Genomic DNA, 72,089 nt, shown 5'->3' on the forward strand with positions numbered 1-72,089 from the left:
CTATATACATATATGTATATATATGTATATATATATATATATATACATATATATATATACATATATATATATATACATATATATATATATATATATAGAAATGGGATCATGTGAGAACCTAAGCATAGAATAGGAACTAATCTGGTGCGTTGATCGTCCTTGATCCAATGGCTGACATCCTACCCGCGTTTTTCATTTCAGTAATGGCATTTTGGTAATTTTTCCAAAATGAATGACCTCCTTTCTTTCTTTCTCTCTCTCTTCCATTCATTTTCTCTCTCTACGCGTCCTCATTTTCTCTCTCTAACATCTATTTTTCCACCATGGATTTGAGTTCTTCGGCTTTGCGAATTTTTTTTCCCAGATTTTTCGATTTTGATCTTTTATTACATTGTATTCTTCAGTTTTTTTCATTCATTGAGGTAATTTTTTAATTATATTTGTATTTTGTTTGTTTATTTTGATTTCATTGTTTATTTTGAGCTGAGTTTTTCGATTTAGGGTTTTTATTGTAATTTTTCTTAATTTTTGCTTATTAATTGTTCTTTGAATTATTCTATAGAATTTATTGTTTGATTTTGGGTTTTATTTTTATGATATTGGTTTTTAATTCCTATTTTATGGTTTTACACTTACGGATTCAATGTAATTGTTTTCTGCATATAGTTGCTATATTGCTTGTTGTTATTAATCTAGTAGTATAATTTATTGTTGTTTTAAATTTACTTTTTGCATTCAGTCATTAACTTCTCATTATTAGTTTTACTTAATTCTTATAACTTCATGTTTTCTAGTTTCTTCAAGTTTTTTAATTTTTTTTATTTACTTTATGCTTTGAGTCATCTACTTTTTAGTATATCTCTAGTAGTTTTTATTAGTATATTTTTTACAAATATTGTTTACTTTTAGTTATAATTTATTTACTTTTATTTACTGTTTATTTACTTTTTCCTTCTATACATTTACTTTTCAGGAACATGTCTGAAAGCGTAGAGCATACTTTTTAAAAATATTGTTTACTTTTAGTTATATTTTATTTACTTTTATTTATTGTTTATTTACTTTTTCCTTCTATTCATTTACTTTTCAGGAACATGTCTGAAAGCATAGAACATTGTTCTTCTTCTGTCACTACTGAAGATAACAATGTAAGAATTTTTAAAACACCCACTCACCCTTTGCTTCCTAAAATATATTATAATTCTGGGGGTGATAAAGAGTAAATGCCATGTTCTTCTGAAAATAAACCTTTTGTTGGAATTATATTTGATACCCTTCAAGATGGTATTCCCTTTTATTACAAATATGCTAATGAGTGTGGATTTAAAGTCCGTTCTAGTACTACTAAATCACAAAAGAATAAGAATGATCCTACTGGTAAAGGAGTTACTATAATTAAATATTTATTATGTAGCAAAGAAGGGTATGTGACAAATAACAAGAAACCCGGTAAACAAGTTGAAGGTGCTTGTTTAAAGAGAAAGACTGTGAAGAGAGTTGGTTGTTCTGCTAAGATAAAATTTAGGTTTTGTACTGGTGGGAAGTATATGGTGTATTGTTTTTATGAATATCATTCTCACCCTTTTTCTACACCTATTACTAGGCAGGTTACTAAACATGAAGTTGGTTTAAATTTTGCTCATAAGAAGTTTATTTTTGACAACTCAAAGTTAAATATAGGGGTTGTTATGTCTTATAGGATCATGAAAGAACTTTGTGGTGGGTTTCAAAATGTCAGGGGCAGTAAAAATGATTTCAAAAATTTTTCTAGGGACTTGAAAGTTTATATCTCTAATGCTGATGGTGCAATGTTTATTCAAAACCTTGAACAAAAAGTGAAAACCAGTAAAGGGGGTTATTATTTTGATTACTGTTGATGAAAGTAGGCATTTGACCCGTGTCTTTTGGGCTGATGCTATTGGTAGAAGAGATTATCAATTATTTGGGGACTCTTTATCTTTTGATTCTACCTATGATACAAATAAATATTCATTGGTTTTCTGTCCTTTTACTGGTGTTGATAATCACAAGAGATGTGTTACATTTTGTGTTGCTCTATTATCTAAAGAAGACATAGATTCTTTTGTGTGGCTATTTGAAACTTTTTTGAAGTGTATGGGAAGAGAACCCTTTTGTATTATCATTGATCAAGATCTTGCAATGGGTATTTCCTTAGAAAAGGTTTTTACCAAGACTAAACATAGGCTATGTATGTGGCACATAATGAGGAAGGTACCTGAAAAGGTTGGAACTGCTTTTTGTAATGAAACTGATTTCCTAAAAAAGCTAAGTGCAGTAGTTTGGGATAGAGAGATTGATCCTCATGTATTTGTTGATGGCTGGAATAGTGTTATGGAGGAGCTTAACCTTGTTGATCATGAGTGGTTTGCATACATGTTCAAGATTAAACATCTTTGGATTCTTGCATATTTTAGGGACCTATTTATGGGTGGGTTACTGTGTTCTACATCTAGGTCTGAAGGTGAAAACAATTTCTTTTGTAATTTTACAAACCTTCATGTGACCTGTGTTGAATTCTTTATCCGTTATGAAACTGCTCTTGATGCTCAAAGGCATGAACAGGATGAGTTGTACAGGCTTAATAAACTTGAGCCTCAATTGGTTACTAATTTACACTTGGAAAAGCATGCTGCTGTTGTTTATACTCGTTCCATATTTTATGATTTTCAAGAAGAATGTCAGGGCCCCTGTTTTTCATGTGGTGTTGAAAGTTGTAGTTCTCTGTATGGAGATGGTGTGGAGTTTTCTTTTATTGTTGATCATGAGAAAAGGAAAAATTTTGATGTAAATTTTGACTTGGAAACATATGAGTCAAGTTGTACTTGTAGAATGTTTGAGAGTCAAGGTGTTTTATGTAGACACATTTTGTTTGTTATGAAAGGCAAGTGTATACGAGAAATTCCTGATGCTTATATCTTGAATCGTTGGAGAAAAGATGTTCTGAAGAAAGCTTCTGTCATAGATGTTGCTCTGGATGATGCTTCTAAGTATGATAAGAAGAAGCAATTGGTCAGTGATTTATGGTCCAAGATTTTCAGTTGTGTGAATTTAACTGATCAATCTGAGGATGATTTATCTGAGCTTATTAGGACATTATCTTCATTTGAGGAGCAGATGATATCAAAGAATAATCCTGAAAATGCACTTAGCTCAAAAGAGGTGAAAGATGCCGATATTCAGGTTTTGGTTGGGTCAAATGAAGTTGATGTAAATGTCTTGCCTCCAAATCAGTGTCTTAATAAGGGTTCTGCCAGAAGTTCAAAGAGGTTGAAGAGTGCAAAAGAGATAGCTACTGAAGAAAAATCTAAAAAAGGCAGAATTTATAGAGCTTGTGGGCAATCTGGTGTTTCCCATGACAGTAGAAACTGTCCAAACAAATAGTCTTTCAGGTATTTTACTCTTAAGTGTGTTCTATTTACTTTAAACTTCTACATATTTACTTTAACAGTAACTTCATTTACTTTTTATTTTGTGCAGGTGTTATTATACTTTGTATTTTTTTTATTTGATATTTTACCTCTTTACCTTTTTTTATTTACTTTAAGTGTTAATTTATTTACTTTACATTCTATTTTATTTACTTTAATTTATGACAAATAACTGATGTTTATTTTTGTGCAGTTATTTTAATACTTGGAAATTAGAAGATGTTTTGGAAGATCAAGATCAAGATTTAATGAACAAATATTTTTTTTATTATTTTTATTATTGTGATATTTTTACATTTACTATCAGTAATTGTACTACAGAAATTAAGTTTTGTTTGTTTACTTTTAGCTATTATACTTTAACTTTATGAAATATTTCATTTACTTATATCATATTTTATATCATATGAATTATTTGATTTATATAATGTTCTTACTTACAAAATTAAAGATAATTGCTTGTATTACTCCCTTTGTCCTAGAATACTTGTTACCATATCCATTTTTTGTTCTAAAATACTTGTCACATTTTTCATGGAACCCGAGTTGACAAGAGTATTTGATACCGATTTTGAACATGAATTGAGTGTAAATGACCCGACCCAAATGTAACCCAAATATTATTGACTTGGTGATTTCAACTTGATTATAACCCGTAAAATTATTGAATTGAACCAATTTGACTAAAATTCTAGATTGAGTTAATTTTCTAACCATTAATTATTGACTTTACTTGAATGTAATTTGACCGGTTATCAAACTCACCTAAACTTGTACCAAATCAGATACCGATTTTAAACATGAATTGACGTGTAAATGAGCCAACCCAAATGTAACCCATATATTATTGACTTGGTGATTTCAACTTGATTATAACCCGTAAAATTATTGACTTGAACCAAATTTGACTAAAATTCTAGATTGAGTTAATTTTCTAACTATTAATTATTGACTTTACTTGAATGTAATTTGACCGGTTATTAAACTCACCTAAAGTTGTACCAAATCTAATAAGATGTAAGGCCGGTTGTAATTCGATCAACATAGGCCGGGTGTTAGCGAGGCAAATGAAGTAGGAGACTTGACCCATCCCCAGTTTGTTGTATGATCACATTCGAGTTGGTTAAACACTTCAGGTCAAACACTTCGGATCATGTTCGGGTTGGTTAAACACTTCGGGTCAAACTCTTCGAGTCAAATTTGAGTTGGTCAACTTCGGGTCAGGTTAGTTCGGGTGTTTGGTCAACATTAGGTCAACTCCATTTTCGAGTCAGTTATAGGTTGGGTTGGGTTAATTTTGGGTTTTTTGTCATACTTTGGATTAACGATTTTGGGTCAATTTTGGGTCATGCGTCGGGTCATTCGAGTTGGGTCAACTATTATTACTTGAATACTTTTATATCCCATTTCTCCCTTTACTTTATATCCATTTTCTATTAATTTAAAAGTATTTTTTTGTACTTAAAATTGAACACCTTATTTCATAAAGTTTTTTTTAAAAACTTTTTTCCTTTTACTTTAAACATAGTATTATTTACTTTAACATTTTTTTTCATTTACTTATAATCGAATAACATTTTTTTTTACTTTAATACTTTTTCCCATCTCCACCTCTACTTTTAATTCATTTTTTATTACTTTAAAAGTATTTTTCTCTACTTTAAAATCGAACACCACATTTCAGAAAGTTTTTTGAAAAAAACTTTTTTCATTTACTTTAAACACATTGTTATTTACTTTAACACTATTTACATTTACTTTTATATCTTCCATCATTTTTGAGAAAGAACAATCCTAGTAATTTAACTTAGATATATAATATGTATTCTTTTTTTAACACACACTAGAAATATTATATTAAGTGGCTAAAGCCATATTTTTAATTACAAATAGCATCACATAATTTTCACATTTATAATTGATGCTAACCAAAATAAGGCCTAATTGTAGGCGTCGTTCGAAGTGTGCCTACGTAAAAGCATGTTGTGAATATGCTTGGCACTCATAGGAAGTGGGAATTGACATATACGATTAGGAACAAGGAAAGTAGGGAGCCACCAACAAGTTTTTTTAAGGAACTTGTAAACCGTTCACGGATCATTTAAGGCAACCACGAATAAGGGACAACGAAGGCAACAACGATTGAACCGTGAAGGTTACACCCCATTCATAATCCATGAGATTACTAACTCCATATGGTTCATAACCACGAAAGGAGGATCGGGGATGATGGTACGAAGTGAGTCATGGAGTCACATTCGCCCGTATTGGCCTCTACTCGATTCTTATAGTGAAAAGTGATTCCTGCGATATCAAAGGCATCCAAACAAAATATTCAATTTGCTCCAAACTATTATTAAGCTAAATTGGTTGAATATTAATGCAACATATAATTCTAAAATATTAGTGATCACTTGATTTAACAACAAGATTAAAAAAGAACCTAAACCGGTTGTCCAAATTATCTTATTAGGCGTGATTTTCAATTACATATTCCCCTTAACATGCAATATGGTGATCAATAAATAATAGAATAACATCAATATTGGAAGCAATTTAACAATAATTCTAACAATACAAAATCGTTAGAAAAATAATAGAAATAAAAGGAACATAATTCTTACTTTGATTCTATTTGTTTGCAACTACAAAATAATAAACGAGTTAGTAACTTCAAGGAAATAATAATAAAACAATAATTAAATTAAATTAAATAAAGTTTAAGGCCAAACCCTCAAACAGTTCTACCTTTCATGCCTTGGCTTAAGGACAAATTCACGAGTAAAGTATGGACTCCTAGGAGTGCTTGAAAAAGGAATTTTGAAAGAATAAGGATAGGTTAGTGTTTAGGCTAGAGCATAGAAGAGAGAAAATAGAGAATTAATTGATGCCCCGTACATCAGAAATGAGGGGGTATTTATAGAAAAATGTGCTGAGGGAACACACGGAACCCTAAAATGATAAATACCCTAAAAAAGTATCCCGTGACACGGCACTGTGTACCGTGACATGGGAATTCCCACCGTCAGACAGGAAACATTCCCGTGTCACGGTGTACTTTTGTGTGACACGGGAAATATATGCTGAACGGGAGAGAAAACGTGTTAAGGGTTTATGCAGAAAGGACACGGAAACCCCCGTGTCACGGCAGGTGTCTCGTGTCACGGGAAATCCCACCGTCAGACAAAGAAGTTTCCCGTGACATGGTGGACTGTTGCCGTGACGCGAGAGTTTTTAGTCCGCTTTTCCGTCTAAATTCATTTTTAACCTTAATTTCGTTCAGCATTTTAAGTGTCGATTGATAATTTCGGGTCATTTTCTTATTTTATTATTATTTGGGCTAAAATAAATAAAAAGTTTGGGCCAAAATAAATAATAAAACAATAAAATAAAAAAAAGGTTTGGGCCAAAATTAAATAATAAAATAGTAAAATAAGTTTGGGCTGAAATTAAAACTATGCTTTGAACAAACATCAAGACTGATCCATGGACTATCAAAAATTGAATACGATTATTTTTAAGCACTCTTGGGATTAAATACTGAACTAGACCAATAGTGGCGGTGAAAGATCGTTCATCATCGAGTTTGGTTTTGGGGAGACATTTTTAGGTGTCTACAGAAGCCCCCACTTTGACTGGGTTTGCAGAAACGTCAGTTTTGAAAACGATAGTCAAAGTAGTCGATAGGGACGGAGAATGATTTAAGACGTTCTGCGATCCTAAATCACTTTGTATACATCGATACCTGCAGAAAAATGTTAATTCCATAGATAAAAGAGTAAAAGGATAGAATACGTATCTGGCACCAGTGTATCGGTGACAAATGAGTTTGGCAACTTCCTATGCTTGAAGGAATCCACCGGATGGCGTATGTTGAAACAATTTTTATGCTTGAGGAAAGCCGACTGAGGAATTTGGTAGCTTTCTAAGCCTGAAGAAACCTACCGGATGATACTTTCCATGCCTGAGGAAAGTCGACGTATGAATTTGGTGTCATTTAAATCCACCGAATAATACTTTCCATGCTTGAGGAAAGTCGACAGATGATGAGAGTGCAAGTCTCTGTGTATCGAGAACCTTGCACCGTGAAATGATGGTGGTTCGATTGTCCCCGAACGTGGGTTGTAGTTGTTTCGCTTGTCCCCGAACGTGGGCTGTAGATGGTCCGCTTATCCCCGGACGTGGGCTATAAATGGTCCGCTTGTCCCCGGACGTGGGCTATAAATGGTCCGCTTGTCCCCGGACGTGGGCTGTAGATGGTCCCCGGACGTGGGCTGTAGATGGTCCGCTTGTCCCCGGACGTGGGCTGGTTGTAAATGGTCCGCTTGTCCCCGGACGTGGGCTGTAGATGGTCCGCTTGTCCCCGGACATGGGCTGTAGGTGGTCCGCTTGTCCCCGGACATGGGCTGTAATTGAGACCTGCAAAATAAAATTTGCCAGGGGACTCGTATAGACTATGGTTGACTTGACCAACTGACTTGACCAAATTTGACTTGACACGACATGACATAACATGAGTATGACTTGTGATTGTGTGTGTATAGTTTGAGTGTGTGTGTGTGCAGACACAAGCAACCGAAAATGCAAATGCAAAAATTTTCCATCATTTTTGTCATGAGACGAGTGGAGGGTACCAACTTTCTCCCGAAAAAGAAAGACATGAAAAATGAAATTTTAATTTCGAACTTCTCTCGATAAAAATTTTGAAAAAGTTTTTGAACTTCCCCAAAATAAAATAATGAAAAAGGAAAGAAGTTTTGAACTTCCTCCTTGAGCAAGACGAAATGAATCGTATGGATTTAATTGCTTGTCTTGAAAATAATGTATGCATGATGCGTGTTCTTAGGCTAGGAGGCTAAGGACAATTACATCATGTGACACGATAGATGAATGAACTTAAGTCATGGAATTAAGCATCATATATGGTGTAAAGAAGCGATCTTGAACGTCACTTAGGTCTGGAAGCTAAGCAGGTATACAGATGAAGTGATTATTGCATAATGAACGTTGCTTAGGTCAAGGAGCTAAGCACTATATGCTTTGTATGATTGAAAAATGTTGCTCAGCACATTATGCGATGCGTGAAACGATGAATATTGCTCAGGTCAGGAAGCTAAGCAAGTATACAACGTTTCTTCTAATGAATGTTGTCCTGAAAGATGATGAAACATGCATAGTGTTGAAACAAGATTCCATGATAAAGGGTTCTTAAAGGGAGGATGATATGGATATAGATGTGTGAGTGAAGTGTGTGAATGTGTTACTAAGGCTGGCTGCAAAGGTTATGGTGATGGAAAAATATGTGAGAAGAGTCAAAGATGATAACTCTTTAGGCTAGGTAGGCTAAATGATGTGGGTTTAAGCCCCCAAGTCTAGCTCTAAATGGGTAGAGGTAAGAATTAGATATTCTTTGACTTGATCATGCATGGATATGAATATGAATGTGGCCGCACCTCGATGTGAGGTTGCCTATGTATCCGTTAGGAATCAGGCCGAACGTAGCTCTAATCGAACTTTGCACAAGTGTATGTACACCTCAAAGAGATCTTTCATGGGTTGTAATGTGGTTAAGTTGATGGTTTAAGGAAGAAAGGGATAAAAAGGGCTCAAGACCCGAGAGAATCCCCAAGATTTGTAATTTTGAATTTGAAAATTTTGAATTTTGCAAGTTTATTTTCAACATTTTTTTTTTTGCTTTCATATTTTTTATTTATTATTTTGAATCAATGTAGGCAATCTCAGATCATGCGGTCCATCACTCACTTAGCATTCATGTTTCTCAGGCACGGTACCAAGCACTCGATAAGAGACGCAATTCGAGACGTGTTCGTATCAAAGACATTGGAACACTTGCCTTTAGACATTGTTTTATCGTTGCTTTGCTGCTTTTTTTTTTTATTTGCTTTTTTTCCTACTTGCTTTTTGAATGTTATACAATTACACATCTTCCAATCCCAAGGTGAAGTGAATGTGGGTTGAAGAAATGAAGGCCAAACGTTAGACAAGGCTCAAAATAGTTGATGAAGAAATGGAATGTGATTGAACGGTTAACAGGGAATGACAGGGTTGCAAAGGTGCAAATGGAAAAGGTGAACGAAACATGTAAAAGTTCAAAATGGAAAACCTATGCTAGACATGAATGGGGGAATGAAGATGAATGATAAAGAAAGAAATCATGAAATCTTGCACGAAGGATCTGATGTGCGCCTTGTGTTCATTACTTCTTGTCGCCTGGAGGGACAGGAAGTTTGTTTGCATCCACCAAGTCTTGAATGACGTCCTTCAAATTCCAACATTGCTCCGTAGTGTGGCCCCTTCCTTGATGGTACTTACAATGGGCATTGGGATTCCATTTGACGCTCCTTTCTTTAGGTTTTGGCTCTGGAAATGGCCTAATAGGTGTGATCAAGCCTTGACTGTAAAGGCGATCAAAGGCCGCATCATAAGTCATTCCTAAAGGAGTGTTAGTTCTTTTCTTCTTGGGCAATGGAGCATCAAGAGCTAACACTTCATTGATATCAACTTGGCTAATATTGTTGGTAGTATTTTAGTGCTTAGAAGACGAAGAAGAAGGATGGTCGTTCTTCTTGTTTTTCCAAGTGTTATTATTGTTACTACCAGCAGTCTTTATTAGTTCATCCTCGATATTGATGTCGATGTCGTATAAAACTTCGAAAGTGTTCAGTGGAAGAAATTTGTGATGTTCCCTATATTTATGAGTTAATTTTTGAATAAAGAGGCGAACCATCTCTCTTTCTTTGGGAGGATCTACCAAGAGTGAAGCTGTTTCCCTCCACCTGTTCAAGTAAGCGGTGAAGCCTTCATTCTCTTTCTGTTTGAGAATGGAGAGTTCACGTTCAGAAGTTTTAGTTTGAATGTTACACTTGTAACGATTCATGAAACTTTCGGTGACATCTTGCCAAGTCGCAGTATGCTTGGCATCTAAGGAATAAAACCATTGTTGGCAAGCATGTTCTAAGGAGAGAGGGAACAGCGTAGGGAAGAGTGTTACGTCCAATCCCTAAAGAGCCATGGTTGCAGAGAACGCCTTCAAATGGAATATTGGATTGTCAGTAGGCTTGAACTTTGGAATATCAACAGTGGAGAACTTTTCAGGGAGTCTGTCCTTCACATCCAAAGGAGTGGGAGGTCGTTCCACATAAGTGAAATCCTCAGAAATCTTACTCATTTGTTCCTTCAGTTTGTCAAGGGTGGTAACAGTGACCTTGTTTTGTTCCATGGTAGTGACCCTAGTGGTAAGGGTTTGCATCATGGAAGACAGTGCCTTGATGGATTTGTTGATGTTCTCAATATCTTCTTTAGTGGCCATTGAAAGGTTATGAGTAATGGAGATGGCAAAGTTCTCTTTGAACGCCTATTAGATCTGAGAGATTGTTGCGGTAATGACTCGAACCGCATTAATCTATCCCTGTTCCTTGACCAAGTACCGTGAAATAAAATAATTAACTTAATTGTTTGACTCATGGTTTAAGATAGGAAAGGAAGGAAAAAATAGACATTTGAAAACAGGTGAGAAAACTCCACTCATTTTTTTATTATGACGAAAAAAGGGTGCATGAACCTAATATACGATCATAAACGACCTGGTGCACGACTCGAGTTGGAACATAAAGAAAGTATGTGGACTATACTTGACTCGTGAGTGACTAAGTGATGTTATAAGACTCGTGATATGATTGTAGTGACTAAGTGATGTTATGACAAAAAAAGGGTGCATGAACCTAATATACGATCATAAACGACCTGGTGCACGACTCGAGTCGGAACATAAAGAAAGTATGTGGACTATACTTGACTCGTGAGTGACTAAGTGATGTTATAAGACTCGTGGTATGATCATAGGGCTAGACATGTGAACAATAACAAAATTGACTGACACGAGGACCAAATTAACACGGAAGACTTCAAAAAAAACTGACTGGACTTATTTCAAGGGCACCGTGACACGGAAAACTATACCGTGTCACGGTACAAGTTGCCGTGACGCGGTGGATTTTTTTTTTGGAAATCCACCGTGCCACGGTGGAAATTGCCGTGACACGGTGAACTTTCCCGTGCCACGGTGGATGCTGACGTGGCACGAGATTTTTTTTTTTTTTTTGCAGGTCCACCGTGCCACGGTGGATATTTGCCGTGAAACGGTAGATCTTCCCGTGGCGCGGCAAACCCTTTTTTTTTTTGGGTGCTGGAAATCCACCGTGGCACGGTGGAAATTTGCCGTGACACGGTAGATTTTCCCGTGGCGCGGAAAACTCCCTTTTTTTGTTTTATTTGCAGGTCCACCGTGCCACGGTGGAAATTTGCCGTGACACGATAGATCTTCCCGTGGCGCGGCAAACCCTTTTTTTTTTTCTTTGCACTAATTACTAAATGAGTACGGTCCATTGGCAATCGTCAGTTATAAAATAATCCACCATAGACAAAGAAAGATCGTTAAGGTTAGGATCAAAACGACCAAACATAAAACACGTAGGCACAATGATTCAAAGAATAGTTCACAACCTAAGATCAAGTTCTATGTTCGACTATGGTCAGGTTTATTTGGTGTCAATAGGGTACCATGGTTAAGAGTTTGGACGCGTTAGCAAGGCAGCCTCCCTTGAGGGTGTATGCCAACGGGAAGCTCCGCGAGTTCGTGATGAAATCAAACTCGACTCCATGGTTTGGGTGGATTTAATAACTCGGATGAACCCTTATTTCCATGAGCGTTTTTGGGTTGATAGAGCTTAAATCCCCTGGGGCTAAGACGCATGTAGAACACATACATTTTTTCAGAAAAATCGAAGGAAGTTGACTGTGAGAAGAGAAAACAAGCCACCGGACTAATTTTAGGACTACCGTGACACGGTAGAGAGCACTGTGACACGGCAGATTCTGCCGTGGCACGGCAGTCAGAAAATCTAACTGGTGCCCTGTTTTCCTTCGTACACAATCACTTAAATCGATAAATAACCAAGAATCCTCCCTAGTGGAGTCTCCAAATTGTAGGCGTCGTTCGAAGTGCGCCTACGTAAAAGCATGTTGTGAATATGCTTGGCACTCATAGGAAGTGGGAATTGACATATACGATTAGGGACAAGGAAAGTAGGGAGCCGCCAACAAGTTTTTTTAAGGAACTTGTAAACCGTTCACGGATCATTTAAGGCAACCACGAATAAGGGACAACGAAGGCAACAACGATTGACCCGTAAAGGTTACATCCCATTCATAATCCATGAGATTACTAACTCCATATGGTTCGGAACCACAAAAGGAGGTTCGGGGATGATGGTACGAAGTGAGTCATGGAGTCACATTCGCCCGTATTGGCATCTACTCGATTCTTATAGTGAAAAGTGATTCCTGCGATCTCAAAGGCATACAAACAAAATATTCAATTTGCTCCAAACTATTATTAAGCTAAATTGGTTGAATATTAATGCAACATATAATTCTAAAATATTAATGATCACTTGATTTAACAACAAGATTAAAAAGGAACCTAAACCGGTTGTCCAAATTATCTTATTAGGTGTGATTTTCAATTACATATTCCCCTTAACATGAAATATGGTGATCAATAAATAATAGAATAACATCAATATTGGAAGCAATTTAACAATAATTCTAACAATACAAAATCGTTAGAAAAATAATAGAAATAAAAGGAACATAATTCTTACTTTGATTCTGTTTGTTTGCAACTACAAAATAATAAACGAGTTAGTAACTTCAAAGAAATAATAATAAAACAATAATTAAATTAAATTAAATTAAGTAAAGTTAATTTGGGGCCAAACCCTCAAATAGTTCTACCTTTCTTGCCTTGGCTTAAGGACAAATTCACGAGTAAAGTATGAACTCCTAGGAGTGCTTGAAGAAGGAATTTCGAAAGAATAAGAGTAGGCTAGTGTTTAGGCTAGAGCATAGAAGATAGAAAATAAAGAATTAATTTATGCCCCGTACATCAGAAATGAGGGGGTATTTATAGAAAAAATGTACTAAGGGAACCACACGGAACCATAAAATGATAAAAACCCTAAAAAAGTATCCCGTGACACGGCACTGTGTACCGTGACACGGGAATTTCCACCGTCAGACGGGAAACATTCCCGTATCACGGTGTACTTTTGTGTGACGCAGGAAATATATGCTGAACGGGAGAGAAAACGCGTTAAGGGTTTATGCAGAAAGGACACGGAAACCCCCATGTCACGGCAGGTGTCCCGTGCCACGGGGAATCCCACCGTCAGACGGGAAGTTTCCCTTGACACGGTGGACTGTTGCTGTGACGCTGGAGTTTTCAGTCCGCTTTTCCGTCTAAATTCATTTTTAACCTTAATTTTGTTCAGCATTTTAAGTGTCGATTGACAATTTCGGGCCATTTTCTGATTTTATTATTATTTGAGCTAAAATAAATAAAAACGTTTGGGCCAAAATAAATAATAAAACAATAAAATATAAAAAAGGTTTGGGCCAAAATTAAATAATAAAATAGTAAAATAAGTTTGGGCTGAAATTAAAACTATGTTTTGACCAAAAATCAAGACTGATCCATGGACTATCAAAAATTGAATACGATTTTTTTAAGCACTCTCGGGATTAAATACTGAACCCGACCAATAGTGGCGGTGAAAGATCATTCATCATCGAGTTTGATTTTGAGGAGACATTTTTAGGTGTCTACACTAATATTATACTAGAACTACCAAATTGCTATACAAGTTGCAGAACTTGATGCTGCACCAGTAACTTATCTTCAACCACTACTTAATAAAAGTTTTGCATTAATACTACACAAGTTTCAAGTACTCTAAATATCTATGATATATTCAACTCTATTGATCTCATTTACATTTGTTCTGATTCTTTCTTTTCTTCCCAATCTTCAACATTTGTTAGCATCTTCTGTTTCATTTGATTTCTTTCATTGAGAAGTAGGTCAAGCACTAATCTTATATGATGGTGATTCAGTCTTGCAAATTCCTGTAAAAAAAATAAATTATAAATAAATTATACTCTAATTATAGATTAGTTCTAGAGTGTAACGACTTCAAAAATAAGTATGGTAACTTACCTATGTTATTGTTCCTAATCCTATGCCATTTTCACCATCATAAACCTTCATATGCAATAGTAGATAGCTTGCTGAGAAATTATCTTCTCTTTCTTTATGGAATGGAAGTTCAATTATTCTCAGCTTGTAGGTCAGCATATCATTTGCCTGTGGATGCTTCCTTTTTTTTTAAACAACTTCTGTACTTGTATCACCTGAATGAAATGAATATTAGTATAATAAAAGATATTGAAAAAAGAATTTAAAAATAATTTTTTAATCCATTGATTCTTTACCGTTTCTAAGATAAAACTCTGTACAGGCTCATATTCTTCATTTGTCTCGTACAAAGTGCTGTCTAGATGATCAATTGTTTCATCTTTGAAGTTTATCACAACAAGAAATAATGATCTTCTAACATTAGAGGTATATACACACCTACATAAGATTTGTTTTAAACATATTTACTTTAAACCTGTTTTTAATTACTTTTAACATATACTGTTCTACTTTAATATTAATTCTGTCTTACACATTGAGCTGCATCCAAGTCCAATGATTGTGAAGTGTTCCAATCAATCCATAGTTTTTGCAGACTTGTTACTCCCTTTTTTCTATGAGCTTTCAAACACATTGTTAAAGCATCCTTCCAAAGAAAAAATCCAATTATTATTTCTAATATGTATTTGATGCAGAATTCTAAACTATAAAAGTGAATTTGAAAAACTTACCATGAAGTCAAATCCAAAAAAGTATCTGATCAAGTCATTTTCAGACCTATCTTTTTCCATTTCAATGTTATTCTGACCAAGCAGTGATCACATTACTTGAAACTTTCCATTCATTGAGCAAAGTGTTACAATATTGCCTTACTATTTCAGATGAATCTATAAACTAGCTAACTACTTCGCTGTAATGTAGAGTTAAAGTTAAAGTTAAACTTATGTCAAACAATATTATATATAATGCAATATGATTATTTGTTCTTTAGGAAGTCTAAAACATAGCTCTTGTTTGGAAAGTTTTCACCATCATTGATTGCTAAGTAGTCGATCACTTGGTAACATTGCGAACTCATGTTATCCATTACTTCCTTGTGTTTCTTCAAGAAATCAGAAACATAAATCATATCTTCTACACCTTTCTCCTTCTCTAGTTTTCTAACTACACTGAACCTTGAAATTTTTCTCAGAAGTTGTTTTCTTTTAGTGTTTATGTTTGCCAAAGCAAAAGCATCACATATTTCTGCACGATACACCTTTCTCCTATTTGCTAAATCAAGGTCAGAATCAAAAGTCTCTCTAGAAAAACACAGCATATGGATCATTGCAAAAACACCACAATCAAGAGTATATCTTGGTGTCTTCCACTTGAAGTTAACTTCATCAAACTCATATTCAAGAATTTCATCAGCCTTTTCATGATTAATTCTCTTCAGAAAGTTTGACATTTCCTCCACCTTTAACAATTGTAAAGCAATATATAAGTAAAACAAATTTATAGTATAAATTAGAACATCTTTAATTTATATGATTTACTTTAATAAACATATGATTTACTTTAATTAGAACATCTTTTACTTTATATTTTATATTATATTTTTATAGGTAATAAAATGTGTACCTTTAATAGATATTCTTTTACTTTAATAAAAATATTATTTACTTTAATCAGATTATCTTTTACTTTATATTTTATCTTATTTTTAACTGTCATTATAATCTATACTTTTAATACATTTTCATTTATTTTAATAGTACTTTTATTTACTTTAACAATTTACTTTTTATAAACCAAAAAAAATCTTACCACAATAGATCCAAGAATTCTGTAGAAAGGCTTGTGCCTGTCATCATACTCCCTGTTATCCAAGTACTGAATGGTTTGATTCATAAAGTTAACCACTATCAAACTATAGTGGTTACTCATACAGATTGGAACAAAAATCTGTCATTAAAATTACAGTTATTAGTTTACAAATTCAAAATCATAATTCCATCAATGTAGTTTAATAAACATGAATAATAAGACATACCAACTGAGTTGTCTTAATTTTCTCCTTTGCATCACATAGGCACATCCAATCGTACCATGCCTGATTTAATTCATGTGAGTGTACTTAAGGAGACTTCACCTCTGTTTTTTTATCTGTTGGCTGGGAAGCATCCTGTGACCTGAGAGACAGCTCTAGAGGTCTCTATGTATTAATGAGAACATACAAAATATTACTTTATGAGATAATACATATTTAATTATGATTGAGCTTAACAGTTTTTTTTTTTATTCTATGAAGGATATTCTTTCAATCGAGAATCATTCATTAGAAATGACCGACATTGAACTATATTATATTTTATCATTTGAGCAAGGGTTGTTGGAGCTAGGGATGTTGTGTCATCTCTTGTTATCATGAGAAGACTTTCAAATCTCCCAATCTCTTCAGTGTGCAACATTAAATATTTATAGTAAATAAAATATTATTTAAAGTAAACTAAATATAACTTAAAGTAGATGTAATATGTTTGAAATTAAATAATATATTACTTACTGTTTGAATGGGTTGTACTTCACAAAGCAGTAATCAGCCACTACTTGAAAAAGCTCTGGCATTTCATTCATTCTTGATTTGTTTCCTTTCATTGTCTTAGAAACAAAATCAATGTCAACATCTTTCTCTCCACAATTTTGAAACTATCACATTGTGAATATCCTTAAACTCAATTGTGGATGTTTCTGCCTGAAATTGTTTTTCAACAACAACTGTAATAAAATAGCAGATATAATTTCAATATAATGATACACTATTGACTATGGATTGATTAATATTTACTAAAGTTAACAACTTACCTTCCTTTGTAAGTGTTGGTTGATTTAGGATACTCTTAGTAACTGAGTGTACTGCCTTACTAATATCAGCATCAACACCCTTGTTTTTAGCATCTTTCTCTCCCTGATTATCAGCATCAACCTCCTGATTATCAACACCCTTGTTTTCAGCATCTTTCTCTCCTTACTCTCCCTGGTTTTCTTCCTCCTCTTTTTCATTTTTGTCATCATCTTCTTTTTGTTCCTCCTCCTTTTCTTCTTCCTCCTGCTCCTTCTTTTTATCCTTTTCTTCCTCCTCCTTTTTTTCTCCTTTTCTTCCTCCTCCTCCTCCTCATCTTCTTCCTCCTCATCTTGTTCTTCCTCCTCCTGCCTATTGTTTTCATTCTCTTCTTTTTTGTCATCGTTCTCTTTTTTTCCATCATCCAGATCCTCTATTTCAAAATCTTCATCATCAACATCCAAATGGACAGTTTTAGGATCAACTGCATCTTCTTCAAAAGTTTTAGGATCTGTGTCAGTTTTATGTTGCTCCTCCCATGTTGACAGAATCACACTAGATACATTTCTTAGATCATTATAAAGCCTGACTATTTCATCCATAGCCCTTTGTATTCTAGGATCTTCCATCAGCCTTTGTTTCAGAAACCTGTTGAGAATTAGATGTAGACACATTCATTTGTTGCCTTTTCATTTTTTCTCCTAAGGTAGCTATACGCTCAGCATGTATCATTGCAAAGATTTGTGAATCTCTAGTCAACAAATGTCGTTCTTCTTCAATTTCCTTCAAAATAAATAACAACAATTTAGTAGTACATTATTTTTTAACACAAATAATATTAACTTTTAAAGTTAATTTGTTTACTTTTAAGTCAACATTATTTACTTTATGTTTATCATTTACTATATATTATTACCACTAGGAGCAGAGCAATTCAATATAATAAAAGTAAACAAATATGAGATAAAAGTAACTACATTTCATTTTAAAGTAAATAAAAGAAATCATTGTAACTAAAAAAAAATTTACTCACATCTTTTGCAGCTTCATGTATTTCACTATCTGTCATCACACCTTCTTGTAGGTAGAATGACACCAATCTTCTCTCCCTATCAGTAAAAATTTCTATAAGCATTCTCAATTACATCTCCCAAGAATGCTTTCTTTCCTTTTTTTCTACAAACTGGATAGTCATCTTTTTGAAGTTCTCCTTGACCAATAGATGCATTTGCCTCTTTTGCAATTCTTTCTTTGACCTTCTCATCTGACCAATGTTGGATCAATGGCAGTGTTGTAGGTTCAGGCTGTCCTCTGAATGCTAGATGATGAAAGTATACAAGTTGAAGAATAAGGATACATCCACTTATTCCCGATCTTGATTCCTTTTTTTTTGTTCTTGAAGCTCCCCACTGATTTGCACAGGTTATTCATCACATAACCACACCAATCTAGGTTATGTATTTCTTTTACATTGTATGCGTAATTGATTATCTTGTAATCAATCAATCTGTTTGCAACAGGGGCGAAGAATGTGCTGCAAACATACATCACAAAGAATCTTTTAAAATCCTCCCCTCCTTCCTTTAGACTCTTTAATTTGTTCTCCAAATTATTCACAATTATCTCATCATCTTCTGGAATTCCGCGATCCTAGCTTTTTCTTCCATTCTTTTTGAATCAGCAAGTTTGATAGAGGTTGCTTCCTTAACTGAAAACTCACCTTGTTATTAGTTACATGTGGAAGCAAGAATATATCTTCAACATCGTAGGAACTCACTGAAAATTCTTTCAACATGTCAATCTTGAACATGCAGCTGCTTTCATTGAAATGGTGACAAAGCCATGGAAGCATCTTTGTTGAAATTCTTCTTAACTTTAGTTCAAGCAGTCCTACAAAACCAATACTTATGACATCTTTTTTTACTGCTCACTAAAATCGTTAATTAAATCAACATCTGCATTGGGTCTGCAGTGTGTTTTCTTGATTTCCAGATTACCATCATCATCATCATTAACATCAATAACTTCATGTACATTAAGCTTAGAATTGTCAAGCTTCATTTTTTTATTTAATGAGCTTTTCCCTTTTTTCTGTCTTCTTCTGATGAACCATCAGAATCCTCATTCTGATCTTCTTCTGGTTCATAATTGCTATCTTTCACTTCATATTTTAACCTTTTCTTTGTTCCTATAATTTGTTTAAACATGTTAACCAACTTTGAAAACATTTATATTTACTTTATAAACATTTTTGTTAACTTTATTAAAGTTATCAATAAACATCATAGACACTTAATGATTTACTCTAAATAGTTTACTTTAAAACAGCTTTCATTTATTTTTAGAAGAGTTTCTATTTACTTTATAACAATTTGTACTTACTTTATATCAATCTTCATGTACTTTAGAAGAGTTTCTATTACTTTAACAACTTGTACTTACTTTATATCAATCTTCATTTACTTTTATGTAGTACCTTGGTGTAATACCTTGGTGTAATATAATACATAACAAATGAATTTAATTATATAAACTTTTATGAACCTTTTGATGCTTCTAGTTCCTTAATTCTTCTCTTTATCAATATTTGCTTTTTTGAAATCCTTTGAAGCTTAGCACCTATTAAATTTAGTTAGCACAATCAGTGTATAAGTATAGACATATTAAAAATCTTTTAAAACATATATATTTACTCTATAAGCTTTTTTTATTTACGTTACTACACTAAGGATTTACTTTTTATATTCAATTATGTAATAGTATGCATCTTTAAATTTTTAACACAGACTTATATAGATAAATGATTTACTTTATAAGTGTTTCTATTTACTTTATAACAGTCTCCATTTACTTTATACTATATACCTTTAATTGGAGATTGCTTTGTATTTGCAGGAACTTTCTTGGCTTTAGGAGTCACCTTGGCCGCAGGAGATTTCTTGGTTGCAGGAGATTTCTTGATTGCAGTAACTTTTTTACTTGCAACAACCTTCTTTGCTCCAGCAATATCCTTTGCTGGATCTGGTTTTGTTGCAGGTTTTTTCTTTGTAGTTTTAGCCATTTTAATATGTGAACAATTCAAAACAAATATGAGATGACCAAGAATAATGTATAGGGTAATGAAATGAGCAATGATTATCATCATTTTTGTTATGTTATACACAAGCCATTATATAAAAGTCACATTAACTTATTGATTTATACACAAGCTACAATATCTACATATTTCATAGTAATTCAGAAACAATTAATAAATTTACTTTTAGGCAATTTTTGTCTACTTTTAACAAATTTCTATCTACTTTTAACAAATTTCTATTCACTTTTAAAAAATTATGCACTCAAAACTATAGAAACTCAAACAACTACTTTTAATTTACTTTTAGTCAGTTTCTATCTACTTTTAATAATCTTTTATTTACTTTTAGCAAATTTCTGACACTCAAATAGTAGAACAGAAGTACTATATCAACAATAATGCACTCAAATATTACTCATAAATTAACCAAAATTATTCTAAATTAGTATGAGTTTAAGTAAAATTACTTAAGTTCATAAATATAAACAGATCTAAAGTTTTTCAAAAACACTTTACTATAATTTTATACCTAATTTATGAAAAACCTAATATTAATTTCAGTAAAACTTTAAATAATTATCTCATCCATGTCGATTTTAGCCTAAAATTATTTCTCCAATTCAAGTTCTGCTACTTCAATTCTTACATAATCAAGCAAAAAAAAAAAAAAAAACACACAAATATAATTAAAACTTTGAATAATTTTCACATGCATGTCGATATTAACCTAAATCACAACAAATTTGCAGAGAAACTATAAGTAAATTAATCATAATTTGAGCAAAAATGAACTAATTTGCGATAATACCTTATTATGAAGAAATCGAACTAAAAACACTAAATTTGAACTTTGAATTTCTCGTATTCAAGTTTTGCTACTTCAAATCTAACATAATCAAGCAAAAAACACAAATATAAGTATAAAATAGCAACAAAAATAAACAAAATAGTATGAACTACGAAGTTGTGATAAAATACCTTATATTCGTCAATTTTCGCCAATTTTCGAAAATTTTTTGTTCCAAAATAGAAAAATGTATACAGTAGAACATGAAATTGTAATTTTATAGCAAGATTGAGCAGTTTATTTGACGGTTATGGCGGTTTTCGAAGGTTTTTGTAGTTGAAAATGGCGATTAAGAGAGAGAAAATTGCGGAACGAGTGAGAAAATTGCGGAAAGAGATAGAGAGAGAGAGAGGAGAGAGAAAAGGCGCCTGAATTGAATTTTGTAATTAATTTGTCTGAACAAATATGGGCCGTCAGATCACGCGCCTCTTCTTCTACATCTGACGGTCCAAATTTGTTCCTAGTTCCTATTCTAGAATAGGTTCTCATTATAACCTGGTCCTATATATATATATATGTTAGCAATTTGTGACAAATTGGTATAAAATTTAGTCACCGGCGACATATTAGTATAAAAGTTAATAAATTGCGACAAACTGGTATAAAAATTAACAAGTTGCGACATTTCACCCTTCTTTTCTTGCTGAATGAGTTTGTTTATATATATATATATATAATATATATATATATATATATAATTATTCTTATTTAATGATAATAAAATAAAATAATCTAACTCAAACAAATATTCTAAAAAAAATAATAAAAAATAAATTGATTTCATCTAAATAATATAAAAATTTTTTTTTTTTTTTTTTTTTTTTTTTTTTTTTTTTTTTTTTTTTTTTTTATATTATATATATATAAATTGTTAATTCTCATTTTATGATAAATAATTCTCTCCTTCATGCTCATTCACTTAATATAATCGATAAATAATAACAAAAAAAATCGTGAGTTCAAAAAAAATCTCAAAAAATGAATGGAAAGAAAAAAATTTATAATTTAGTGTCTCAAAAGTGAAAATTGTCATGTAATAAGTTGTGATATTTATGAAGTTGGGAGAAAATATATTTATATAAAATTGAATATCTGAAAAAAAAAAAAAAAAAAAAAAGCTCCATATAATCTTGAAAGTATTTAATCAAAGAGTTTGATCTTGTAATTTTTCTTGATTAATTCTTCTGCATAATCTAAAATATTTTCTATATTTTTCTTTTTTTCTCTTTTTATTTTTTTTATTTTATTCTTTAACTTTTTTGGGGCTTTTAATAGTTTCAAAAAATAAATATTTAAATCAAACAAAAGGTAAAGGAAAACAATAGTTTAAGCTACAACAAATAAGAATTATCTTTTGTACAATATACGCTTATTATTCTAAAAAGAAAGAGGGTTAAATGTCATCACTAATAAAATTTTATACCAATATGTCATCACATGGTAACTTTAATACCAATACGTCACCGGTGACTAACTTTTATGCCAATCTGTCACAACTTGCTAACTTTTATACCAATTTATCGCCGGCGATAATTTTATACCAATATATCACAAGGGTGCTAAGTTTATACCAATTTGGCTAATTGGCCATATATATATACTCCCTCCGTGTTTTTTAAGTGTTACAGTTTGACCGGCACATAGTTTTAGGCAATTTAATTGACTTAAATAAAATATAAGTTAAGTGGGGTAGTTGGAGTATTAAAAAATTGTAAAATAAAGATAGTAGAGTTAATAGTTTATTGAAAAGTAATGAATGTGAAAAGAAAGATATAATAAAAAAAAATAGTAGTGGGTTTGGGTGGGGACCATGAGAGGAGAGATATAATATTTTTAATGTAGCTTTTTGCCAAAAAAAAGAAAGTGTAACAATTAAAAAAACACGCCCGGAAATGAAATGTGTAACACTTTAAAAAACACGGAAGGAGTATATAAAATAAAGTATAGATTATAAATGTTATAATATGGCTTGAAACTATTGGCCAACTTTAAATGACTATAAAAAAGTGAAAATTTTAAGATATTGTACCTTGCTTGGTACAGCAAAAAAATGCAAAAAGAACATGAAACTATTTTGTAAAGAGCTTATAGTTATTTTGTAAGGAATGTATAATTGTTTTGTAATGAACATCCAATGTTACATATTTATTCATATCTAAATAACATCTGTAATATTAATAAAGAACACCTAGGTTTTTCAGTGCGGCAAGCCACATGGTGCGGCAGTTGTTACTTGTATTATAGGGTTACTTGTATGAGTTACTTGTATTCTAGGGTTACTTGTAGGGTGTTACTGGTATTATGAGGCTACTTGTATGGGTTACTTGTAGGTGTTACTTGTACTCTGAGTAACTCTTTCAAATAAATCCAGACCAAAACCTCATACCAAACCAGTAACACCTTACAAGTAACCCTGACCAAAACCAGTAGCACCCATAGAAGTAACCCTAGAATACAAGTAAGGCATACAAGTAACCCTTGACAAAACCAGAAACACCCTACAAGTAACCCCTGATCAAAACCAGTAACACCCATACAAGTAACCCCATAATACAAGTAATACCTACAAGTAACCCTTGATCAAAACCAGTAACACCCATACAACTAACCCCAAAATACAAGTAATACCTACAAGTAACCCTTGACAAAACCAGGAACACCCATACAACTAACCCCAAAATACAAGTAATACCTACAAGTAACCCTTGACAAAACCAGTAACACCCATACAACTAACCCCAAAATACAAGTAATACCTACAAATAACTCTTGACAAAACCAGTAACACCCATACAACTAACCCCAAAATACAAGTAATACCTACAAATAACCATTGACAAAACCAGTAACACCCTATAAGTAACTCCTGACGCACCATATGACCAGCCCATACAAAAATTTGTAATCCTAACATTCTAGCAAATAGTTTTACAAATCTTACTAAAAGCTTTCTAAGCGATCATCTACTTGTTCCTTATTCATGTCTCTTTTACAAAGGTAAATAAATGCCATTCACATTCACACGTGTTATACATTGATCGGTAGGTAAATCTACGCCTACACTTATCAATGATTGAAGACTAAGAAACCAATCTTAGCAGTACAATACTATATTGATTAGTTGATTACCCTGAGAAAAAAACGTTGTCTTTTACATTTAAGCTCAAACAAAATCAATTTATTACATATGGACTGAAACAAATAGATCCGAACGCTTATACTGGGCCCAATAATTTAGCAATCAACCCATAAATCACCAGTGAAACTAACATTAACCCTAACAAGTAAACATGGCAGGTCCATACCATGTACAGCCTGCACAGAGCCCAAATATGCATGGGGCCTCAGATTTTCTAGTTTAAGATCTGGGCCATATCCCGAGTTACTTTATGTATTTTATGATATGTAGTTGTTGTTGCATTTAATTTTAGTAGACTGACATACTGATGTAAAACCCGTATCTAAAGATCTAATTGTAAAACTATGCCAACAAGGATACTTGGAAGTAAGGATTTTCCCCTCTATTGCCCGAAAATAATTGACAAAAAAATATCGTGAGAGTTGAGGTCTAATCAAAGTCTTCCTTACTTTTTTTTTAAAATGAAATAATTCAATTACAAAGTATAATAAAGGTATCATAAACTGACCTGACCGACTAAATTTTAAAAAAATTCGATTTAGTTTTTGACTTATACTCGTATAGGAACAATAAGTCAATAACATAGCATGACTACATGATTTAAATGTGAAAAAGATTCGACCTGATCCAATCCGATATTAATAAATCTGACCTTGTTACTCAAATTAAAACCTCTAAAATATGAAAGCCTATGTACCAAGCCCAAGCCCTCAATTGTCTGTTTAAGTCTGGATATGCGAAATACATGTGACGAAGGCCGACTTTTATAGAAACTTGTAAACCGTTTATCTTGTGAGATTTGTTGTAAACCGTTCCCTAGTTTTAGGAACTTGTAAACCGTTCACGAGGTGAAGGTTACACCCTTTAACGATCCAGGATATCGTTAACTCCAATAGGTCTGGAACCATGACTGGTAGTTCGGGGATGAAGGTACAAATCCAACCTAAAAGAGATTGAACCTGCCCTAATAATAGGCCTTTACTTTATTCTGCTCGTATTCATGTGCGCTTTCTGACTAACAAACAATCAATAGGTTAACCCTAAACCTGTTTATCTATGTTGGTTGAATATTAATGCACAAATAAAACTATAATTGGCGATCACTTGAGTTATAATCAAATTAACCCTAAACAAGATTATTAATTATCTTATTAAGCGTGATTACAAGTACAAATTCCCTTTAAACATGCATAAAAGGTGTGATCAAGCAATAAAAATAAATATCAAGCAACATAATAATAATCATAAATTAATAATAATAATAATAATAATAATAATAATAATAATATAATAATAATAATAATAATAATAATAATCATGTTAACAATAAAGCATAATAGCAAGATCCTAGGCATGATACTAACAAGATTAATAACAAACCCTAGCATGTCACTAAACAATAAAAATCAAAGCTTTAACCAAAGTTATTAAAATTGAGATTCCACTTTGAATCAGAAGGGGCTATCAGAATCGGATCGCAAAATCGAGCGTAGAATCGTAAGATTCTACCGACATGCATAATCAAGACGTTAAATATAAATTTAATTAAAGATATTGAAATTATGAGTTTGAAACCTAATTATTGATAGATAATAGTTATTTAACCATTAAGCAATCAATACTTGACAATATTTATTTATAAAAACCTATATAAACATGTTTTTTACTTGTAAGGATTTCGCTAGTTTATAAAAATATGTAAAATCGGGTAGAATCGTAAATCGAATCGTATGATATACATGAATCGTAAAATCGTAAGATTCTAAGATTTAAATCGGGATTTTAATAACAAATGGCTTTAACCCTAACATGATACTAACATGAATATTAGGAAAGAAAATAGGAAACATCATAGAAATCATAATTGATATAAGCAAATCACCCTAAATATCATACTAAAGAAAGCATCCTAACATGATACTAGGAACATCCTAAACATGATACTAGGAATCAATAAAACATCCTAACATGATACTAGGAATCAAAATAACAATCTAAGCATGATTTTTATATCATTAAATCAGTAAATCAATTAAAGAACTTACTTGGATGCCTCGTATTTCTTTCTAATAACAAAATACACGCATTAGTAACTTCAAGGAAAATAATAAAACAACAATTAAATTAAATAATTGAAAGAGAGATTTGGGACCAAAACTCTCAGAAATTAAAACCTTTCACGTCTAGGGCGAAGGCAACTTCGAATTTGGCTAGGTGTTTCTTGATCTTGTGTGTGAGGAATTTTGTAGAGAAAGCTAGAGAGAGAAGAGAATTCTTAAAAGCTAGAGAGAATAAGAAACTAGAGAATTGATGCTAATTCTTGAGAAGGATTGATGAGAATTGATGATTGTAGATGATTCAAAATGGAGTTTTTAGGAGGCTATTTATAGATAAAATCAGTTAAAAAGATAGAAAAACAAATCAGAGTTTCGACGTGAAAAAACGAAATTAGCGCCACGCTCTGAACATTAGCGCCAGGCGCCAGGAGCTAATGACTGGCGTTAGGCGCTGATCATATTTTTTACGCGATTTCTAAAATCAGATAAAATTTGGCCGTACAGAGGGTAAAATCGTATTTTCCTTAAAAACACTCTTTTATTCTGATTAAAGCTCTAAAAAGTCAACAAAAGACAATTTATCAATGCTAATTGAATTAGGAATGAAAAGAACCTTCTAGAAGAATCTAGAAGACTAAAACCAATCTTAAATGATAAATCCATATTAGGCTCTCCTCTAGATTATTGGGCCGCATATAAGGCTCAAACCGGGCCCAGTTTAGTAATTTGGCCATAACTATCTCATTATTCATCGGAATTCGGCTTATAATATATCGTTGGAAAGCTCTTTTCAAGCCCCATACAACTACACCATTATTGGACCCTTATAATGGACCAAACTAAACTGAAATGCACGTTTTTCATAAATAAGGTAAGAAAAGAAATATTTTCAAAAACAGAAAGAAGAGATATTTTAATAAAAACATTCTCATCACTAGACTTTTCACACTTTTGCTTTGTTCGATAATCAAATGACATGAAAAGTACTCATCACTGGGTTTGATTTTGGGGAGACACAAATGGGTGTCTACAGAAGCCCCCCACTTTGACTGAGTTTGGAGAAACACAAAAACTTGCAGTCAAAGTATCGATAGGGATGGAGAATGATTCAGAACGCTCTGAGATCCTAAATCATTCTTGTAACGCCGATACCTGCAAACTAGAGTTAGTAAAAACAGATAAGAGAGTTAAGAAACGCGTATCTTTCACCTTCGAGCACACGTCTCTGAAAGTAACCGATTTGTTGCTGCATTTGTCGTTGTGACAACCTTCCATAATATATGGAACGCAATCTTGCTTTTTTAATGTTCACTCTTATTTGAACAATGGAGATTTTTTGATATGTCCACGCGCCTCTGAACAAAGAGCTTCTTTTTAATATGTCCACGCGTCTCTGAACAAAGAGCTTTTGAATGATATGTCCACGCGTCTCTGAACAAAGAGCTTTTGAATGATATGTCCACGCGTCTCTGAACAAAGAGCTTTGATGATATGTCCACGCGTCTCTGAACAATAGAGCTTTTGAATGAAATGTCCATGCGTCTCTAAACAAAAGAGCTTGAAAGAAATGTCCAAGAGTCTCTGAACAAAAGAGCTTGAAAGAAATGTCCACGCGTCTCTGAACAAAAGAGCTTGAAAGAAATGTCCACGCGTCTCTGAACAAAAGAGATTGAAAGATACTTGAATGTTTGGTGCGATAATTTTCCGAAGAAAACTTCCGAAGACCAACGCTTGTCGATCTTTAAAGCTTGCTTGAACTTTCCTTCCGCTATGCCAGTACGTCGGCGCTTTTTCTACTTGTGAACCATTATGTCGGTGCCTCTGCTGTTTATGAACCAGTATGTCGGTGTCTCTGCGATGAGCCAATGTTTAGGCGCTTTAAGCTAAGTGAGACGATCTTTCGTCAAGTCTATCACTTATTGCAATTGTAATCAAGCCAACTACTTAATCACGTCAAATTGCTTATAGGGGCTAACTGGCGTACCAAGGAACCCAAAATTGCTGTATGAGATCAAAATAACCATTCTGAGAGGCTTCGAGCTCTGTCGCTGCTGCAATGCCTCTGGTGCCAAGGCGCTGAAATCCGTTGTCAAACGCTGGATGCTAGAGTCGGGTCTTCCCTATTCTGCTCTTGCTGCCACTGGGATGCTTGGTTTGGCTCCGAACTTTGAGCTTGGTCGTTTCCTTTCAACCAAATCCGCTCAAATCTTTTGTAAATTAAAGCTCTTCATCTCTAATTTAGTGATATATGTAATTTTGCTCAAACTCCTCTCATCTTGGAAGAATCTCATGCGGCGTATTCGCGGTTTTTTTTTTTTTTGAAAAAAAGATCCGGGAATGTTCTTGCTTGCTGGGATGTACCTGCATTTATATCTTTGACTATAGGACTTTGCTAATCTCTTTACTTATCTTAGGGTTGACATAAGGTTTAGTGTTGCTTGACTCATTGACTTGACACGACTCAAGGTATAAACTTGACTCGCTGTGATTGACTGACTCAAGGTTGACTCGACTCGATGTGACTCGTGTGTGCGTAGTGTTGAATCATGAAACTCGATATGTACATGTATCGAAATGCAGAAAAACAAAAATTTCCATCATTTTTGTGGAGGATACCGACTTTCTCCCGAAAAAGAAAGACGCGAAAAAGAATCAAAGTGTTTGATGGTGCATGTTGAATGAGCTTAAACCGTTAATGTTGTATCACATAGTACAAGGATTGTAACATCTTAGACTATCCTAGTTGACTCGATAATGAAAGTATTTAGGTAAATTAGGCGCGGAGGTTAAGTACTTCATACTTTGTGATGCAATGATGATTGCTGAGCGATTTTGACATGACAAGGCATGCTTCAGCGTTATGTTAAGATTTCATGACAAAGGGTTCCTAAGGGAAGTATATTTGGTCATGTATCTGTGATGTGTGTGATAGTGACACTAAAGCTAGGCCGCAAGGGCTAAGTGTGTGGAAAGATATTATTTCAAGAAAAGTCAAATGATTGTGACTCTTTAGGCTAGGTAAGCTAATGATGTAAGGATCAAGCCCCCAAGTCTAGATCTAAATGAATAGGGATAAGCATAGGGGATCCCTTGATATGATCATGATGTGTGAATGTGAATGCATTTTTACTACGGCCGCAGCTCGATGTGAGGTTGACTACGTATCCGTTAGGAATAAGGCCGAACGTAGATCTAGCTGTACCTCGCACAAGTGTATGTATACCTCAAAAAGGTCTTTTTAAGGGTTGTAACGTGGTTAGGCTAAAGGTAATAGAAGAAGGGGATAAAGGCTCAAGACCCTCGATAAGCCCCCAAGGTGTGCAACCTTGCTTTTGAATCTTTATATTTTTAAGCTTGAGGCTTTTAACTCTTTTTTAGCTCTCTTTTCTCTTTTGCTTTAACATCTATTTTATTTTTATAAGTGTGGGCAATCCTGATCATGCGGTCTAGCACTGACTTGGCATTCATGTTTCTCAGGCACGGTACCGAGCACTCGATAAGAGACGCAATTTGAGACGTGTTCATGTCGAAGACATTTTCATATCAAAGACATTGGAACACTTGCCCTTTTGTACACTTTTATTATTTTTTTATTGCTTATTTATTTATTTGATCTTTTGATTCACTCAAGCTTTTTATGAAATTGAAAATTGCATAAGTTGCACACCATCCCATCCCAAGGTTAGGTAGATGTAGGTTGAAAACTGAAAGGTCTATCGTTGGACGAGGCTCAAAGTGGTTTATGAAGAAAGGATTGTAAATTAGAAGGGTGAAAGGTGATATGATGTGACTACAAGGGGTGCCTAAAATCATTGGTATACCTTGTGCTTAGTTTGACATGTTTTTTTTTTTTTTTTTTTTTTTTTTTTCAATGCAATGATCATATGTAAGGAAATAAATGCACATTTTATTCAAAAAGTGAAGGGTAAAATCAAACTCTAAGACATAAATTCAAGGAGGATGAAGGGTGCATATGCTAGACTTATTGGGGAAAGGGTTTAAAAAAAAAGAATAAGAAAGCATGAAATCTTGGTGAGAAGCTTGTCTTGTGCATTTGTTTCATCATTACCCTCATTTTTTAATTTTGTTTGTGAATCACATGACTCAAACTCGATTCAACATGCATGGATGGAATAAGGTAGGAATAATGAAGGTTTTGATATGGAGAAAGATGTAGAGAATGGAAAGATGATGTAGATGGAGAGATATAAAAAAATTAGGAATAGAATGTACCCCCAACTCAAATGACGAAAAAAACCGACTCATGCATGAACCTAAGACATGGTCATGGTGACATATACAAAGTGTGTTCTATGACTAGTGAGTGTAGGTGACATGTTAAGACTCTTGTCATGACCATGTGGCTAGACTATGTGACTAGACTCGAACAAAGACTGAGTTAAGACCTCACGTATATGCATTAAACTGGACATACTGTAGTATTTTAGTCATAACTTTTGATCTATGACTCTGATTTGGATGAAACCAACGCTAAATTAAAGATAAAACTCGGGGCTACAGATCCATAGGCTGTACGGATCGTAGTTCTTCCTAGAACTCCGTATATGACCAAAATAAGTTGACGCTTGTGCAGTATCCGGTAATAAAAATCCGGGTTGACTTAAAGGGACTATGACTCGATTTTAAGTTTATTTTTTGTAGCTCAAATTAATTAATTAATTAATTAATTAAAAAATTCCTTTAGTCATTAATTAGTTTATTAAGACTTATTTACAAGCACAAGTCAACCAAACGGTTAGCTTAGTCACATAATAAGTATGCACAATTAAGAGATGCACAAGTAGTCAAGTAGTCACAACATGATGCAATGAGTTTGCAACCTAACCATGGCTCTAGTTCTCTAAAGTTCGAGATATGGGTTAGTCAAAGAGGGTTCATGGTTAATTGTCCGGATGCACCGCGCGAAAGCCTCACCGTGAAGGGTTGGCGCGAGTGGATCGGACACCGCGAATTTAAACAAAAACTCGCTTCCACGGTTTGGTGAATTCAACATTCTAGGATGTACCCTTTGTTGCACAGAGCGTTCAATCAGGTAGATGGAGCATGAATTCCCAGAGGGTTTTGTCCATATGTAGAACACATATGGGTTTCAGAAAAGTGAGAAAACTCAATCAGGAAGTAGGATCGAGCAACCAGTACTAAAAACAGGTCGAAATTAGAATACATATTTCTGGCTCGGTATTGGAAGAACTTGGCGCCAGCAAACAGAGGTCGGCGCCACAATTTGGCTTTAGCGCTTGGCGACAGAAGCTGTTGCCTGACGCTAGAGTCAAATCAGTGGCGCTAGACTCTGTTTTCTGACGCTAGTTCTTACATGCCTCAGAAGCTTTCTGTGCTCGATAAAATTTTCCAGTTTCGCGCAGCAATATTTCGATCCTGGTTAAGAAAGATATTCCTCAAATTTCCTACGTGTAAAAATCCTATGTTTTAACTCATTACGGATGGTCTTTCCAATGAGATCTTTTTTTATGCATATGACAAAAATGTTAATCAAAATAACGCACATGAAATACTTATAACTTTTCGAGTCTCATTCACTCATTCTAAATCATTGCCAAAATAAATTTCAGGAATTAAAATAGAAATCCTCCCCAGTGGAGTCGCCAAAAAACTTTAGGGAATATTTCAAGCATTATCCCTAAACTTGAACCCCACTGTGATCATATACTTAAGCATGGTGGCGTCCAAAGGGAAAGAAGATAGAGCAAAAGAGTCGCCAACAAGTTTTAGGAACTTGTAAACCATTTACGAGGTGAAGGTTACACCACTTAACGATCCAGGAGATCGTTAACTCCCATATCTGGAACCATGACTGATACTTCGGGGATGAAGGTACAAATCCAACCTAAAAGAGATTGAACCTGCCCTAATAATAGACCTCTACTTTATTCTGCTCGTATTCACGTGCGCTTTCTGACTAACATACAATTAATAGGTTAACCCTAAACCTGTTTATCTATGTTGGTTGAATATTAATGCACAAATAAAACTGTTATTGGCAAGCACTTGAGTTATAATCAAATTAACCCTAAACAAGATTATTAATTATCTTATTAAGCGTGATTACAAGTACAAATTCCCTTTAAACATGCATAAAAGGTGTGATCAAGTAATAAAAATAAATATCAAACAACATAATAATAATCATAAATTAATAATAATAATAATAATAATAATAATAATAATAATAATAGTAATAGTAATAGTAATAATGATAAAAATAATCATGTTAACAATAAAGCATAATAGCAAGATCCTAGGCATGATACTAACAAGATTAATAACAAACCCTAGCATATCACTAAACAATAAAAATCAAAGCTTTAACCCTAACATGATACTAACATGAATATTAGGAAAAAAAAATAGGAAGCATCATAGAAATCATAATTGATATAAGCAAATCACCCTAATATCATACTAAAGAAAGCATCCTAAGATGATACTAGGAGCATCCTAAACATGATACTAGGAATCAATAAAACATCCTAACATGATACTGGAATCAAAATAACAATCTAAGCATGATTTTTATATCATAAAATCAATAAATCAATTAAAGCACTTACTTGGACGCCTCGTATTTCTTTCTAATAACAAAATACACGCATTAGTAACTTCAAGGAAAATAATAAAACAACAATTAAATTAAATAATTAAAAGAGAGATTTGAGACCAAACCCTCAGAATTTAAAACCTTTCACGTCTAGGGCGAAGGAAACTTCGAATTTGGCTAGGTGTTTATTGATCTTGTGTGTGAGGAGTTTTGTAGAGAAATCTAGAGAGAGAAGAGAATTCTTAAAAGCTAAAGAGAATAAGAAACTAGAGAATTGATGCTAATTCTTGAGAAGGATTGATGAGAATTGATGATTGTAGATGATTCAAAATGGAGTTTTTAGGAGGCTATTTATAGATAAAATCAGTTAAAAAGATAGAAAAACAAATCAGAGTTTCGACGTGAAAAAACCAAAATAGCACCACGCTCTGAACATTAGCGCCAGACGCTAACGCTAGCGCCAAGCGACAGGCTTAGCGCTAGGCACTAATGACTAGCGTTAGGCGCTGATCATATTTTTGTACGCATTTTCTAAATCAGATAAAATTGGCCATACAGAGGGTAAAATCGTATTTTCCTTAAAAACATTCTTTTATTCTGATTAAAACTCTAAAAAGTCAACAAAAGTCAATTTATCAATGTTAATTGAATTAGGAATGAAAAGAACTTTCTAGAAGAATATAGAAGACTAAAACCAATCCTAATTGCATTAGGAATGATAAATCCATATTAGGCCCTTCTATAGATCATTGGGCCGCATATAAGGCTCAAACCGGGCCCAGTTTAGTAATTTGGCCATAACTACCTCATTATTCATCAGAATTGGGCTTATAATATATCGTTGGAAAGCTCTTTTCAAGCCCCATCCAACTACACCATATTGGAACCTTATCATAGACCAAATTAAACTGAAATGCACGTTTTTCATAAATAAGGTAAGAAAAGAAATATTTTCAAAAACAGAAATAAGAGATATTTTAATAAAAACATCTTCATCACTAGACTTTTCACACTTTCGCTTTGTTCGATAATCAAATGACATGAAAGGTACTCATCACTGGGTTTGGTTTTGGGGAGACACAAATGGGTGTCTACAGCTATTCGCTTTTGAGTAGCTGTGAGCTGTCAAGTTGTAGATGTTAGAGGTCAGCTGTCAAGGTACAGTGTTCCGTAAAAGTAGCGATTGAAACTATAAAATGATGTTATTATTATTATTATTATTATTATTATTATTATTATTATTATTATTATTAGTGTGACGTGTTATGTATCATATGTTTGATAATTTTTAAATATTATATGGTATAATATATATTGCTAATAAATAATCAATTTTAAAAATAAGATAGAAAATAAATAATCCTCATAATGAAAGGAAAAAAAAAAGGATGTGGAATAGAAAATTTTGAAATTATGGTTGAAATGATAATAGTCAAAAAGATAAAAAACATAAAAATAAAAATGAAAAAATAAAAACTTATTAGAAAAAAAAATAGTTGAACGCTACTTTACAATTTCATAAGCTATCTTTTTTAGCTTTCAACAACAACTACTTAAAAGCTACCTCTAATAGTTACTCAAAACACTACTTCACCAAACACTAATATTATTTTTAAGGTAGTGTTTTGACTAGGTTTAAAAGCTAACAGGTACCTTAAAAGCTAATGCCGAACAGGCCTATAGGATTTATTCTTATCTAAACAAACTCTAATTATATTGTATGTATATATAACCCCATTATATGAAATAAATATACACAGATTAACTCCCTCTCAATCTCTTATGTTTCTCCTTATTTTACAACATTGAATCTTTTTCGGTAGTTTTTTTTTCTTCATTTGAAATCGATTGTATGTAATTTTTGTTGAATACAATGTATTTAAACTTTGATTAAAGAGAAGGTTTTGTGTGAGTCCAGTTTCACATGAGTCCGATTATACTCTCATCCCCTACCCACTGTCACTGCTCAGTCACTACCGGCGACCTTCTCTCTCCCAACCAACCCCGGTGCTGGCGACCCTCCCCCACCTTTTTTGGCTTTTCAAACTTATCGTCACTCTGAATTCTGAAACAGAATATTTGAAGTTATTGCCTTAGAAAAATCTTCGATTATCTCAAACCCCAATCCTCTCTAGATTCAACAAGATTTTAAGAACCCAAATTCTCGGTGTTCTTCATTCATCAATTTCTCATAATTAAAGAAACCCAATTCACAGACCCCCAACTTTCTCTCTCCTGTTAAATTTTACATGGTGGGTTTTGTTGGGGATTTTCTAGTAAACAAGGGTCACAAAGAATGGAAATGAAATTATTGGAAAAACCTTCGAGGTGTGAACGGGATCACTTTCCCAAAAGTATAATTCCGACCCTATACTACAACCGGGTATCACGGAAATTACTTAGGAGATACAATGAAGAACAATTACTATCACTTCTAGGATGATAGCAATTCAATGTATAAAAGTGTTTGTGATTTTGTGAAAATGAGCAACTGATAATAACTCTCTATGCCAAAGTGATAAGATAGAAATTATATTTCATCTTTAAACCTTCATTCATCATATGAGGAGTTTCTCATATATATAAGACTAGGTTAGATCCCGTGCCATGCACGTTGATTTTTTTTTATTGATTGAGAAATATTATAATCATAAATTAGTCAAGAAGTAATAAAAGTATGTGATATGTTAATTTGATATTTGCAATTTTAATTGTAGCTTCCAATATACAACTAAAACAAAGTAGAAAAAAATCTTTATTGTAAAATAGGTCACTAATTATTTAAAAATATTGATTTTTGGTATATATTGCGCAATTTTTATTCGAAAGATTTGCAAATAAATCTTTTATTTTAAATATAATAAGTATTACGTGTCAATATGGAATATGTACAAAATAAAATGATTTTTGTAAATGATTTGTTTCCCTGATTAAAATATTTTTTAAAAAGAAAAAAATAATTAAGGACACACCAGGAGATGACATGTGTCATCGCTGGTGTGTCTTTTAGTATATAGTATTGATAGTAGCTTAGTATGTCATTGCATTTTCAAACGTAATAAACGTAACAATGCATTAAGTCATGCATTAAACAAGGCTTTAAGTTAAGCATTGAAAAATGTATTAAGACATACAAAAAACAACGCATCAAACACCAAATGTTAAGAGATGCATTAAACAATGCATTAATACACTAAGTTATAATGCATTACGCATGTAAACGCCCAACTAGTAGAGAAATCAAAACTGAAACCATAAATAGTAACGGTTGCAATAATAGTGACGAATTAGCCACTTTCTTCATTTATCTTGATTAGTTGTATACTACTACCTTAATTATATGTTGTCTAAGTCATGACACCTTAACCAAATGACTTAAACTTAACATAACATGAATAATAATCAACTAAATACTCTAAATTCTTCAACAATCCTCCCCCATTTAGAGTATTCAAAACGATTGATTGCATAAACACAACATCATCACAAAAACAATCTTATGCATACATGAAAGTGTACAAAGACTTGAACTCCCACTTAGTGCAACATACAATCCAAGAATCCATATCCATTTGGAATCGTAAAACTTTTGAACCAAAAGCAATACATATTGGATACTTAAAGATATTACAGACACAAGATCATTAATTACTTAAATACATATTAACTTGACACTTAAGCCATGTGTCCATATCTATTCATAAGTACATCGAAGTTATGCCCATAATAACTTCTTGAAACGGCTAAACTTCATACTTATATAGGTAGATTTCCAAAACATGCTCCTGTGACAAAGCACAATATCAGGAATTCTATTAAGTTAAACAACCTCTTCTACATCACAGAAAATCCGAAACTTTACCTTGGATGAATAAAAAAAGTTCCCAATTAGCAAATGAAAAAGTTAATCTTATTGAACTTAAAACCCAACTTCTTATTGGGCGTTAAGTTAAGACTCCCTCATTTGTAATTATTTAGGGCTCCAATCCTAAACCGATTGCCATCCTATTGTTAACATCTCTTGCCAATTCCTTTGTGAAACAATCGGCGAGATTAAGATTTGTTCGAACATAATCAATAGTGATCACACTATCCTTGATAAGCCCTTGGATGTAACTATGTCGTACTCCAATGTGTCTTGACTTACCATTATAAACTTGGCTATAAGCCCTTGCCAAGGTAGCATTGTTATCACAATGTATCACTATTGGTGATATTGGTTTTGGCAACAAAGGAATCTCAAACATGAGATCCTTCAACCATTCAACTTCTTTACAAGCCGAATGCAATGCAATGAACTTCGATGTCTTTGTGGAGTCCGCAATGCAAGTTTGATTCTTAGAAGCCCATGAAACGGAACCTCCCCCATATAGGAAAACCCATCCACTTGTGGAGGAATGATCTTTATTAGAGATCCAACTTACATCCGAATAACCTTCTACAACCGAAGGATATCCATTATAAGACAAACCATAATCTATAGTTTTCTTCAAGTACTTCAACAAGCGTCGAACTGCTTGCCAATGTAGCATACTAGGCTTACTAGTGTACCTACTTAGTTGACCAACTACATAAGAAATATCCGGCCTGGTACTTGTCATGGAATACATCAAACAACCTATTACTTTAGCATATTTAAGTTGTGAAACTGCATTACCTTCATTAGGTATCAACTTTATGCTAGGATCCATAGGTGTTGAATAAAGAGAAGTAGAGTCATCATTCACATTGAATTTCTTGAGCATTTTCTCAATGTAATGAGATTGTGACAAGATTAACTTTCCTTTTTCCCTCTTTATCCTTATGCCCAAAATGACATCCGCTTCTCCCATGTCTTTCATGGAAAACTAAGAACTAAGGAAGGATTTTGTCATTTCAACTTGTGACAAATCCGTTCCAAAGATCAACATGTCATCTACATATAGACAAATTATGACACCTTGACCGTTGTCATCAAATTTGCTATAAATACACTTGTCTAAATTGTTCAACTTGAAACCATTAGACAATACAACCTTATCAAACTTTTGATGCCATTGCTTAGGTGCTTGCTTTAGCCTATACAAAGATTTAATCAACTTGCAAACTTTTCCTTCTTGATCTTTCACAACAAACCCTTCCGGCTGTCGCATGTAAACTTCTTCCTCTAGATCTCCATTCAAGAACGCTGTCTTGACATCCATCTGATGGATCACAAGATTGTGGATTGCCGCAAGTGCAACCAGCAACCTTATAGTTGAGATTCTAGCAACAGGTGCATATGTATCAAAATAGTCGATACCGGGCTTTTGTGTAAAGCCTTGTGCCACTAACCGAGCTTTGAAATTTTCAACTGTTCCGTCAATCCTCAATTCCTTTTGAAGATCCACTTGCACCCTATTGGTTTACATTTTGGTGGTAAGTTAGATAACACCCAAGTATTTTTTTCCCATGATGCATTCCATCTCATCATTAATAGCTTCTTTCCAAAATGGAGCATCACGAGACTTCATAGCCTCATCATAGGTCAAAGGATCATCTTCCACATTAAAAATGTATGGAAATTGTGTCGAAACAGAATTCCTTGATCCTTCAACTAAGTACAAATGAAAGTTCGGGCCAAAATATTTTCCTTTCCTTGCCCTCTTACTTCTCTTAAGTTGAGACGGTGATGTTGATGCCTCTTCTAAATGAGTTTGGTCATCGCTTTCTTAATCAAATTCAATTTGGTCAAAACTTTGAGCATCGGCATTTGGAGTTATATCCTTTGGTCTAAGAATTGATGAATATCTATTTTCATTAAACAATGCATCTCTAGACTCAATGGTGGTATGAACCGACAAATAGTCATTTTGTTCAATTACATAGAACCTATAGGATTTTCTATGCACCGCATATCCTATAAAGATGCATTTCACTCCTCTTTCACCTAACTTTTTACGTTCAGGTTCCGGCACTTTTACAATTTCCCTACAACCCCAAACTTTGAGATAACTCAAATTTGGTTTCCTTTTATACCATAGCTCATATGGGGTTACCTCATTCCTTTTCATTGGAACTCGGTTTAAAATGTAACAAGCGGTTAATACCGCTTCCCCCCAAAATCCATCACTTAAACCCGAATAGGACAACATGGAATTAACCATTTCTTCAAAAGTCCCATTCTTCCTTTCCGCTACACCATTTAGTTGTGGTGTATATGTCGCGGTAGTTTCATGTACTACACCTATTGATTGGAAATAACTTGGATTAAAATATTCACCGCCTTTATCAGTTCTTAATCTTTTGATTTTACTATTTGTTTGCAACTCTACTTCATTCTTGTAGATTTTAAATTTATCAAGGGCCTCATCCTTAGAAAGCAATAAATAAACATAGCAAAATCTTGAATAATCATCAATGAAAGTTGCTAAATACTTTTTGTTGCCTAAGGAAGGTGTGCTATGAAAATCACATAGATCACTATGCACTACATCAAGCAATGCATTATTCTTTTCCACAACATTAAGAAATGGTTTCCTTGTGATTTTTGTTAACATGCATGTCCTACACTTCTCTATCCTTGGATAAAAAGACGGAATTAACTCATGCTTTGACATAAAATATAACTTTTTATAATTAACATGTCCAAGTCTTATATGCCATAGAGAAGAGCAATCATTAACAACATACAAATTGTCTTTCAAAGTATTAGAAATACTAAGTTTAAACATTCCATCACATAAGTAACCAAATCCTACAAATAAACCACCTTTAGACAATATAAATTTATCCGACTCAAACACCATTCTAAAACCTAAACGATTCAAGATAGCACCACACACTAAATTCCTCCTAAGCTCGGGAGCATACAACACATCCCTTAAAATAAGAGATTTGCCCGAGCTAAACATTAACTCAACTTGCCCCTTGCCTAGCACTTTTGCAGTGGAGTCGTTCCCCATGTAAAGAATCTCTCCATTGGTCACCTCAACGAAGGATTTAAACAACTAACGATCCTTGCAAACATGTCTCGATGCACCCGAATCGATGTACCAAGAAGTATCACCCTGCACACATAGGATTTCAGAAATCACACACAAATAATTCATTAAAGAATTAAAGGAAATTTGTGCACGAGAATTACCTTGCTTGTCTTGGGATTGGCTATAACCGCCTTTCCCACCTTGAGCTTTCTTGTTGCTCATCTTTTTCTTCCAAATGGTACAATCTTTCTTAAAATGTCCGGGTTTTCCACAAACCCAACAGCTCGTGATGTTTGACCATCACTTCCCACTTTAGGCTTTTTGCCTTTGTACTTGTTTGAGTCATTTCCTCTCTTCCTCCCATAAGACTTAGCATCCTCCACCACATTAACCGTGGTAGAACTAGGATTAACAACCTATTGTCCTTCTTGCACCCGGATTTCTTCCTCAATCCAAATATGAGAAGCCAAGCCCTCGAGATTAAGATCATCTTTCTTATGCTTTAAAGCAATTCTAAAATATTTCCAAGATGATGGTAGTTTATCAATTATAGAAGAAACAATAAAGGTCTCATCAAGGTTGATATTGTGTTGCCTAAAACTCCCTAAAATTCTTTGGATTTCATTAAACTGTTCCATAACCGGCCTACTATCAATCATTTTGAAATTATTGAACTTACTAACAAGAAATTTCTTGCTAGATGCATCCTCGGCCATGTACTTAGACTCTAGTTCATCCCAAAGTAATTTAGCTGACTCATGAAATTGATAAACACGTCAAATAATTCATTAGACATACCGTTTAGGATGTGACCACAACATATGTAGTTGTCATTCTCCCATTTGTTCCTCTTTCTAGTATCCTCCAATGTCTCATTTTCCTCCTCCGATGGCTTCGGGGATATGAGAACATAAGCCAGACTGAGAGTTGTCGAGAAAAAATGCATCTTCTTTTGCCACCTTCGAAAATCAACACCCTCGAACTTGTCCAATTTCTGGAAATTGGTCATCATTTCCTTCACATTTTCCATCTTTGTAATAAATTATACTTCTGGACTGTTGGGGATTTTCTAGTAAACAAGGGTCACAAAGAATGGAAATGAAATTATTGGAAAAACCTTCGAGGCGTGAACGGGATCACTTTCCCAAAAGTATAATTCCGACCCTATACTACAACCGGGTATCAGGGAAATTACTCAGGAGATACAACGAAGAACAATTACTATCACTTCTAGGATGATAGTAATTCAATGTATAAAAGTGTTTGTGATTTTGTGAAAATGAGCAACTGATAATAACTCTCTATGCCAAAGTGATAAGATAGAAATTACATTTCATCTCTAAACCTTCATTCATCATATGAGGAGTTTCTCATATATATAATATAGTAGCTTAGTATGTCATTGCATTTTCAAACGTAATAAACGTAACAATGCATTAAGTCATGCATTAAACAAGGCTTTAAGTTAAGCATTGAACAATGTATTAAGACATACAAAAAACAACGCATCAAACACCAAATGTTAAGAGATGCATTAAACAATGCATTAATACACTAAGTTTATGCATTACGTATGTAAACGCCCAACTAGATCAAGAGAAATCAAAACTGAAACCATAAATAGTAACGGTGCAATAATAGTGACGAATTAGCCACTTTCTTCATTTGTCTTGATTAGTTGTATACTACTACCTTAATTATATGTTGTCTAAGTCATGACACCTTAACCAAATGACTTAAACTTAACATAACATGAATAATAATCAACTAAATACTCTAAATTCTCCAACTGGTTTTTCTTAATTACTTTACTAATTTCTTTTTTGTTCTTCTATAATTTGCTCCTGTTCTTCTTACTATAGTGGATACCATATTACCTTCTACTTTGTTCTCTGCTTCATCTCCTTTTCTATCTCCTCAATGTCTTCCCATTGTTATCAGCGTGCAGTACTACACTGGATGAATTAACGGTGGAGAAATGGAGGGTCTGTGCTTTGGCAAAACTAACCTAATATATATCTGATATATATAACCTAATTTCTGACAATTATAATGTAATTTTGATATTTATAATCTAATATCTGACAAGTATAATCTAATATCTGACCATTATTATCTAATTTCTGACACTTATAACCTAATATCTGACTATTATTATCTAATTTCTGACAATTAAGATTATTTTTTCTCAAATTATTTTTTCTCTTTGTATAACCGGACTCACGTGAGTCCGTTCTACACAAAACTTTTACTTGATTAAATGATCAATATGGATTTTTGTTTTTGGAAAAAAAAAAAGGCTGACGTTAAAATATATGATCTTTAATGACCCTCAAAACCATGTGGGTCAAAGTACTATTACAAGAAAAATATAGCCTAGAAAATTGTTATAATTTCTAAAGCGTAATGTCAATATGCTCTATCCTTCACTAATGTGGTATAGAGTGTAAGGACGTTTTAAGTTTTTAACTAAATACTTAATATATAATATTATATACTTGTACATATGGAATTAAAGTTTCTTAAATGTGTAATGTATTAGAAACCTTCAGAATAATACGAAAACATGTGTATGACCTAGAAATGTCTAATATTTTTCCAAAGTATGTTGCCAGGATGTTTTCTTGATTATATATATAATTTATGAAAAAGTTCATAATAATTTCTATTTGAGAAAAATAATGTAATGAGTTCAATTTTAAACATGATATTGTGGGCTGCTTACTTGAAAATGTATTTGTTATACCCATAGTTTTAACAATTTTCAATATAAAGATTAATTGGGCAAGAGTTATGAGTAAGAGTTTATAAGAATAATTTTATTATGTTTGATGCACGCATTGCTAAAAGAATTTATACTTTAAAAAGTTGAAGAGATTTAAAGGTTGTTGGATTTATTTCATTCCCCATATGCAAGGAATAAGGGGAGATTGTATTTATTCTATTATTTTATGTAATCATTGCACATAAATAATAAAATATATTGATGGTTAGTTTGGAACAAATATTAACTTAAATATCGACGTTTTATTTAATAGAAATGGCCACATGTTGATTAAATATTTTGAAATGATACCATCCTGAAGATGGATATAAATAAATGTCATTGTCATATACTAATTGTATTGTAAATGCTCCAATTAAAATTCATGTCCCTGAAGGACAAAATCAATTACTGATGAACCTATAGCACGCCTGAAGCGTGATAGATAACTAAGTTATAATAATAATTAAGTATCTTCGAAAAGAAAAGAAGTCACTATTGACATTGACAAATTTGAGGAAATGATATATAAATCCCAATATATTTATAGAAAAAATCACTTTAGTAAATTTATAAGGTTACATGATTATATAAAAGACTCCAGAAGAGTATGAAAGGTCTAACAAGATTAACATGTATCAAGATTATAGTCAAAACTCTAACACAATATGAGTAATTATTGGAATAAAGTATTAGTTGATTGTCTTGTCAATTGTAAAGAGAAACACATATTGGTGTTTTAATATCACATCATATTCATGGCCATGCATGCATAGATTAAGTTTAATTAAGTGATCTCTAGTATTGGGAAACTGACCAAAATTCAAATTCATAGAAGTGATTGGATGAGATGATTAAATTAGGCCATCCGGGTTTAATATTTACACGTTATGGAAACTTGCAATTTCACTTGATATGAAAGAAATAATGTGTTGACATTCTCTCATGTTAGATATATGAAATGAATTGAATGGCAAAAACATAACATTGAGATTGAGCTATATTTAGATTGTGATTTAATAGTTTGTTTTGGTGATATTTCAAGAGATTATATGCTTGTTTTGGACAATTTTGCATGTGAACAAGTAGTAAGTGGCTAGAAGCTCACTAAAACTTTTATGTGTAGCGATTTTAAGTAATTAGAAACTCATTATTAAATTGGGAGAATTAGAAGATCACCATATATATAGTGGCTTTACATACAAGTGATTTTAATAGTAATTCAATCTCTTAATTGGGGATATTTTATGTCAGCACATAAGAAATAGAATAAGAAAATAGATAACTGCATGTAGGCGTCGTTTGAAGTGCGCCTACGTTAAAAGCATGTTGTGAATATGCTTGGCACTCATAGGAAGTGGGAATTGACATTACAATTAGGGACAAATAAAGTAGGGAGCCGCCAACAAGTTTTTAAGGAACTTGTAAACCGTTCACGGATCATAAAAGGCAACCACGAATAAGGGACAACGAAGGCAACAACGATTGACCCGTGAAGGTTACACCCCATTCATAATCCATGAGATTACTAACTCCATATGGTTCGGAACCACGAAAGGAAGATCGGGGATGATGGTACGAAGTGAGTCATGGAGTCACATTCGCCCGTATTGGCCTCTACTCGATTCTTATATTGAAAAGTATTCATGTGATCTCAAAGGCATACAAACAAAATATTCAATTAGATCCAAACTATTATTTAGCGAAATTGGTTTAAAATTAATGCACACATAATTCTAAAAATTTGGTGATCACTTCAATTAACAATAAGATTAAAAAGGATCCTAAACCGGTTGTCCAAATTATCTTATTAGGCGTGATTTTCAATTACATATTACCTTTAAACATGCAATATGGTGATCAATAAAAAAAAATAGAATAACATTAATATTAAAACCAATTTAATCACAATTCCAACAACATAAACTCGTTAGAAAAATAATAAAAATAAAAGGAGCATGATCCTTACTTTGAATCTGTTTGCTTGCAACTACAAAATAATAAACGAGTTAGTAACTTCAAGGAAATAATAAAACAATAACTAAATCAAATTAAATAAAATAAGGTTGATTTTGGGGCCAAACCCTCAAACGATTCTACCTTTCACGCCTTGGCTTAAGGACAGAACCTCGAGTAAAATATGGACTCCTTTGAGTTCTTGAAGAAGGAATTTTGAAGTAAAAAGGGTAGGCTAGTGTTTAGGTTAATAGCATAGAAGAGAGAAAATAAGAATAATAAAATTCTGGTTGCGCCGTACATCAGAAATGAGGGGGTATTTATAGGGAAAATGTGCTGAGGGAGCACACGGAACCCTAAAATGATAAAAACCCTAAAAAAGTATCCCGTGACACGGTCAGACTATACCGTGACACGGTCAGACTGTACCGTCAGACGGTACACTTTCCCGTTACACGGTACAGTTTTGGAGTGACGCGGGAAATTTTCAAAAAACGGAATGAAAAACGTGTTAAGGGTTTACGCGGAAAGGACACGGAACGTCCCGTGTCACGGCAGACCTCCCGTGTCACGGGAAGTCCCACCGTCAGACGGGAAGAGTTCCCGTGACACGGTCAGACTGTACCGTGTCACGGTCACTTCCAGTCCACTTTTCCGTCTAAATTCATTTTTAACCCTAATTTCTTTCGGCTTTTTTAGTGCCGATTGATAATTTTGGGCTTTTTTCTGACTTTTATTATTCGGGCTAAAATAATAAAATGATCAAATAAAAATAAATAAAAGGTTTGGGCCAAAAATAAATAATAAAAGAAAAAGGTTTGGGCTTAAAATTAATTAGTAAGTTTGGGCTGAAAGTAAAACTATGCTTTTACCAAACATCAAGACTAATCCATGGACCTTTCAAAAGTATGAATTTAATAAAATACGATTTTTCAAGCACTCTCGGGATTAAATACTGAACCCGACCAACAGTGGCGGTGAAAGGTTATTTATCATCTGGTTTGGTTTTGGGAAGACATTTTTAGGTGTCTACACTGCACAATTTATATCCCTATTAAGATTGATCTTTAGAATAGAACAAAATTACAAAATTCTCTTGTAGAGATTAAAATTACATTATTCTCCAACAAAGGTGAGAATTTGTTGAATATAATTATCCTACAAGATGAAATTTGTTAAACTTGAAATTATATTTTAAGTTGGTGAAAAATTGCCCAATATTTGAGATATTTTACCAACTTAGGAGGAGAAGAATTGAATTAAGTTGGCAAAATTGCAAAATCATAATTAGTTGATCCCTATAATCATACTATATAAAGTAACATGCCAACTATGTATCAAGATATATTGCACATCTATGATTTGATTTGTATACCATTATGACCCATCCAGAGGAATAGAGACATACATTTTGGTCATAATAATAATGATATTATGTGCATATATTGAGATAGATCTTGCCATTTTTTTTCTTTGAATCACTACATCTGAAGTGTATATTGTATGATCAGTTTCGATTATGTAATACTACCTCCGTTTTTATTTAGTTGACACGTTTTGACTTTAGCACTATTCACACACCTCTCGTTGACCGTGTTTTGTGCTTTATACGTAATGAAAAATATAGTCATGTGGGATCTTGATAGATTCGTCACGTACTCACGTTATATACTTTCAAAATATCAACTTTTCATAATTTTTTCTTATTGGTAATAAAAGATATTAATGATTGAATAAGTGCATTGGTAAATGTGACTAAAAAACGTATCAACTAAAAAGAAACGGAGGAAGTATATGGAAAGGCAGTTGATGCTTGTAAAGTGTAATAATATACCCCGGATAGAAGTGGTATGGATATCTGAACTATAATAGATGGCCTATGATATGAAAAAGGAAAAAAAAAAAAAGGGTTGTTGTAATGGTACCAATTGGAGATGTATTGAGATTTCATTGTCAAAATAGCATGCAAATTAAAACTTTATCTTGAAGAATTATATGATGATACCGGTATATGATGGAACCGATAAAAAATACACATATGCATGATAGAATGACTAGTGAATAAGGGATCTAAAACATATGTCCACTTTGATCTCGGCATGTTGATATTGATCAATAGTTAATCATGGACCAGAAGTCCAATGAAATATGAATTTTTAAATCCACATTATATAGTGTCTTGCATTATTTTGAGTCTTATGTTCATGTGCATGTGTGAGTCATATGCTAGTGGATTTCTCATTGTATGTGTATGAAGTTGTAAGATGCATTATTCATTGTATATATTTGTTTAATATCCTTATCAAGATTTCTATATCTCATATTGTATGCACTAGTTTCTATATAATTATTGTGGTATTTGTAAATGTTCAATTGTGGTATGTGTAAATGTTCGTCCAAAATATAGTAAGACGTATTTACAACATTGATGGGAACTTACAAAGAAATATTTATATTCCAATGAGCTTTATAGTTGTGATGAAATTATTGATAACGTCAATCTAATAGCATGTTATGAATCATGTAAGAAGAGTTTTTGAACAAATTATATACGACGTATTTAAATACCAAACCTTATAAATTTTATATCTTGAATATTGCAATTATTATCAATTTCCTGAAAAGTCAATAAGGCTACATCATTGATGTCTCAACTTGAAGTTTGAGTATATGAGATCAATCAGTCTTTGTATACATTGACCGACTCTCATATTAAATATGTAATTTCCAAATAATAGCATTGAGATATCTTTCGACAGGAATAAGTTTCTTATGGTCCACAAGAATCATAAATGATGTATGTGTGCAGTTATCTTATATTATATCACTAAATCATGTAAAATTGGAAAGTTATATCATGTGTTGCCATAAGTTACGATATATTATTGATCATCAATTTTTATTAAATATGTCGATCGACCTCTAGAAGAAGGCATACATGCAGTGTAATGATTGAGGTAACTTTAAACAGAGATTTCGAATAAAACGTGGACAACGCATGTTTTATTATTATACATATGGTGAAATTGAAGACGTCTCACGGTATGTTTTATTATTACACACACAGTCTTCGATAATGGACATCGAAGGGGGAGTTTTATGAAATATTGTATGGATGACCATTATACTCCTTGTATCATTCCGGAATATTCTAGATATAGGGTTTATTCTAATCTAAACAAACCTTAATTATATTGTATGTATATATAGCCCCATCATATGGAATATAGATACAGAGATCAACTCCCTCTCAATCTCTTATGGTTCTCCTTATTTTACAATAATTTCTAGGAAAATTTGCAAATTGCAGCCATTTAAAGTTCGTATTTTGCAAATTGCAGTCATTTAATTTATTTTTTTTTGCAAATTGCAGCCAAAAAAGTTCGTATAAATTGTAAATTGCAGCCCAATTCAATTTTTTCATCGGTTTACATGTTGAAAAATCTTCGGTTAAGGTTTTAGGGGTCATTTTAGCCCTTAGGGACCCGAATTGAGCTCGGAATTAGCAAAAAAAATAACGTAAATGTCTCATATTTACAGTTTCCCACAAATCGATACACTTTTGTTACGCAAAACGAGTTACTTGCGTTATTTTTTTGCTAATTCCGAGCTCAATTCGGTCCCCTAAGATCTAAAATGGTCCCTAAAACCTTAATCGAAGGTTTTTCAACTTGTAAACCGATGAAAAAGTTGAATCGGGCTGCAATTTACAATTTATATAAACTTTTGGGCTGCAACTTGCAAAAAAAAAAATTTAAATGACTGCAATTTGCAAAATACAAACTTTAAATGCCTGAAATTTGCAAATTTTCCTAATTTCTAAGCACACAATTTACCAATTTTGATAATATTGCAACACAATTTTCCCTTTTAATAATCTTACATAACACAAATAAATTACAAACGCTGTGGACTGGGCCTATATTTGTCAAAATATGAAATGGGCTAGAATAAATGAACTAGGTTAAGGCTAAAGTATAGGATGGGCTACTTACAAGAAAATAGGGATTATTGGGCGGAAAACTTATACTTTCACTTGTTCTTCAATTCAGATTAATCAACCAACTCCATGCTGGAACGCACAACTAAAAAATAACAGAAAATGTCAAATGATATCGTGCAATAGAAAAAGAAATGTTTAATATCCCTCTAAATTGGATTTTTTTTTTCATCTTAATTTTAATTCTTAACATGTATTTTTCTTTTTTTCTTTTTTTTTTTGAAAGAAACATGTATTTTTCTTAATGTATAATGCATGAATTAATTGAAAAATAATCAAGTAATTAACAATTTTAAGTTACTGCTCGGATCGTATGCATTAATGCATATAAGGCAAGTCATTATCTATACTATATATTAAAAGGTGATCATAAAATTGTGTATGTACCACATGTATCCCTTCTTACACCGGTATAGGCGTATAACACCATGCATCATCAATTCATCATCAAAATGCATGCAAAGAGATTTGAACCTCAAACCTCATTAAATGCAAACCACATGTATTACCATCCTAGTTAGAATTAATTCATGCTCTATTAATCCACATTTATATATAAATACATACATGTATTAAAATGTAGAATAAATTATTGTTGTCACTGTATTATAATTTACCTACGTTAAAAATTTTATAAGTCTTTTAAAGCGTCAAATATAAAAATGAAGCTATTCAAAGTATCACTCGGGGCAAAGCCCAGGTCTCCCACTAATTATTCAATGAAACAAAGCCAATGGATTGCTATCAACAACTTTTCTGTGTGGCTTGTCACACTGTATGATAGGCGTTATTTATAGAGTTACTTATTCAGGGGTTAGTTGTATGAGTTATGTATTCAAGGGTAACTTATTCATAGGTTATTTGTTGGCGTTACTTTACTCAGTCGGTTAGCGTATTTTTTGTATGAGAGCAATCCCTGACCAACCGAGTAACCCTTATTTAAGTAACCCCATTATTTTATCCCTGATTAAGCAAGTAACCTTTGAATAATTAACCCTTGACCAAACAAGTAACCCCTACAAGTAACCCATGACCAAACGTGTAAACCCTGAATAAGTAATGCCTACAAATAACCCCCTGACAAAACGAATAACCCTACAAGTAGCACATGCCACAAGTGTTGTAAAAAAGTGTTTCAAAGGCTACAAATAATAAAAGGAATAATGTAACTGTTTGATAAAAAAGAATATGGTGTGGCGTGACTTTGTCACTGACTTTAAAAAACGAATTCCGGCACAACCGAGATGTACATTGTATCGCCAATACGTTCCCTAAGGTTACACACCACTCTCACTCAAAGGTACTTTTGATTGGATGAGATATGGAGCCATATAAACTTATGCCCATAAGAAAAGGAAAAATGTTTAGCAACTTTGTATGTATAAAATTAATATTTTATGAAAAGATTCCAAGCCATATATAGACAATGCAAGGATTATGAAGAGTTAAATGTAACCATCAAATGAGTGATTAAATCAGAATAATAAAGAACAATAAACAACCACTTGAATGAGGGGGTTACATAAGAATAAAAAAGACCATTAAGGAATCCAAGAGAAAGAGTAAAAAGCCAAAGAATGATTCTAGACATGGAAAAAGTTTGCTCCATGGCCCACTTGTGAGAAAACATAGTAGCCACAACCTACTTATGGATTAAACTCTAGAAAAACCATAAACCAATCAAGAAATATGACTTTTACTCTCTTCACTCCAACAACAAGGTGCCATCCACATATAAAAAAAAATTGTAGATTGATTGTTATTATCTTACTTCCTCTATTCTTTTTTACTTGACCTGTTTCTTTTATCACGCTTGCCAATGTAAAACTTTAACGATCAATAACTTTTATTCTCTATAAGTAAAATTTTGAAAATTTACAAATTATGATAGTACTTATTGAGACAAATTCAAAAAGATCTTACATGAAAATATTTTTCATTGCATATTATTTACAAAAGATGGTCAAAAGAAGTGTGATAAATAGTGTAAAAGTCAAAGCGGGTCAAGTAAAAAAGAACGGCGGAAGTAGTAACTATGCAAACAGAAATGCCTATATTAGGCTTGTACGTTGTATATATGAAACCACTGGGCTTCAAACACGGATTAGTTTTTGGGCCTATATAATGGTCTCCCATATATTGGTACCATCTTTTTTGAAAGTAAAGTTGACTATATTTTGGGTGGGTTTGTGCCAACTATTTTTTTTAGGGCACTAAGTATAATTTGTCAAAAGTCAAACTTAAGTAGGTAAATAGTGTATAAGGTCATGGTTAATTCACCTTATTTTTACTTATTGTACATTAGCGAAAGTAAGTTTAGATCAAATATGAAAAAAATAGTTTTGACACACTTAATCATTTTATATCCGTTTTTTTTAATCGCAAAATATCATTAAATTGTAATGAAAAAAATAATAAATATATATTATTATGAATATAACAAGACCACACTTGATACATTTTTTTCTGTATAGATTATCATGCAAATAGGTCAAAATTTAATCTGATCAGATAAGCAATAATAAGGTGAACTAAACAAGCTCTAAATTAAACAATTGGAAGTAATAAGAAACAATTGGTTTATTGAAAACCAATTGGTATGTTGAATCCTCAAACCTCGAACTAATCATACATGGTTAAGGCATAAAGCCCGACTAGACCTTACCCATAATCAACTCTATTTATATCTAACATGACTTGACCTAACATTACAAGATTCACAACATTAGTACATTACTCTATTATGAACATTACTCCGTATCCTTGGATACAAATTAATACCTACTCCGTATGAATTAATTTTATTAAACTTAATTTTATTTATTTATTTATTTATTTATTTATTGAACTGAAATAATTTTGTTACTAAATTCAAATAAATTTTACTAATTTTTTTAAGGTTAAGAAAATAAGGCTGAAGGCATCAATTTTGTTGTATGACTAAACCTTGTCAACTATCACCTAAAATAGAACCATCACACAATCTAGATTTGCACCTTTATCAAAACCCAAAATGGCAAATCCACTGACTTTATCGATCATAACCAAGTGATTTTGACAAAATTTTCAAACTCTATTGAACCAGTGATACTGTGATATGGGTGATGGTGATGGTCAAAACCCATGTAGACCTTGCCTATGATTAACTTTAAAACCCATGTAAACCTTGCCTATGATTAGCTCTACCTAAATCTAATATGACTTCACCTGGCATCACAACATTACTTAATTTGGAATACTACTTTTGAATCCCTTAAATCTATTTAACACCTTTTGCAAGTAAGAAGAAGTAACAACATCAACATATATAGCAACAATATAGTAAAAGGGATTAATAGCCAAAAAGGGGCAATGCAATACAATAAACAAAAGCCATGGTATCTAGCTAGCCAACCAACCAAATAAGTGATGATTGGTGATCAAAAAGTGATGTCAAGGTATCTAAAATACTTTATGCTACAATACAAGTATTAGCATATAACAAGCTCTAAATTTAAAGGGAGGATGCTTTGCTTTGCTTTGCATTAAGTCAGTTCAAAATACTTGCCTTACGTGCATCCCATAACCTAACTAAATTAGCTTCTTCAAATAAAACCATAATTTATAATATAAATTAATTTATTTTATTAATTTGATAAATAATTATTTTAAATTTTATTTGTTTACTCTTGAGAATCTCTAGCCACTTACTCCACGCTATCTCCTCAATTAGAGGCTTAGAGAAAATCCTTCGCACTTCGATCACCGGCCTAGTGGATTTTGCTTGTTTTTTTTATTGGGTTTGATTTATTTTTTAATTATCAAGTGATCATTATATGATATGTATACGAAACACGTTCTATAACCTAGTTATTAGTTAGGTACACATAATTAAATTGCAAGTCTAGTTAGTTTAATTTTTAATTAAACGGATTCTTTGTTTGTAGCAAATAGTAAACTACGTATATTTTGGATTATTCCATTTTTTATTCCCTTCTTTTTCCATTTTTTTTTGGTGGTGCAAATAGAGTAACAAAAAGGACATAATGTAAACATATGAGATTTGATCTCAAGTTGTCACATTATTACATACCACCTCTTGACTTTAAAAAAGAATTAAATAAGTGAATTGTAGCTACAACATGGAAATTAAGATCCAAAGTGATATCGTGAGTATGTGAAGATTTTGTAGGAGTAAAGATAGAGACAAATTTTAGGGAAAATACAAGTTAATATGTTAGATAAACGAATATTTGCTAATCTGATGTTATTTTTGTAAATATATTGAAAAAGCAGGGTCATTTATTCAGTATTTTTGATGAGCTGTCTAATTACTGTTTGCCTTTTGCTTTTACTGTTTGGTGAGGAAAAACACATGTCCCCTCAACTAGTACAAGAAAAAACGCATATACCCCTCCATTAGTACTTGAAAAGACAATTATACCCCCAGATAAACAAATTTTAATTTTGAAATTTTAATTTTGTTTATCTGGGGAATTAACTGGATATAGCCCCAAATTTTACTGAATTTTGGAGATCTGACCTGAAAGCTTGGTTCATTAAACTCGATTGTGTATTTATTATTCAGATTAAATTGTCAGTGCTTTTTTAATCGGATGACACAAAATTGGATACTTTTTCATAGCTTAGTTTTGTGAGTTTAGTTGTCAAATTTCGTAGCTCAATAATCTAGCTATTACCAACCCCCCATATTAGTTTATTTCTTCCTTTAAATTAGAAATGGATTTAAGATGTCAAAATGATCGATTTATTCAATCTAAACAATTTAATTCATTTTCTTACAAATGTTATAATCATATTTACTTTAATTTTTATTTTTTTTTGGTGTTCCATCCGATTCACCCTTTGGGTTAATCCGAATTTGGGAATGAGTTATGAGTTGTTAGGTTTCAGTCCCCTCCAAATTGTTGTTGTGGGGTTGAACACGTGGTATCCCTTCCAAATGCAGTCTCAATCACCACTGCACTAACAATCAATTGGTATTATAATCATATTTATTCCCTCCGTTTTTAAATACCTTCTTTCAATTCATAACTCTATGCACAGAGTTTTAGAAAAACTTGGAGAAAGGAATAAAATATGGAGGTTGTGGAGTAGGTGAAAAAATAAAAAAAATTGTAAAAAGTAAAAGTAAGAAAAGAATGGGAGGAGAGAGAATATAAAATTAATAAAATTTAATTTATGTTGGGTTTACTAGGTGAGAGAAATGAATTAAATATTGTAAAAAAAAATTAAATAAGGAAATGAAGCAGGTGTTTAAAAATAGCCGGGAGTGAAAAGTAGAGCAAGTATTTAAAAAATGGAGGGATATAAACTAACACATACATCAATTCTATTTATTTATAAGTGTAGAAGTGTGTAATTCTCCTTAGTTGGAGTATTATCATTAATCAATATATATAGGTGTGTACAACCTAATTATGAGAGGCCTAATTACACAAGATATATTTTACAGAATATTAACAAGATAATATGTAAATCTATTATCTAACACACCCCCGCAGTCGAAGCGGGAGGAGGTCGAACGCTGAGACTGTCTCAGAAATCTAAGAATAGTTGGCGAGGTAAACCTTTTGTGAAAATATATGCGTACTGATAAGAAGACGGAACATGTAATACCTTGATCTCACCAAGGGCGACCTTGTCGCATACAAAATGAATGTCCATCTCAATGTGCTTGATACGTTGGTGTTGTACCGGGTTGCAAGAAAGGTATACGGCAGAAATATTATCACAATAAACAAAGGATGCCCGTCGAATAGGTCAATGTAACTCGAGAAGAAGATTTCGGAGCCAACATAATTCAGAAATAACATTAGAAACACTTCTATATTCTGCTTCGGCACTGGATTTGGACAATGTAACTTGTCGTTTTGCAGACCATGAGACCAGATTATCACCCAAATAAACACAATACCCTGAAGTGGAGCTCCTAGTATCCGGGCAGCCAGCCTAATCGGCGTCTGTGTATGAAGTAAGTCTCGTAGGTGCAGAACGGTACAGATGAAGTCCATGATCAAAAGTGCCCTTAATATATCTGATAATATGCTTAAGAGCGTTGAAATGAGGTTCCCTAGGAGCATGCATAAAAGGAAAAACCTGCTGAACGACATAAGCAATGTTAGGTCTTGTGAAAGTGAGATACTGTAGTGCACCTACAAGGCTCCTGTAGAGAGAGGGATCCTGTATAGGCTCACCATCGTGAGCACTCAGCTTCAACTTAGTGTCGACTGGGGTAACAACCGGCTTGAAATTATCCATCTTAGACCTGTGAATAATCTCCTCAGCATACTTACTCTGACAAAGAATCATGGAATCCTTTGTTCGGGTTACGGAAATTCCTAGAAAAAGTACTCAGCTTCCCTAAGTCAGACATGGAGAATTCGGACTTAAGAAGAGCAATAATGTCACACTTGAGCTGTTATGAGGAAGCTGTAATAACAATGTCATCGACATAAAGTAAGAGATAAGCAACATTAGCACCATGTCGCAAAATAAAGAGAGAATTATCACTCTTACTGCATGAAAAACCAATCTTCAAAAGATAATTAGCAAACCGTTGGTACCAAGCCCGAGGGGCCTGTTTAAGACCATAAAGGGATTTTCGGAGCCGACAAACATAAGTGGGAGCATTGGGGTTTACATACCCTGGTGGTTGATGCATGAATACGGTTTCTTTTAGGTCACCATGAAGAAACGCATTTTTGACATCTAATTTGTTGGCGACTCTTTTGCTCTTAAGACGCCACCATGCTTAAGTGTATGATCACAGTGGGGTTCAAGTTTGGGGTAATGCTTGAAATATTCCCTACATGTCCATAAATCCATATGAATAATGTCAAAAGAGGAAAAAGTAACAGTATGAGATGACTTAAAAGGAAGCCGTAAATGTTTTCCCAATGGACAAGAATAGAAAAAATGAGAACCATTTCTCTTATTACAACGAATAAAATTTTTGTTTCTAAGATTATCAAAACTGATTCGCCGGGGTGTCCAAGTCTATAATGCCAAATAGAAGGAGAAATTAGTGAAAGATGACTAGAGCCATATGGAGCGAAAGAGGATGAAAATGGATAGAGATCCCCCACACTATTGCACCGAGCTAGAGTTGTCCCTGAAAGAAGGTCCTTCACAGAAAAATCAAGAGGGTCAAACTCGACAGAAACAGAATTGTCACAAGCAAATTTTCTAACAGAGATTAAGTTTTTAATAATGTTAGGAACAAATAGGACATTCTTAAGGTGAAAGGGTGGATTAGGTGAGGGGGTAGTAGTTGTGCCATAGCCATAAACAGGAATGCGTTCGCCATCAACAACAAAAATATATTGAGGAAAGCTCAAACTAGAGAGATTAGAAAGAGTACCCGAGTCTCGAGTCATGTGAGAAAAGGCCCCCGTGTCCATGTACCATCCATTATTGGGGGGTTGAAGACTCATTGAGCTATAGGCTTGACCCAACTCAATAGGAGACATAGGCATGTTGTACCCGGACTGACCATCAGCGTAGTAGGCCTGGTTTTGGGTCGGTCGAGGACCCAAAATAGAATTCTGCTGCCCACGGTATGAAAAGGACGGAGCTGGGCCAATGAGAAAGGGGCAAGGAGGTGCGGCCCACTGACCCTACTACTGAAGAGCCCATCCATACGGACTGCCTCACTGAGGGGCCTGCTGGGCTTGATTTGCATTGGGCCTAGAACCTTGATGTTGCTGATTATTGTTGTTGTTGTTACCACGACCTTTCCCACGTCCTTTCCACTTACCATTGCTGCCACGACCCTTCCCCCGCCTCGACCACCGCCGGACTGGATCGGACGCTGGTTGGTGTGGCGTCGGAGATGCGCTGGAGACCGGAGCCGGAGAATGCTGGGCCACGAGAGCATGTTGGCCGGATTCGGATTGCTTATTTTGTTGGGTTTCCTCCAAAATAAACATGGAGTGAGCCTTGTTAAAACTTGGGGTTGGTTCGGACTGAGAAACAATGGCAGCCACCGTGTCATATTCACCCATAGTGAGGCCGGCAATAAGTTGCATAACCATCTTGCGATCGGAGACCGGGCAATCAACATTAGCAAGTTGATCCGCGAGGAGCTTGAATTGCTTACAATAATCAGACATATTTGCAAAATTTTCAAGTTTTGTTTTTGTAAATTGTTCCTCCAAATACACAACCCTAGTATGCTTGTTATCATGAAATATCTCCTTAAGTCGAGTCCATAATTCAAGGGACGTTGCACCCAGTTTCATGATTGTGGTAACTAGGTCTCTAGAAATAGTCCCAAAGATCTAGTTCTTCACTATAGCATCTAAATGTTTCCAAGTAACATCATCAATCTCCTTTGGGCGAGCGATTTTAGCATCAATGTGTCTAAAACATTTAAAGCACATGCTGCGATGTAAGAGAGTTCCACCCAAGTTGCGTATCGAGCATCTTCATGATCGAGACTCACGCAAATATGGTTCTTGATGTTAGGGACGACGAATGCTGGATGGAAAGGGGGTTGTTATGGAGGAGAAGGAGGGGGAGGAGGGGGGGTATCATCACCAGCCATTGGACGGTGGAGGACGGTGAAAAGCGGTGATGATGGAGGGAGACGGCTAAGGATCGAATAGGGTTTAGAAAGGAAAAGAGAGGAAAACCCTAGAGAGGCTCTGATACCATGTAGAAGTGTGTAATTCTCCTTAGTTGGAGATAGTATTATCATTAATCAATATATATAGGTGTGTACAACCTAATTATGAGAGGCCTAATTACACACGATATATTTTACAAATATCAACAAGATAATATATAAATTTATTATCTAACAATAAGCATAATAAAGTTGAAAAAATAACTGACTACTGACACATACATCAATTCCATTTTTATTTTTTTTTGAAACAAATCAATTCCATTTATTTTACTACATACATAAACAATTAAAAACAAAAGAAAATATATTAACGTCCTAGGCAGTATATAGCTTCACTGACTTTAAGAAGTTAGATCAGCCTGAGTTGCAAGCATAAGATCATCAGAAGATTATTAGTCTTCAAACTAAAGATTGAAGTGTATTATGACGTTGACGCACAAGCAAGAGTACTTCTAGATGAGTAACTAACATAAACTATCATTTAGGTCACCTTCAATCAACTTTCGCTATCATGGTTAGTCACTTTAACTAAAATCATTCAACAAGATAAAGTAAGTTAATTGAGTGATGAAAAACCAACTATATGTCTATATGTAGTTCTTTTCTTGAAGAATGTTTTTTTCCCCTCTTACGTATTTACAAAAACTTATTTTTATATAGGTGTTAACTCGTCATATTAATGTATCTTCAATTTATTATGATCTATAGTAGAATGGATTTGTCAAATGTTTTTACAAAAAATTACCATAGATGTGTCATTAGTTTTAGAAGAAAAAAAAAATAATAAAAACACACAGACCCTCAATCTTAAGTTTTTAGCCATTAAACCAAGATCTCACTAAAAATTAAATGTATATTGGCAAATGGTAGCTACACAAGAAAATAAGCAATGGATAAATTGCCTTAAAAGTCCAAATTAAATTGTATTTGGAGGGATGAGGATGGATGAATCTTTAAGTAGGGCACACCTTATTAAAATAACTAATACACTATATTTAGCAACCACAATTAGTAACATTATCATTTTATTAAGGTACAATTAATCATGGAGTAGTTGCTTATTATTAAGAGAACTAGCTAGCTATAGTGAGACAATATCATAGTCCAGCCATTACGTAGGGAACTTCCTAAGGATACTTTGCGATAAGTCAACCATACACAAATAAGCTATACTAATTAACTAAGTTGATCATGATTAACCATTACTTAAATTTATTTATTTAATAACAATAATCATTTGTGTATGTAGTAACGTAATACAAATAATTTAAGTAAAATTTTATAAGATAAAGTTTAGTGTTGAAGTCATGACATGCATCAACGTCTTTCATGTTCCCTTACAAGATGTTGAAAAATCATTAATGTATAGTTCATGCATGTATATGTAGCCGGCCATTCAAGATATCGAAATAACATATACAGTAATTTATAACCCTCAATCTAGAAAGAATGGGCAAGTGATTTTTGGAGTATTATAAGATATCTGTTGTATAATGTCACATGCCTGTTGAGATTTTGGGATGAAAGTTTAGTTTACGGTTTGAATTATAGCCAAAACCAAATTCAATCTGAATTTGACAAATTAGGGAGAAGAAATAGAATTGAATGGCTTGATTATTATTCATCAATACGTTGAGTATTTATACAAAACCTACGAACATAAGATAGGAAACAATATTCCTAAAAGATATACCATATAACCTAATGATATATTCTCTAAATAATATCTTAACATAAGATAATACTAAATATATTATTCTCATAATAATATCTATACGGAAAATATATCACATATATTTTCCGATATATCATATCTCTTTCCGATAAATCATATCTCTAACAGAATTAATTCAATTTTGGATTTCTCAAATTGAATCCAAACCGAATTAAGATTCTGTCCAATCCAAACCAATCCGAATTAATTCAATTTTCTAATTAAAATCCAATCCAAATCGAAATTTCTTCCCTTCTTTCGTAACATTCAAACCTGAAACCCAAACTTCACCTAGAAAATTCCTACAATCATTCAACCTTTTCTTGTTAAATACGAAGTACATTCTTTACGAGAGAGTGAAATACTGAGAAAGGAGAATTGAGAATTAGGTTTTTTTTTTATTATTTATTATTTATTAATTATATATTATATATATTATATATATTATATTATATATATATATATATATATATATATATATATATATATATGAAAGGGGAAAGGGGTTTGAATACTTTGTACAAGAAAATGGGCTTAATGTAAAGGATTAAAATTTTGATTTGTAATTCGGTTTTTGGTGTTTTTAACCCCCAAACCGAATCCAAACTGTAATCCATTTTTTTTATTTTTCCAAATCGATCCAATTCAAAACTGAATTATTAATTTGGTTTGGTTTTCGATTTGATTTGGTTTTAATCCGAATAATTACTTTCACCCCTACAGATTTTAAATATATATCTTAAAATACAAAAACAATTGAACACATGAAGTGATTTAGGTGTATTAGTGAAATTATTATAGATGGTTAGTTTCAACGACTAATTTATTAATATCATACATATATATTAAATACTATTATACCTCCGGTTCGTACTATATGCAACTTTGGAATTTTTTATATCATTTTTTATATCTTACAAATAATACATCATAGTTGCCTATAATAGAAACCGGAGGTAGTATATTACAAATATCCATATGGATATATGACAAACAAAACATAAATAAATTTTAAAAATCATGATGGTTGTGAAAAATAGTATAATTTATCAGTAGCCAATCCATAATCTTTCAAGCTTAATTAGTAATCTAATTAACATGTTATACTAGTACATGAAATTTAAGTTCAATAATATGAATTGCTAACTACAACTCAATAGAGTTATTAAACAATTTCATTGTTGGTAAACATCATAACTAATATACGTAATACCTTTTTAGGCCCGAATCTCTTCACCTTATCTCTGTTGAACTAAAATTATTTTTACTAAATTATTATTATATTTGTTGAAATGAACTTCATTATACTATTTCTCTATTATATTTGTTGTTTAAAGTTCCTGATCTTGATTTTTACTAGACATACACTTATTGGTACCGAAATGATTTTTTTTTTTTTTTTTTTTTTTTTTTTTTTTTTTTTTTTTTTGAATATGAAGATGGAGAGAAAAGGGCTTTAGTGGTTAATAATTCTCAGCAAATCACTAAAAAAAAATATCTATCAACCTTGCTACCTCCCCTTTTTATTTGAAATGCACTATAATACAATCATCATAGATTTTACTTGCAAGCACAAAAAATAGATTTTAATGTCAACTAATGACGTAAAATAATGATGTTATTGTCAAATTGTTTTAGTATATACTTGACAAATACGTACAAGTAGAGTGTATCCCTCTGTTATACAGTAGTGATGAAAGCATAAGATCAAGTGATCGGTGCAATATGAATAAGTGACATTCTAATTTAATTATTTTTATTGTAAGTTGTACGTAATCATTTAACTTGTAAAATTATTATACCTGTTTTTTGATTACTTTGAACTAGTTGAGCGGATATACTGTTTGGGAAACCTAACTCTTCTCAAAGGTCCATCTTTATATCATTTTATAATCAGAAAGTTGATAAACAAAAAATTAAATACGGAACATGTACTTTCAATTCAAAGTTGGCTCAGCATTATTTACTCAGTAATTTATCTCTTTTATTAATTTATTTATTTACTAAAGGATCAAATAATGCTCATGTATGTCTCAAAAAAAAAGAGGAGTGAGGGGATGGAGGGAACGTTGGTCCCTCCATCTCCTCCCCATGTGACGGGGGTTCGACTCCTCACAATCCCATTCCTGTGATAGGATGGGACCCCCTTCCCGTAGTTTACCGGTCAAAAAAAAAAAATATGTCTCAAACAAAAAAAGTAATGTTCTTGTACTCCGTGATGCCGTTACGAGTAGAGCTGTCAAAAGTTAACCCGACCAAAAATACCGACCCTAACCCGATCTATTAACCGACCCGTCTGAAACCCAAAAAAAAAATGGTGACCTAAACCCGATCTAACCCGACCTGAAACCAACCCTAGACCCGAGTTGACCCGAATATTTGAGACTAGAACCCGAACATTAACCGACCTAGAGACGACCCGACCCGAATGTAACCCGTAAATTATTGACCTCAACCGAACTCGACATGAACCGAAATTGACCCAAACCCGTTTTAACCCATCAAAACCCGAATTCAACCCGACCTGTTTCTAACCCAACCCGAATTCAGCCCGACCTGTTCATAACCCGACCCGAATTTAACCCGACCTGCTACAAACCAGACTCGAATTTCAACTCGATCTGTTACAAACCCGACCCGAATCGATCCGACTTGTTATTGACCCGACCTAAATTCAACCCGACTTGTTATTGAATCAATATGTATAGGTCGTATCTCATGTTGGTATTGGAACGAAAATTGAATCCTAACTCTATTCCTTCAATATTATACTTTGAATTTTAAGAGGTTAGTTTCACAACATGTTTTTAGGGACGAATTTCAAGGACGAAACATGTTTTTCGCAAATTATTGACTAGAACCGAACCTGACTCGAACCCGAGAATGACCCGACTTGATTATAACCCGCAAATTATTGACTAGAATAGTTGAACCAAACCCGACTCGAACCCGAGAACGACCCTAACTCGTTTAAACTCGTAAAGACCCGAATTTAACCTGACCTATTTTTCACCCGACCTGAATGTAACCCGACCTTTTACTAACTAACCCGACCCAAACCTGATAAGATGTATGACTCGACGACGCAAGCATGACCCAACCCGAACCCGACCCGCATATGTTATGACATTAACCTGTGTTGACCCGACCCGAGATGATCCGACTCACACTAACCTGACTCAAACCCGACCTGTTTACCCGAATTGACAACTCTAGTTACGAGTATACTCCGTAACACATTATTAATGGGGTCATTCACAACAATGTTACCCAAAATAGAAGCGTAAAAAATCTAAAATTACTCTTTTTTTATGAGATTATGAAAAAGAGAAAAATGTAATGTTATTTAATAATATGATATAATAAATGAAAATTTCTAAAAATAAAATGAATTAAGGAAAATCATTGTATTACACTTGTTCTTATGAAAGTTTATAAACTACTCCGTGCATTTTATGGGTACTCTCCAATATCAGAAATATGCCACACCATTCATTCAAGAATGAACCTGTTTTCATGACAATAAATATATTAATGACTATTTCACCAAATGCCACTGGACACTTTAAATTCGCCAAATGCCATCGAATTTTTCAGAATTCACTAAATGCCATCCACTTTTTTAAAAATTCACCGAGTGCCATTAATGACCAACGACCGTTAACCCCGTTAGTCATTAGGGGTTAATCATGACACATGTCATGATATAATTGGTCAATTGGTCAATTTATCTTAATTCATAAAAATTAAAAAAAAAAACAAAAAACCCCCTAAAATTTTCCCAGCCATCCCCACCACCGCCAAACCCTAGCCCCACCCCTTAACTCGCCGGAAAACGGTCGGCCACCACCTTAACCACCAAAAATCGGCCGACCGGCCCTTTAGCGCCTCACCTGACCCACCGGCGACCCCCAAAACGACCCACGCTGCCCGCCCCGACCCCAAAACCACCCACACGTACAGTCGCCCTGACCCCAAAAACCACCAATAAAACGCCTCTCCTCCCTTCTCCCATTGTCGAAACGACCGATTTCGAGGGTGGGGAAAGAGAGGAGGGGCAATTTTGGCGACGAAGGTAAGGAGAGGGTCCTTGATTTTGGCGATTTTGGTGACAGAGGTAAGGCGACCGATTTCGATGTTGGTGGTTTATGGGGTCGGGGCAGTTTGTGTGGGAGGTTTTGGGGGTCGACGGTGGGTCAGGTGGGGCACTTAAGGGGCGGCCCGCCGATTGTTGGTGGTTAAGGTGGTGACCAGCCTGGCGAGATAATTAAGGGGAGGGGCTAGGGTTAGTTTGGCAGTGGTGGGTAGGTGGTTGGGAAATTTTGGTTTTTTTTTTATTAATATTTTTTTTATTTTTTATTTTTATGAATTAAGATAAATGGTCCAATCATATCATGACATGTGTCATGTGGCATTTGGTGAATTTTAAAAAGTTCGATGGCATTTGGTGAATTTTTAAAGTACTTGGTGGCATTTGGTGAAATAGCCGACATATCAATAATAGTATGTCTACTCAGGACCACCAAGAAATCTATAATTAGAAGTGGCATCATCCTAATTATATATCTACTCCGTATCAAGTATAGTTTCATACTCAACTCAAACATATTTAACTAAAATTGGATTAACCTACTTATCAAATTATTACTTATTATGCTCAAAGCAACCTCATTAAACGGTACATTGTTCAGGCCACACACTAAGGATGCATTTTATTCACCTGATTTTTACTTATCTGATTTATATAAACTTATCTAAACTTATTAATCCTTAATTATGAGAACTTATACTACCTCCGTTAAATGTTATGTGCAACTTTTGCCATTTCAGAATGTTTTCTATTATGTGCAACTTTTGCCATTTCGGGATGTTTTCTATTATTCCTCTGTGCAGTACTAATGTAGCCTAGGCTGTAATATTTTGGGTTAATGGGGGGCTATTTTATGAATTTAGGGTCTAACTTTTGGGATAAACATTTAGTTGTAATGTTTAAAAATTGATTATGGTTGTATTTAATGCTTTGAATTATCAAAGCTTGGATGACAATGGGGGCTTCCTTTTATAAGCCTCTTAAATGCTGATTGATGCTCTATTTATGTTGATGTCAAGAATTGAATGCTTGTTTTTTTTAAAAGGTGGAGGGAATTTTAAACCCTCCCAAAATTTCAAAATGTTTAAAATTTTGACAAAAAAAGAGAGGGAATCTGATATCCTACCAAGGGAATCAGATTTTCCCACTAAAGCACATGGGGGGGCCATTTTTTCTTTCTCCTCCAAATTTAATTAATTCCATCTAACTACACCTTAATCATTGCCCTCCATTTTTTGCATTGGCAACCGTGAACTCACTCAAAGTTGCACAAAATAATTAACGGAGGTAGTATTAGTTATATATTAAACTTGAGTAGCCCTGGTTACCTTTATCACAACTTATCTGAAATTATTTTTCCTCAACTTATCTTATCTGAACTTATTGAACTTATTAATTCTTATCTAAACTTATCAACCCTTAAATAAGTGGAAATAAGGTGAACAAAACCGGCCTAATTAATTAAGAATACAACTGAAATCGGATCAAAGTAAGGGAGTAGAGATGATTATTGGAGAGACAAGAAAATAGATTCAAGGAGTAAATTAGCACACAGTACTTGCTTGTATCACAAGAAGCAGTTAATTAAAAAAAAATCACCGATAATCCCAACTGTGGTAGCAGCTAATGATTGGAAAAGCTTATTGTCAGAAATAATTGACCAGAAAACCGGCGTAATATTTGGGTTATGGAGTGAACACCTTAATATTATATATTATTAATATAGTGAGTGAACCCCTAATTAATATAATATTAATATTAATGTCTCAAGTGAGTAAGTCATCACACATGAGCTGTCGTATCAAGTGTATAAAGCAGCAACGCTAGTAAATTACACTTGTCGTTAATTAAAGATCTTGTATTTCTAATTTAAATTCTATGATTAATGATTAATTAATGTATAGTATATGTTTAGTTAAGCTAATATGCTAAGGCTTAATATAAAATTAGCTACGTAACTAAAAAGGACTCGGTTTATTGCGACTTTATGATGTATGATTAACATGGGATTATGAAGCTAATTAGATTCAATTATATTGCATGTTATGCATTATGTTGTATTATGAGGCAATCATGAACATTTTGTTTGGTTAGAATGAAAGAAAGTGGAAAGAGATGGAGGAGAATTTTATAACGAAAAAGAAATAATTAAGATTTGATAAGAAAAAGAGGCCGGTGGCTTTACAAAATCTATGAACTTAAGTTAATCAAAAAGCTATTTTATTTTTTCCTCAAAAAAAAAAAAAAAAAAAAAAAAAACAAAAGCTATTTTATTTCCTTCTAGAAATACCCCACCTTTTTTTTTAATTATAGAGATTTTCCACCATTCATATGTAAATATAAAAATAATATGTAAATATAATCATATAATATATTGTTGAATTTATCATAATGTCTACTATAAAAAATTATTTTTTTCATAATTCTTACTAATCTCTCATTAAAATATTAATGATTAAAGTTGTGTTTAGAAAAATGTACAAATTTGACTCTAGGAGTTTTAGTCTAACTAAATATAAAGTTAAAAAAATTTCACTTCATAGCTTAAATTTGTCAACTGGTTAGACAAACTCACTTCATATTAATCTAGTTAGAAAAATATAATGGGAAGTTCAATTTTAAAACCAGTTGACAAATTTCACTTTGTAGCTTACATATGAAGTGAGTTTGTCTAACTAGAAAAATTTGTCAACTGGTTTTAAAATTGAACTTCACATTATGCTTTTTAGTGAGTTTCACTCCCTTTTACCTTGTACATTTGCATGCTAAATTGTTATAACATTAAACCAGTGTTCTAGCAAGATTTAGTTACATTGTTCGCACATCTGATAGATGACATATGTGTTAAGACTTATGCCGATAAGACTCGTGGAGCTAATTCTTGCTTTAATTTCCATATGTTCGAGTAAAAAACAAATGTAATTTTGTGTGCACTTCAACAATACATATCACTAACACAATCTAGCCATTGAGGTAAACGTTCGTTGTTGGAAGATTATTAAGAGAAGTTCGGAGTAACTAGATCTACTTATCTTTTAGTTTATATAGAAACTTTTGTAAATACTTGATTGGTCAATAATAATCGTTAGAAATGAACGAATTCTAGTGAAAAAAAAGGAAAGAAACTATGAGAGCTTAAATCTACTAACATTATCGCTCTAGTAAGTATATTCACATTGACATTATGCAAAGTTAATTAAGTGTTCAACTTCAACTCAAACTTATTTATTTAGTTATTTGGGTGCATTGACTTTTCTTTGATATAGTATAAATGTGTACAATTATCATTTTTTGCCTTATAAATTAATAAATCTATGATCATTGACTTTATTTATATCCTTAAAATACACTAATCGAAGGTCAATTTAAACTTAAAGTAGACACACATTTTGTATAATTCACACATGAGATACATTAATCATAGCAAATTATTAGGCATTTGAGTGGACTTGAGAAAACGAGCTTCATTAAAATTAATTAAAAGTGAGACAACATGGCCGACTTGTTTGTTTAAGTAATGAATCAACTTAGATTTAAGTGCAACTTAAAGAGTTGGTACGGATTATATTGGTAAAAGTACTTTATAATTATAGTTAATTTTAACCCAAAGTAAGTGTTTATTTCTTAATTTATGTTTTACTTTATATAGACACTTTCAATTTTTGTAAAATTCTACTTTCATAGTTATATATTCATCTTTCTTTCTTCTTTATTTATTTATTTATTTATTTATTTATTTATTTTAAGATTTTATATTTGTGATATTGATGTATTGTGATATATTATTGGACGTTGTTTTCAAATATAGTTAGTAAATACAACCAATTAGAATGATTTATTTCATATATTTGTGTATGGTATGAATTGAATGGACTTTGTTAAACTCAAGTCGTAGTTACATTGCTGTCACACTTCTTGGCCCCTCTATTAAAATATTTAATGTGGAGTACGAAATGAAATAAACATTGTTTTCATACTACTTAAGACTTAACCACCAAATTATTGGTCACTTTATATTGAAGTAAGTATGTAATATTGTATTAAAGTTGCACATATATGACCATACTTGACATCACAAAACATGTAATAACGAAGGACTAGGGAATTGTTTTCTGATTTTCACTAATTTGAGTGTACAAAAAAAAAAAAAAAGTATTTAACCTTAATTTTATTAAATAAAAAAAAAGTATTTAACCTTAATTACTATTCAAAAATAAAGAAAGTATTTAACCTTAATAAAGCTTATTTTAGCTTTAAATGGAGATTAGACAACCCTTTTTAACATTTATTAGAACTTATGTTAACTTCTTTTTTAAAAATAGTAGAAATTGTTTTGTTAGAACTTATGTTAACATTTTTTTGCTCCGTGGTTTTCAATAAAAAAAAAAATAGAAATTGTTTTACCTAAAATTTTATGTGAACTTATTAATAGCTCTTATTTAAATTAAATTTTCTTTCAATAATTGAAAATAAGTTGAAAAATATAGCTTGATAACAATATACTATCTAATTTAAATTTAATAGTCATATGTTTTGGAAGATTTTAAATAAATTTTTGACTCTGTTTTATGAAAATCATGACAAATGCAACTTGGAGTAATAATATGGATCTTTCTAACGAACGCCCCCAGGGCGTTGGATAAGCATTTAAAGTATTACCTAAAGTGGTATTAAATTGGGAAAGAATGACAAAATCACGCGTCAATCGGTGTAATTAATGTTAATTTTTACTTTAATCTTACTATTTTTAGCTAATTTATGCAATGCTCCGGGGGCGTTAGTTAGCATTTGCCTAATAATATAACTCATAATAGGAATAATCTAAATTGGTCTACACTAGAAAAATGGAATGGATCAAGAGAATTGATTTGATGTTTAGTTTTCCGACCACAGTATGGTCTTCCTTGGTCAAATACTCTTCTTAGTAAGGTTTTTTTAGATTTTAACACCTGCTAAAAAACACGAAAATGGTTTTTTAACACCTCAAAACAAAAAAAAAGGGGTTTAAAACCATACAAATTTCCAAAAAATTGGTATTACCACCACTTAACGGTTTCCGTTAAAAAATTCCGTTAAATGTGGTCCACAGTAACACGTGTCACTATTTTATTTGTTTTAAAAAAAATAAAAATAAAATAAAAATAAAAAAAATAAAAAACCTAAAACTACCCAATTTTTAAAATTTTTATTTTTGTTTTTTAATTTATTATTATTTTTTTTTATTTTTTGGCCAATAACAAAGCGACACGTGTCTATATGCCCTACTTAACGGATTTGTAAACGGAATCAGTTACGTGGTGGTAATACCCAATTTTTTGAAATTTGGGTGGTTTTAAAATCAATTTTTTTTTTGGAGGTGTTAAAAACCATTTTCGGGTTTTTAGCAGGTGTTAAAATCTAAAATAACCTCTTAGTAATTAATCTTATATCACACTTTTATTTTTTTTTTGAAAAATCATTAATAAAAACCTATTAAATGATTTTTCTCCTTAAATATGTTTAATTTTTATTTTTTTTTCTTGTTCTTTTATATTCTGCCTTTAAAATTGATATTAACAATTGTTTCTGTGTCGGTGTTTTTTTTTCTTAATATTTTCCATATTATTATAGTAAAATTCATATATAAATTAAAAATATTTCTATATTGAGGAAAATAGGATATATTTTCCAAATATTCTATGAAATCTTTTGGATAGCATATTTTTGGTAGTTAGTTATTATCTTTTGATTCTTTCCTAATTCTATCTTGATTGGGATTGATATAGCTTGTATTTATATGGTTCAACGGTGAAAATAATACTCAAGCTTTTCTGTTTCATCAATTCTTCATGGTATAAGAGCCAGTTATTTTTTTTTTCATAACATTCAGCTATGGCGGGTGATGAATCTCCACCACCTCCGCCACCACCTAAAATCGAAACAAATTCACCGTTTTATCTAGGAGCGCATGATAGGCCTGGCGATTTTATAACTCCGATTCGCTTAAAGTTAGACAATTTTGATGCCTGGTCTCATGCGATCTATGTTGCGTTGTCTTCTAGACGAAAATTTGGCTTTTTGGACGGCACTATCACCGACTGTATACCACCTGCAATCAAGGAGGACTGGGTTGTAATACACTGTATGTTGGTCTCGTGGCTTATGAACACTATCGATCCGGAGGTAAAATCTTTGCTTTCTAATTATGATAATGCAAAACGTTTGTGGGATGATTTGCATGAAAGATTTTGTGTGATTAATGGTCCCCGTATTCAAAATTTAAAGGCTCAAATTAATAAGTGTGAACAACCTAAGAATATGACAGTGGTTGTTTACTTTGGGAAATTAAATGTTTTGTGGGATGAACTTGCTAAATTGGAACCTTTAATTAATTGCAAGTGTGGGCAGTGTTCTTGTAATGTGGGTAGGCCCCATGAAAAAAGGCGTGAAGATGATAGGCTTCAACAATTTTTTTTAGGCCTGTGTTCCGAGTATTACGCTCAAACTAGGTCTAACATATTAGCACAAGACCCACTGCCTACTTTGAATAAGGCTCACCAACAAAGTTTCTCAAGATGAACTTGTGAGAGGCCTTGATCGTGTTCGTGAGGAACCAGTTCAAGCAGCAGGTTTTGCTGTTCGTACAGGTCAGCCTTGTGGGCGTGAGGGGGCTGATCGTGGTGCTAGTGGATCGGTGTGTGCTAAGTGTAAAAAAGGGGGTCATGAGACTTCGCGGTGTTGGTCCGATAAAGTATGTAACCATTGCAAGAAACGGGGACACATAGAGAGCAAGTGTTTTGATTTACATGGTTATCCGTCTAGCACGGGTGACGGCAGCCGGGGGGGTCTCTCTCGGCTGGGCGTGGTCAGGGCTCGGTGCGTGCCAATGCAGTCTTGGGTTTGGCCGCATCTTCTCCTGGACAGGTGTTTTCAAGTGAGCAATGGAAGGCCATCACAGGGTTGTTTGGTAATGTCAATGTTTTTGAAAATCATTTGAGTGGTAAGTTTGATGTTACTTCATGGATTATTGATACCGGTGCCACTCATCATGTTACCGGAGATGCCTCTTGGTTGTTTGATACAAGACCTTTTGAGTGTCCCGTTGGTTTACCTAACGGGGACACTGTGGTTGCTTCTTTAATTGGTTCTGTTCGTTTATCGGACAAACTTACTCTCACCGGGGTGCTTTATGTCCCTAATTTGAGTTGTAGCTTGCTTTCCGTTTCTCAACTTGCTAAGGATCTTAATTGTACTGTCTATTTTAACCCTTATATGTGTGCTATACAGGACCAAGCGAAGGAGCTGATTGGAACGGGAGCTAGGAGGGACGGACTATATTATTTTAGCAATTCGGACTCGGTGCATCATGTTGGCGTTGTTGGAGCAATCTCAAATTTGAAGTTGTGGCATCGTCGAATGGGGCATCCTTCCGAGAAAGTAGTTAAGTTACTTCCTCATGTTAGTAGCAATAAAGATTGTTTAGTTAAGGGGTGTGAAGTATGTATGCGTGCTAAGCATCCTCGAAATAAATTTCCTCTAAGTGATAGTAGAGCTTCTAGGATTTTTTGAGAAAATACATTGTGATTTGTGGGGTTCATATCGACAACATTCGTCGTGTGGAGCTCGTTATTTTCTTACTATTGTTGATGATTATTCTCGAGCAGTTTGGATTTATTTGTTGGTTGATAAAACTGAGGTTCTACGTATGTTTTTGTCGTTTGTTTCAATGGTTGATAGACAATTTTCCCAGACTATTAAAATTGTGCAAAGTGACAATGGTACTGAATTCAATTGTTTGTTTGATTATTTTCGTACCACTGGAATTATTTTTCAAACATCTTGTATGGGTACCCCTCAACAAAATGGAAGAGTTGAGCGTAAACACAAACACATTCTTGAAGTTGGGAGAGCTTTGAGGTTTCAAGCAAATTTTCCTATCTATTTTTGGGGTGAGTGTGTTCTTGCCGCAGCCCGCCTAATTAACCGTACTCCTACTCCATTGCTACACAATAAAACACCTTTTGAATTGTTGTTTGATAAACCTCCGGTTTTTGATGCCATTCGTACTTTTGGTTGTCTTTGTTTTGCTCATAACCAAAAGACAAAGGGAGACAAATTTGCAAGCAGAAGTAGAAAATGTATTTTTGTGGGATATCCGTTTGGCAAAAAGGGGTGGAATTTGTATGATCTTGAGTCCAAAGAATTTTTTATCTCCCGAGATGTGAGGTTTGTAGAGGATGTTTTTCCGTATGGTACCCCGGAGGATGTGAATATTGTGTCCCATGATGATTTTAATAGAGTTGTGGATGATGATTTCCGAGAGTGTGAATTTTTGGATGATAATCAGGGGGATGTACTTGTTGAAACTGCTGGTGGAAATATTAATTTTCAGGCAGCCACGAGCGTAGAGCACGCAGCTCCTCATTCGCAGCCACCTGCGGGCGCAGGAAATCCCGCGGCTGGGCAGACTGCTCTTCAAGAGCCTGTCCCAACCGCAGGTAATCCCTCGGAAGAGGGATCTGTCACAGAGCAGCAGCAGCCCAGCACAGTCGAGCCTACTGCTGCTGGGTCTGCCGTGCCGCACACTAGCAGCCCCGATGTGACCGAGCAACCCCAACCCGACTCTCCTGAGCCGCCACAAACGGAGGCGTTGGGTAGGGGTTTTCGAGAGAAAATTCCATCTGTAAAGCTTCGAGATTATGTCACTCATTCCGTCGTTGCTAATAGTCCGTCTCCGTCCACTCCGTCCTCCAACACTCCTTCAGGTACTCCTTATCCTTTAGCACATTATATAAATTGTGACAAATTTTCTGTAAATTATCGCAAGTTTCTTGCAGCCATTGTTCATGATAAAGAACCAAAATCTTTCAAAGAGGCTATGAGATATGAAGGTTGGAGGCAATCCATGAAAGAAGAGATAAAAGCTTTAGAAGATAATGGCACATGGACTTTAGAGCACCTTCCCCCAGGCAAGAAAGCTGA

The 72,089-nt window shown here is 33.3% G+C and overlaps 5 protein-coding genes across 5 annotated transcripts; 2 read left to right on the forward strand and 3 right to left on the reverse strand.

The window, feature by feature from the left end:
* Window positions 1–2,223: 2,223 nt before the first annotated feature.
* LOC110719021 (protein FAR-RED IMPAIRED RESPONSE 1-like) lies at window positions 2,224–3,402 on the forward strand. The gene has a single exon (XM_021897935.1). It carries the CDS (start codon window positions 2,224–2,226, stop codon window positions 3,400–3,402), a length of 1,179 nt encoding a protein of 392 aa, XP_021753627.1.
* A 15,996-nt stretch (window positions 3,403–19,398) lies between these two features.
* LOC110719022 (histone H1-like) lies at window positions 19,399–20,390 on the reverse strand. The gene is made up of 3 exons (XM_021897936.1): window positions 20,195–20,390; window positions 19,874–19,948; window positions 19,399–19,517 (listed from the first exon to the last, which is right to left on the reverse strand). The coding sequence occupies exons 1-3, from the start codon at window positions 20,388–20,390 to the stop codon at window positions 19,399–19,401; spliced, it is 390 nt and encodes a 129-aa protein (XP_021753628.1).
* A 34,254-nt stretch (window positions 20,391–54,644) lies between these two features.
* On the reverse strand, window positions 54,645–55,004 carry LOC110719023 (uncharacterized mitochondrial protein AtMg00810-like). The gene has a single exon (XM_021897937.1). The coding sequence runs from the start codon at window positions 55,002–55,004 to the stop codon at window positions 54,645–54,647; it is 360 nt and encodes a 119-aa protein (XP_021753629.1).
* A 1,340-nt stretch (window positions 55,005–56,344) lies between these two features.
* Window positions 56,345–56,935, reverse strand: LOC110719024. Its single transcript, XM_021897939.1, has one exon. The coding sequence runs from the start codon at window positions 56,933–56,935 to the stop codon at window positions 56,345–56,347; it is 591 nt and encodes a 196-aa protein (XP_021753631.1).
* Window positions 56,936–68,999: 12,064 nt separating this feature from the next.
* Window positions 69,000–70,676, forward strand: LOC110719025. Its single transcript, XM_021897940.1, has 3 exons — window positions 69,000–69,505; window positions 69,660–69,858; window positions 70,032–70,676. Exons 1-3 carry the CDS (start codon window positions 69,000–69,002, stop codon window positions 70,674–70,676), a joined length of 1,350 nt encoding a protein of 449 aa, XP_021753632.1.
* Window positions 70,677–72,089: the final 1,413 nt, after the last annotated feature.

The sequence above is a fragment of the Chenopodium quinoa genome, unplaced genomic scaffold (genome assembly GCF_001683475.1).
Source record: "Chenopodium quinoa cultivar QQ74 unplaced genomic scaffold, ASM168347v1, whole genome shotgun sequence".
NCBI lineage: Eukaryota > Viridiplantae > Streptophyta > Magnoliopsida > Caryophyllales > Amaranthaceae > Chenopodium > Chenopodium quinoa.

Bases quoted from the DNA above. Each gene is read 5' to 3' on its own strand.
- LOC110719021 (XM_021897935.1), top strand. From the start codon at position 2,224: ATGAGGAAGGTACCTGAAAAGGTTGGAACTGCTTTTTGTAATGAAACT.
- LOC110719022 (XM_021897936.1), bottom strand. From the start codon at position 20,390: ATGGCTAAAACTACAAAGAAAAAACCTGCAACAAAACCAGATCCAGCA. The intron at 19,949-20,194 runs GTATATAGTATA...TAAATTTAATAG, and splicing joins AAAGCAATCTCCAATTAAAG to GTGCTAAGCTTCAAAGGATT. The intron at 19,518-19,873 runs GTTCATAAAAGT...AACAAATTATAG, and splicing joins GGAACTAGAAGCATCAAAAG to GAACAAAGAAAAGGTTAAAA.
- LOC110719023 (XM_021897937.1), bottom strand. From the start codon at position 55,004: ATGATTCTTTGTCAGAGTAAGTATGCTGAGGAGATTATTCACAGGTCT.
- LOC110719024 (XM_021897939.1), bottom strand. From the start codon at position 56,935: ATGAAACTGGGTGCAACGTCCCTTGAATTATGGACTCGACTTAAGGAG.
- LOC110719025 (XM_021897940.1), top strand. From the start codon at position 69,000: ATGGCGGGTGATGAATCTCCACCACCTCCGCCACCACCTAAAATCGAA. The intron at 69,506-69,659 runs GTGTGGGCAGTG...ACTTTGAATAAG, and splicing joins GAACCTTTAATTAATTGCAA to GCTCACCAACAAAGTTTCTC. The intron at 69,859-70,031 runs GTATGTAACCAT...TCTCCTGGACAG, and splicing joins CGCGGTGTTGGTCCGATAAA to GTGTTTTCAAGTGAGCAATG.